The 57,500-nt window shown below is 38.5% G+C and overlaps 1 protein-coding gene across 1 annotated transcript; it reads left to right on the plus strand.

Moving 5' to 3' along the window:
• The first annotated feature begins 18,524 nt into the window (after nt 1-18,524).
• Nucleotides 18,525-53,039, plus strand: LOC143301544 (serine/threonine-protein kinase tousled-like 2). The gene is made up of 22 exons (XM_076615921.1): nt 18,525-18,893; nt 22,696-22,769; nt 24,106-24,165; nt 26,614-26,727; nt 27,248-27,341; nt 28,340-28,398; nt 29,650-29,715; nt 30,480-30,602; nt 31,308-31,406; nt 32,591-32,701; nt 33,381-33,517; nt 33,955-34,086; nt 34,878-35,042; nt 35,862-35,943; nt 36,615-36,706; nt 37,364-37,453; nt 38,804-38,973; nt 41,152-41,290; nt 42,366-42,477; nt 43,686-43,793; nt 44,430-44,530; nt 45,226-53,039. Exons 1-22 carry the CDS (start codon nt 18,821-18,823, stop codon nt 45,329-45,331), a joined length of 2,307 nt encoding a protein of 768 aa, XP_076472036.1. The 5' UTR covers nt 18,525-18,820; the 3' UTR covers nt 45,332-53,039.
• Nucleotides 53,040-57,500: the final 4,461 nt, after the last annotated feature.

Below are 57,500 nucleotides of genomic sequence, written 5' to 3' on the forward strand. Positions count from 1 at the left end.
GCGCATAAGGCTGCCAAGAGAACGTGACGGGGGAGACGGGTGGGGGAACTGGAAGCGGGTGGCAAACAAAAAGAGAAGAGACTGGGTCGGAGAGATACAGAGACACGCAGAGGGAGAGACAAAGAGAGATTGGGACAAAGAGAGAGAGAAAGACATGGGGAGAGACAGAGAGACGGATAGACAGACAGACAAACAATCAGATATGACAGCAAGAAAGAGACAGACACTGAAAAAGGTATGACTTACAGAAAGTGAGTGAGTGAGAGATAAAGAGAGAGAGGGGGGGAGAGATAGAGAGACAGACAGAGACAGAGAGAGACAGGGACAGAAAAAGAAAGAGACAGAGAGAGTGACAGAGAGACAGTGACAGGCTCAGTCAGCGATACACAATGAGTTGATTTAGGGAGAGGGAGGGAGACAGAGACAGAGACAGAGTTACAGAGGCAAAGAGAAAGACTGAGACAATTATTGAGACAAAAAGACACAGAGACCGAGTAAAAAGCGCAGAGAGAGAGAGAGAGAGAGAGAGAGAGAGAGAGAGAGAGAGAGATGGTTTATTCAATTAAGGCCATAACCCCATATGAATAGGGGGTAATAACAGTTTTACATGTGTCACTGCAATTGGTAATATAAACAATGCAACGTCATTCACGACAAACTATCAGTGAATCTAAGAAATGAGTGTTTTATAAAGATACAGAGCAAAACTACGTATGATATTTTCATCGTTAGATGCCATTAATAAACATAACCGAAACAAGAATGGATTTATATAATATTTTGGGGGAATAAATTGGATTCGTAAGTCAGTCAACACAGGGCATTTTAAAACAAAATGAACTTCATCCTCTCTTGATTCCTTGCACAATGAGCACAATTGTTCAGAATGACATGTTGCTTTGTAACGATATCTGTGTGTGTTTACTTCAGAGATTCCAAATCTAAATCTGGTCAATGTAAATCTGAGGTGTCTGTTAAAATCAAACAAAAGGTATCGCTTTACTATATGATCAGAGGTAAAATTTCGATAAATTTCAAATCTTTCACTCGTTTGAATATGGTTTCCCCACTCCTGCCACCTGCAGTCTATCAATCGTTGACGAAGAATTTGCACAAATCTAATTTCATCCCCTACTCCTAGATATTCCCATACATACCCAAAACCAAGTTCACGTAAACACATTCGTACATTCGATACCCAATTTGTTTTGCCTCTTAAGTCTAAATCATATTGTAAGATTTATTTGGCAGTCGAGTATTATTCATTTTTTATAACTTTAACCAGTAACGAATGCATCTAATAGCAGAGTTGATATAGATTGGGTGCCTATTACATTAGTTTCTCCATATACTAAATCATTGGGTGTTCTCACTTCAACCCCTAAAATTTTTTTAAGCCCAAATAAATGAACAGACTCACAATGCATAACGGATTTTCTATCTAATCCCCACAATTCTGAACCATATAGCACAATAGGTTGTATAATATCAAATAATTTCAGAAATAGCTTCAAAGAATTATTATTCAACAAACGAAGTTTCTTCATAATATGTATCAACGCATTTTTCCCTCTGCTAGATAAATCCTTACATGCAGCTACAAAACTCAAATGCGTAGAGAAGAATATTCCAAGATATTTAGACATTAACGACAGGCATAACAACACCATCATAAAACCATCTTTCCCTCGCTGCCAGATAACCCCCTTTTCTAAAGATAATTATGTTACTCTTATCCAAATTAACCCGTAACTGTAACTGATTGGCTGAATTTTTCAGATTATTCAACTGTGTCTGAAGACCAACAACTGTCTCAGAGAGTAAAACTATATCATCAGCGAGTAGTAAAATAAATAATTCCATAATATCACTTGTGAATCTAGTACCATGCCTTCCCTTATCTATTATTTCTATCGCTAATTCATTTATAAATAATGAAAACAAAATAGGACTACAAACATCTCCCTGTTTAACTCCTCTAGTACAACATATATATAATTCGTAAGCTTATCACCACATCTAACTCTTGTTTTAACAACACTATACATACTCCAAATGCAATTGAAGAGTTTTCCACTTACTCCATTTTTAATCAGAATGGGCCATAATAAATTTCGGTTAATGGAATCAAATGCCTTTTCAAAATCAATAAACGCCACATACAGTTTATGGTTAAAAGAAAACTGTTTCTGGATGAGTGCAAAAAGAGTAAACATATTATCAGTTGTTGAGTAACCTCGTCTAAACCCAGCTGGATGTTCTCCAGTTATATCATTATATTCTACATATTCTTGAATCCTTTGGTTAATGATAGTGCTATAGACTTTGCTACTGATGTCACAAAGTGAAATGCCTCTAAAATTATTAGTATTATTTACATTACCTTTTTTTTTTTTTTTTTTTTTGAGAGAGAGAGAGAGAGAAAGAGAGCGAGCATCATCACGAGCTCTGCGCATCATCAATTACAATGTGTCGCCAACTCTCTCCACTGCTGCGGGAGACGATACGAACACGGTGAGGTGTATTACTAATCAGGCGGCAATGACTCACTTTTTTTTCTTCTGGTGGGCGGGGGAAGAGAGAGAGAGAGAGCAGTGGTGGAGTGCGGGCAGAGGGGTGGGGAGGAGGCTAGGAGGTGGTCAGTGATGTGGGTTGTAGAGTCACATTGATGACTCAAATTTTGTTGATATTTTTCTCCTCAATCTACCGACGCCTCAGACATCTGTCAAAACTCCCAACACCATCTGACAGCCCTTTAATGCCTCCCGACCTCTGTATAAAATAAAATAAAATAAAAATGCTGACCATTCACACATGTTGAAAGATTACCCACGATATGGCCTTGCCCTTTGGCCAAAGTCAAAATCGAACTGAACTGATCACTTCCCAAGAACACCCCTTTTGACAGTCTACATCTGTTTGTTTGGGACACATAAAAATACCAAGACAGACTTATCATCCATACAATGACATGACCTTGACAGTGTGAACTGTATTCAAAGACACAGGAACTTGAGGAAGCAATAAGAATTTGGAAGTTATCCAAAAGTCACATTTGCTCAATTATAAACTTGTTCAAAATTCTGTGTTCTGTATTTTTGAATTAGCTAGTAATGATGCAGTGAAATGATAATTGAACACTCAAGGCAAAGATGGAAATTTAATCTTTTTTTTTTTCAAACTTCCTTTTATTCATTTTTTTTAGTTTACATTTTTCACATGAAAACAGAAGACATATGGTATAGTCAATAGTGATATACATAAAAAGTAAATATGCATCATGAAAAAATCATTTGTGTATCCAACATTTTATGTATTAATGTATTAGAACGCTAGCTATATCATATGTCCTTAGTAGATATATATTATATATATCAGAGGTTCATGTGTATATAGATCTGAAGGAGGAAAATATGGAAAAAAGAATAAATAAATAAAAGATAAATAAATAAGGGAAGAAGAAAGGGAAAGAAATACCAGAGAGAGAGAGAAAAAAAAGGATTCTAGTTTCTACAGTGCTCCATATGAAATGGACCATTAATCATATTAATATATATGTGTCCTAGAATTATATGCACATGTCTGTACATTCATGCATTTTTAAAAACATGTTGGTGTTATCATGAAAACAAAAGGAAATAAGCAATTTAGTACGCAAGCAGGTGTATTAATGATAATTACTACTGTCACAAAATTCAATGTCCATTACAAATTACGACCTGACATAGGCATCAGAATTCAAGTCTTCTATTTTTTAAGATGTAAAGAAAGAAAAACTAGTTTTAGATGTCTTGCCTGTATGATCGATTTGGCTAGGTTTTTCAAATTTGTTAGGGCTCTGTTTTGAATGGTAATGTATTAGTATTATTACATTCTATTGAATTTTTTTGTAAATGTTATGTGCAGGACAACAACAGCAACAACAGCAAAAGTCCAGGTCCAGTGCCAATGCATCATGCATTCATGTTCATACAGTTTATCAGTTTGATTTTTTAAATGTACAGTGGATCATATTTAAACATGCTTGACCAATCTATGAATGTCTGTCAGCCAATTTTTCCATTTCTTTAACCTCACATGCCAGGTTTAGTCTTTTGCAATGCAACAAGTATTTAAATCTATTCAAGTGGTTTCAGCAACAACAACAAAATCACAAAGCTTTCATTTGTTTTGGCATACAATCATATATATATCATTGTGTGTGTGTGTGTGTGTGTGTGTGTTATCAGTTGTGGAGTATGTAACACTAGTTGAAAACACATAATACACCCCTGAGCTGAAGCAACATGGGTCAAATGAATATGTGTAAGCGTTTCATTTTCGCCGTTGTGGGGGTCAGTTCCGGGGTTCTATTGCTCAAAACTCACAGGGTTTTTTGTTTGTTTTTGTTTGTTTGTCTGTTTTGTTTTTTGTTTTTGTTGTTGTTGTTTTGCTTTTATTTATTCAGATATCTTTTTTAAGGTAAACAGTTTCTCCCACCCCATTCCATCATTCCTGTCATTCCAACCCCCACACACCATTTTTTCCTCATCCTCTTTCCCCTCCCTCCTCCCCCTTCCCATTCAGACCCTCTTTTTTTTCCTTCTCACAATCACACTCACCAAGCTCCACTCACTTGCTTTCCCTTTCCACTCACCCATACTCTGTTTCTTGTGTCCTCCAGTGTGACTTCTTCTCACCCCCTTCTTATCCTGAACTGTACTCTGTCACATCTGTCTGTATCTTTCTGTCTGTCATTCACTCATTTCATTTGCCTGAAGAAGAGCCTGTGACTTGATACGTCACTTCTCTTATCCCATGTAAGTCAACTTTTCCCCAGATACTTTTAGTCTACCTCTTTCTTACTGTTTAATAATAATAATAATAATAATAATAATAATAATAATGGATACTTATATAGCACACTATCCAGAAATCTGCTCTAGGTGCTTTACAAAAACGCTTTTGATAACATAAAACATTATATCTATGTTACATACACACACCAAAATGTGACCACACACACACACACACACACACACACACACGCACGCACGCACGCACTGCATACATACATTTTAACATACATGCGTATCTAACAGCTACCCTAACACATACACACACATAGGCAGGCACATACATAAACACACGCACACACAATACACATTCATATACATGCATGTAGTTGTGGGCCTGCCACAACTGAACTTATTGCTGAGGGAAAAGGTGAGTTTTGAGACGAGATTTAAAAGATGCGAGGGAATCAGAATGACGGAGATTAACAGGGAGCTTGTTCCACGTCTTTGGCGATTGAAAAGAAAACGATCTGTGTCCATAGGTCTTACTTCTGACGTGAGGTATCCTGAGAAGTCGAGTATCAGTCGAGTATGGCGAGACGGGGTATAGATATGGATGAGTTCAGAAAGATACTTTGGGCCAGATCCGTTGACTGCAGAAAAGGTCAGAGTGGATAGCTTATAGTCTATTCGATCAGAAACAGGCAACCAGTGGAGAGACTGAAGGAGAGGAGAAACATGGTCAAATTTAGAAGCTCTGCAAATGAGTCTGGCAGCGTTATTCTGAATTCGTTGGAGTCTGTCTAACAGGTATTTGGGAAGGCCGGCCAAAAGGCTATTTTATTTCAAAGGCTCAACAGTTAACTTCAGCTGAACTTCAGATTCACAGAGCACCCACCAATGAGTGAATGACACATACTGTCTTTGATGGCATTCAATACATGTACCTTGGTTTCTCTATTGGCACACCAGGCATTCTCAGTGTATGAAGTTTGGCCCTCAACCTTTGCTTTCTAGTCCCTCACTTTGAGCTGCCAAGGGAAATGCAACATGCATTATTTGTGCATGTGTCATTGTGTGTGTGTGTGTGTGTGTGTGTGTGTGTGTGTGTGTGTGTGTGTGTGTGTGTGCAAGTGTGTGCATGAAGGCACACAAATACAAGCAAAACCCCAGAAGTGATGGACATTTCTGAGTAAAAATCATCGTATGGCACAAAAAGTGGGGTCAAACTTTGTATATATTCTAAATATACGTGTGTGTGTGTGTGTGTGTGTGTGTGTGTGTGTGTTGCTTGTTGGGTTTCCCTTTTCTCAGGATGACATTATGAATTCTATGACCTTTCCTTCTTCCAGTTCAAAATGATTCCTGCTTACAATTGTCTTTTTATTTGTATATAACGTACTTACAATGATTATAGCTTTATTCCTTTTTTCTTTTCTTATCTCCCCCCCCCCCTCCCCCCCACCCCCCCTTTTTTTTCCTTTTTTTTTTCTTAACCATCAAATGAAACATTCATGGCAATCATTTTTATCATGCTCTTTCAGTTTCATCCACTATCAAATCTGGTGATCCTGTTGTTTGGAATACCTTTTTCACTAAACAATTTTCCTTCCACTGTGACTGAAATTACAGAAAAGCTACTGATCAGTATTTCTTGTATCAATCGCTCAGCCAGAAAAAATGTTTCCATAGCAATTATAGTGTAGCAAATATATTTTTCTTCCTGGTACTATACAATTCAGTCATTCAATAAACTCGTTGGTATTTCCATGACTAGTGGTATTTGTTTAAGGTTGTTTGTCCATGTGATACATTTATTCTAACACTAATATCACCAAGAGTGAATATACTTTGAGTTTGAATTTAACTAGACAAACAAGCACACTTTGTAAGTTTCATAAGAAGACAACAGTCAGCTGGAAGATTCAGGTCAAAAGCAATACATTTTTTCAGTACAAGTCATATGTGGAATCAATAGCAATCTCTTAACTGGATTAGATTTGATGAAGACTGTCTCCCCCTCACCCTCACCATCTTTGTCCTTATGCATCTCCTTCTTCTTTTAAGTTCATTATATTCCTTTTCTTGCTTGGAGTAATTTTATTTCATAAAATTTACCCAGTTCTTGATCAACTGAAGGCTGATTTACACAACAACAAAAATCAAATTTTTCCTTAACATTAATAACAGTTCACCCCAAAGAATGATTAGCAGTGATTGCAAAGTTCTATTAAATCCACTGAAATTAAACAAAAGGGTTCACAAAAATCAGGTTTTTACCAGTCAGTCTGTGTTTTTATTGTTTGTTTGTTGTTTGTTGTATTTTTTTTGGGGGGGGTTGTTGTTTTTTTCTTATGCTTTGTTGCTCTTTTTGCTGTTTTTTGTTTGTTGTTTTTGCAATGCATGTAAATGTTACTCCTTGTCTGTGTCACAGTTTCAGTTTCACTTTCTCAAGGAGGCGTCACTGCGTTCGGACAAATCCATACACGCTACACCACATCTGTTGAGCAGATGCCTGACCAGCAGCATAACCCAACGCGCTTAGTCAGGCCTTGAGTGCATGCTTACATATTTGTGTACCTATGAAAGTGGATTTCATTTTACGTAATTTCGCCAGAGGACAACACTCTTGTTGCCATGGGTTCTTTTTCAGTGCGCCAAGTGCGTGCTGCACACGGGACCTCGGTTTATCGTCTCGTCCGAAAGACTAGACACTCAGTTTGATTTTCCAGTCAAACTTAGGAGAAAGGGCGAGAGCGGGATTCGAACCCACACCCTCACGGACTCTCTGTATTGGCAGCTGAGCGTCTTAACCATTCTGCCACCTTGTCTGTGTCACAGCTTGTTGTTTGGAAATCAAGTTGTTTCTTGTGCCAGCATCTTTTTTGATTTTACATGCTCATTCAGTTTTGCACTATGTGTTCAAAGTGAACTGACAGAAGATTATGGAGAGTGGAGCCACAGGAGCTGGATAAAAGAAAGAAAAGAAAAACCAATATGCTAAGGGACGTCACTCTTGCATTACATGATGATGCTTTTTAGTCACATTTGCTTCCCTTTATGACTTTTAGTGTTTTTGTCCAGCTAATAAATCAATATGCTAATGAAATGCAACACTGCTGGAGGTGGTACAGTGATGGATGCAGAGACCAAAAGAGAACACTTTCTTTGAAATTTTAAAACAAGCAAAGAATGAAACGAAACACACACACACACACAGTGTACACACACAGTGTGCAGAGAGTGTGTGTGTGTGTGTGTGTGTGTGTGTGTGTGTGTGTTTCATTTCATTCTTTGCTTGTTTTAAAATCTAAAAAACCAGAAATGTTCTTTGTTGATCTGTGCATCCACCACTGTATTTCATGAGTGTGTGTGTGTGTTGTGTGTGTGTCTTTAGTATAATAATTATGTATACATCTCTACATGTATAAAAGAAGGAATTTAAATATATATATATATATATATATATATATATGATAAATAATATAGAGAGAGACAGAGATAGAAAGACAGATATTGACAGATATATTGCTGAGAAATTCTCATGTTTCGTTAAGTTATTAGGTTAAAATCCCATCTAAAGTCTAGTATTAGACCACCAATGACCAAATATTTATGGCCTAGCAGAAGGTTGAAGAAAAAATTATTGTCTTAGAACTCTTTTCTTCCTGTGCACGTGTTCTGTCCATCAGACTACCTTTGCACATATCCATACATTTATGTACAGGGTATACACACACACACACACACACACACACACACAGGTACAGTGATAAACATACGCACACACATACACAGAGTGAAAGCTAGAAACAAAGTATTACCTCGTCTGAGACTGCATCCCCATTTATCTGCAACCTTTCGTTAACTGAGAGAGATATACTTTTAGGTGGTTCGTTCAAGTCTTCTTCATGCTTTCCCAGCACAATCCACGATGCTGCATCAACTGACGCCATTTGGTTGATTGACATATTCTTCAGTGACAAGTTTATTTCTTCTTCCTTCAGCCCAGCTGTCTCATCAGCTTCATTTTCTTTAGTATCAGCTTTATATTGTGTAATGTCAGTATCATGAACACTCCTGTTGATCAGATCTTCAGGCAAGATCAAGGAATAATCCTGGAGCTTGTTCAGCTTGTGGTGTAAAACTCTTTTGGACACCTTGCGCCGGAGCTGCATCTTCATGGTGCCGTGCAATGCTGCCACTGATGAAGGAGCATCCCTTTTGAAAATGCTTCGTCTGAGACTCTCCAGACCTGACACTGTCTCAGAGCCTTCACTGTCAGTGTCAGTTCGGTGTGATGTGAAACTGGAAGGCTTTCTCTTTCGAACGAGTACGGGCAGGGAATTATGAAGGGCTTTCATTGGTCCAGATGGCAGCTTGCTCTGTGAAAGTCTTTTTATTTTGAAACTCTCATGCTTGCAAGAGGGTTTTGGAGATGGAGACTTTTGAAAAACCAGATCGAGCTTGGGTGCCTGAAAAGGACTGTACTCATAAGGTGTTTGACACAGATTAGCTAAACCATAATCAAATAAAAGTGTAAATAGATTTTTTTTAACACCCCCCCCCCCCCCCCCCCAAAAAAAAAAAAAAAATGAATGAGTTCTTTTCACACACAGAAACTTGACTTTCACTGACTGTGACACAAAAGTAAAACGATATAAAAAGCTATCAAATAGGAATAAAATGGTTTTGATTATGGATTTTTTTTTTTAAACCAGCTTATAAATCAAAAATTAAATCAAAATAAAATGGTTATTATCATAACTAGGTAAATTTTTAATTTAAGGTGGGTTTGGTTTTTTTTTAGTTTTTAGTTTGTTGTTTGTTTGTTTTTATTGTTTTGTTTTTTTGTTGTTGTTTGTTGTTGTTGTTGTTGTTTACTTTGTAAGTCATCTACTGATTTAGATTTAACATCAGGATGACACAAACTTGCACTTGTGAGTTGACACTATAAAACAATTCAATAATTCAACAAAAAATCTTGATTGGTGCTTCCCTTATTAGATGATATTTCATACATCAACAGAATGTAAGAAGAATTTGTACAAAGTTACTAGATGTAGATGCAAATTTTTTGCTGACAATACGAAGATTTACAGGGACTCATACAATTACTCTGACATCCTAAGGGACCTTGATAATGTGCAAGACTGGTTGCATAAATGGAACTTGTATTTCAATGTCCAAAAATGTAAAGTACTGCATATACTATATAGGCAAGAAAAAAACCCAAACTGACTACACAATGAAAATGGGTGATTCAAATGAAATGATTCAAAAATGCTCTGAAGAAAAAGACCTTGGTGTTACCTTCGACTGCGATCTTAGTTTTGACCACACATACAGAAAGCGATTAGTAAAGCTAACCAAATTACGGGGTTGATAAGACGATATTTCTCCTTTATTGATAAAGACATGTTCCTGAAGCTATACAAAGCACTTATCAGACCACACGTGGAGTACAGTAATGTTATCTGGTACCCATTGCTTAAAAGACAATTTTCGTAGGTAGAAAAGGTACAGAGAAGAGCGACTAAGATATTGCCAGAATGCAGAAACATGACTTATGATGAAAGACTAAGATACCTTGGGTTACCATCTCTAAAAGCCAGAAGGGTGAGAGGAGACCTGATCCAAGCATACAAAATATTTCACAGTGGACGACAGTGATTTCGACTCTCTATTTCAGTTGAGTAAATCTGACATCACAAGAGGCAATGCAGGCAAATTGTTTGTTCCGTTTTCTAACACTAACCTGAGGAAACATTCATTTGCTATCAGAGTGGTTGGCAAATGGAATTCTCTTCCGACTAACATTAAACTTACTAACACTCTTAACAGTTTTAAGAGCCTCCTTAATGCAGATGCAAATTTTAAAGATATAGAATATGACTTTGATAACTGAGACTCTTCTCATACCAATCTATATGAAATTCTATATGTAACTGTAACACGCTGTGCCAAACACCTTGAAAAATACTGGCAAATCAATTGACAGAGCACAAGAAAGCCACGAGGCTATATAAGCTCCTACCTACCCACCTACCTACCTACCTACCTACCTACTACTGACATGTTGAATCAAATTACAATTTTCTCTTTAACATCAAGGGCACATCATTCTGACATGAATTTCATTGAGCTAATATTCATTTCAATAGCTGAGACCAACGGCATTCACTTGTAAATCAGTGCATTAAAACAGAACAAACGTTTCAGAAAAAGAAATTTTCAAACGGTTTTAAAAGTCACTGCACACATAAAATTAATGGTTGCTGCCTCTTGAGTCTGATAATAAACAATTAGCATTCTATTCGAAATCAATCATTTGAATAAATAACTTTTTTTTTAATCTCAGGGAATGTATTAGATTAAAGTAAAACAGAACTCGTCATAAATGGCGTTGTACACAGACCACAACGTGTGAAACCATGACCTACGTGAGTTTCTTCCATGAAAGCCATGGTGAAACACATGCAGACGACCGAGGTGGCCTTTGTGTGGCAGCTGTCTGACAAAGGCATAGAAAGTGCGTTAAAACAGGTGGAGAAAGACAAAAAATGGAAGAATTCTTTGTTCATTCTCTACCTCTTTAATGGTTTCATCCCCACACGCTGTATGACTTCGTTCCATGCCTGAAGTATCCATATCAATTGCCACTGTCACGAGTATCACATGGGCAGAAGACTTCTCAGATTGAAAGTCCCGCTGACATCCGGTTGCCATGCTTTCTGGGTGCGCTTGATTGAAGATAACTTCCAGGAGCTCGGGCGCAGCCGGCAATGACCGGGGGGCTGCGAATCTGCTGTTTCTTTGTTGTGTTATTTTACAGTGTTAATTTCTGCATTAACTTCATCATGATGATTATTTGTTTAACATGTTGTGCATGTGTTTGCGCAAAACATGTGCGTGAAAGCACATATATGTCTTTTTTCTTTTCTTTATTCTCTTTTGATATGATGCTTTCAATAGTGGTAAGGGAAACGTGCACTGGTTATACATGTCTTAAAAATATTATAATTATCTCACTGAATACTTTCCTTTTATGTAATATCTTTTAAATGTACAAAGCAGTCATTGAATGGTGTACCGTTTTTGTTTTTGTGTGTGTTGTTGTTTTTTGTGGTTGTTTTTTGTTTGTTTGTTGTTGTTGTTTGTGGTTTTTGTTTGTGTGTGTGTGTTTGCTTTTTGTTTTTGTTTTTTGTTTGTTTGTTTGTTTCTCTCTCTCTCTCTCTCTCTCTCTCTCTCTCTCTCTCTCTCTCTCTCTCTCTCTCTCTCTCTTTCGTTTCTTTTTTTTTCTTTCTTAATTGTTGTTTCACTTTATCTTGAAATATAAGATTTTCTTTCCTGAATCCAGTGTTTACCTGTTACATGATAATTGATGTGTGTGTAATGATCAGGAAAGGGTGTTCCAGATACTAATTTTTTCCGCTTTGATATTTGTTGACGAGCGTGTGTATGAGCCAAAAAAAACATTTTCTGTTTTAGTTGCTTAAAGCAGACAATAAAATGTTTTGAACTGGATTGAATTGAAATACGTGCTTTATGTTTTCATTGTGAGCATGAGCAACACGACCATGTGTGAGTTCAAGTTCTCTTTGGATATCATTAAGTTGAATTAACTTCTTCTTCTTCTTCTTCTTCTTCTTCTTCTTCTTCTTCGTCCTGTCACACAGTACGCCTATCACATTAAATGCTGATGACACTTGTGATTGGAACATGTTGAGTGTTTCTATATTTCATTAACCCGCCAAATTCTGGCATGATCTGTAACTCGCGTGCTTGATTTTCCGCGTGTGTACATACATTCCCCAGTCCGCAAAATGATGCTGCAAATTGTGTGGAGGGTGATGACCGTTGATTGCTTCTCCTCCTGTTTGTACTGGTCAGTTCTGCCGGAAATATGTTGTCAACTCCTGGTGACTTTCATAACTCAGTGGTTTCACTGCTGCCTCTGCTTCTTCTGGAAGGATGGAGTACTCGTCGCCGTTATTTGTTGGAGGGACATCAGTACTTCTGAATCCCCTGTGGGTCTGTGGCTGTACAACTCTGAGCAGTATTCAGTCCATCTATTCTGGATATCCTGCTCCTCCGTCAGTTCCATGCTTTGTCTTGGATAATTGTGGAAAGCCTTGTTTGGTGCTTGTCAGATTTCACTCTTTTCTTCTGTTCTTGGCTTTCAGTCTGTCTCCACTGTCTTGGCATTGGCAGACTGACAGGGAATTAAGGAGAGCTCGAACGTGAACTAGATGGAATGCCTTGACAAAACATCTGCAGCTTATCATTGGCATGGAGATTAGCGCCGGCAAAGAAGACCAAACTAATGTCAGACAACTCCGATAGCATCAGCACTGATACTATCAGAATCAACGGCGCCAAAGCTTCAATTCTAGTATTTCGGAACAATCGTTTCGGACGAAGGATCCATGCCAGAAATATTCTTCGGGATAGCTCAGACAATAACAGCACAGACAAAACTGAAGCCCGTCTGGAACGTACTGTACGAGACTACACGGGATAGGTAGATAGATAGATAGATAGATAGATAGATAGATATTACACACGTGATAACTATATTTAGGAAGGTTTGGACACTATAGCAGGTCTGTGCATCTGTTGACGTGAGAGATCAGAAACAGTTAAGAACCATGCACCCATCATATAATCATTATCTTATAACCAGAGGCCTATATCAGGATCGAACCCAGCATTGACCGTCAGTCAGAAAGTTCAAAATCCAAGTGTCTGTTCTTCTTCTTCGGAGTAAAGAGTCTGGGCAACTCCTCGCCCCCCATACCACCCCAGTCCCATTACATGGATCCGACTGGAGTGCTGGTACTGAAAAATATCGATGTGCAACAACAGTTCAATTGTATGGACATCATACACACAACTATACTGATTTGGGTTGTCTGCATCCTTCACTGGCCGCTTTCCAACAAAAATATTTATAGTAACACGAAGGAAAACTTAGCTGCTGGCGAGTGTTAATTGTAGACAAAGCGAGATGACGCAGACCGTGGCCGAGAAAAACATTGCCTTTGCATTACTGAGTGCTGTTACAATGATTCGTGCATCGGCCTGCACACCCATATAATTTTCGATATTTTGTTACTGTAAAAATTGTACTGTCAAAAAGATTTAGTTTCCGATCATTGGTCATGGTCGTTACTGAGAGAGACTCATAGAGAGACTAAGAGAGGGGTGGAGTGGGGGTGGGGGGAGGAAACGGACACACACACACACACACACACACACACACACACACATACACACACACACACACACTGCACACACACACGCGCGCGCGCGCGCACACGCACATATTTGCACTGATGGAGTCCAGAAAGTGACGCAGAGATAAATATTTAAAAAAAAGTATATCCACCAATATCCATTTTTAACCCCCCCCCTCTCTCTCTCTCTCTCTCTCTCTCTCTCTCTCTGTTACGTACCTATGCAATAAAAGGCTTTCTGAATGTACTGATTCACTCATCCAATACAGTATCAAGTTATGGGGTAACGGGAAGATACTCCTTTGTTCCGAAGAACTTTTGTGGAATGTATCAAATATTCGTCGAAATTATTGAAGCTTCCACAATCACACTAGTTTTTGTGCAAATAGGCTTATGATATGATGTTATATTAAGAATGGAATTAGATAAAGAAAGCCGGGCTTATAATGCTGAAAGATTATGTCTGAATATGGTTTTGGATTTGTGTGGATGTCTCAGGAAGTGGCGGGAAATGAACAATTTATTTAAGAATTTTCAGATAGAGTTAATTGTTCTTTTGAACAGAATTGACATACTGATATGGAAACTAAAGAAAGAAAAACATACTTGGTTATATTCATTCGGGGTATTTCACGCGGAAAAAAATCAGTCTTGACAGTTATAAGAGATAAGTGGCAAATAATAAATTTTGCAAGATTTCCGCGGGCGGATAAGGACACTTGGATTCAGTGCAAATAAAAGATTGTTTCAGCCTGGGACAGTCCACAGAATGGGCCATGTTCTTTGTGCACTTCCACTGAGCATGGATGATGAAAAACATTTCTTGTTTCAATGTGAATTGTATGATAAAGTGAAGGGGTGGGGGGCAGAAAATGTGTATCTTTTAAATCCAATGTAGCTAAATAATATAATAATAATAATAAAAACTGGTAAAAAAAAAACCCAAAAAACAAAAACAAAACCCAAAACAATAGCAACAATAAACGACATTGTTTCTGTCTGGTGATGATCCGTTACAAACTGTCAAGCGCTGGCTAAATTCATCGCAGAAACACATGGAATAAAACGTAGTCTAACTAATCGGAACAATACCAGAGTAAGTGAGGAGGGATAACAATGTGTAATGCCGTATACAGTGTTATCTTGTGTCCAGACGAGAAGTCAGATAATAAGGGAGATATTGAACACTGACTATATCACTACCAGAATGGATGGTCGAGCTCTTCTGTGTAATTCTTTCTTTTGATATATATTTTTTTTGCTTCCATTTCTTGAATGTATTGTGAGGGTGTGATATTTCGATTAAAATTGTTATGTTTTTCTTTGTGTGTTTGTTTTGTTGCGGTCTTTTGCTGGATTAAGCAGACGGAGTGTGTTGTTTTGTACTTGTGGTGACATAGGAAATTATACTGACCCTTATCATCCTCTTGTCAATAGACCTTTGAAGGTAATGACAAAAAATATCAAAGCTGAAAAAATTAATGTCAAAGCGTCTCTCCCTCCCTCCCTCCCTCCTTCCCTTTCTCTCTCTGTCTCTCTCTCCGGCTCGACACAAACACTATGTGATCGACGTTGCGAACGATGTAGACGTTGTAAACTGTTTGTTATCAAAATTACAAAATGTCTAAACGAAATTCACGTGCACCGCACCCGCAGATGATCTGCTTACAGATCCCTGGGGTGATTTGTAACTATCAATTGGCGAAAAACAAGATCTTGAAAACAAGCCTGGTGCCTGGTGTCTGGTGCCCGGTGCCCGGTGCTAGAGCGGTCAGTCAAGCGCGGCCACCAGTTTGTAATTGGAGTAATCTCCCCAAGCGCGCCACCCACTGTTGGCCGTTCATCTTCTTTTTGTTTTCCATTAAAAGGGTAAAATAAACTCAAATTTATCGGTTGTGACATAAATAAAGTTGATTATGTATTCCAAAATGCAGTAATTATTGGAGAGTGCCTCATTGGATTTATATACTTTTATTGTTTTAGCATTAAAGCTCGTCTTCGTCTTCAGTCTACTTTCGATTCTTGAATTCAGTGGTCACGCCAAGTTGATAAGACGTTATAGGTTTTACTTTCTACGGTCATTAAAGAAATTTTTTCTGAACAGAAAATTTAGACCAAAGAATTGTTTTGTTTTTAGCGGAACAAAATTGTTAATTAATGCATATATTCATATGTTCATCTTTGACTTCAGCGTTGATATACACTGACGCCGGGGTATGGCCAGTCCGGCCGGCGGTAAAGAAGACACACATATAATAGGAATACCAATTTCAAATGTTGCTATGTCCCACCAACGCGTATGCGTAATTGCTATGAAGCTGAGACAGATCGAGCATACGTCGTAGAAAACAATTATTCTTGCAAGTATCATGGACTGGCGGCCCATATTATGTGTACTAGTATTCTCAGTTTACGCGGCCCGCGTACTCATTAGCTTCAATCTGATCATCTCAGCCTGGAAAACATCACTGACACGATATATTTCCTAATTTCCTATATGTAGTTCTTACTGGCGCATTCGTATCATTATTTATATATGCACAGACAATAAGAAATAATTTTCATCATAATGTGCTTTATTTCATTTTTGTTGTTGTTTTCGGGGGGGATGGGGTGGGGGTGGGTGGGTGGGGTTCATGTTCTTATTTTATCATCAGTTTATTATTTCATGTTTTAATTATTGAAAAAGAAACAGCCGAAAAGGAAGTGGAGTTTGAATTGTCTTTGCGAATGCGTGCACGCAAACCGTCGAGAGGGACAGACAGACTGCGACACTAGTACTGATAGGCTATGTTGTTTTTTCAAGTTCTTTCAGAGCTCAGCTGAACTTAATTATACAGTACCTGAATGCACCACGAACTCACCACGAGTGGGTTTCTGAAGAACGAGCAATTCAGAACAGAACCGCGGAAACTGAGCTTTAAGCCATATCAGCTGTAATATTATCATTATATATTTAGGACGCGGTGCCTAATGACTTATAAACAGAGTGAGTCCTGCACTGTGTTTGCATATTGCAGCTAGTTCAACAGTAAAGACGGCAAAATGTTTACCCAAGTGATATTTTTTTTTTTTAATGGTTCAGTTAGGGTGTCACAACTCACTGAAATTCGCCCCTTCTTTTCTATCATTAAGACAAGAACCATCTGTTTGAAGAAAAAAAAATTAAAGAAAAGAAGAAAGTTTTAGAAAATTTCTGAATTTACATAAGATGTTCGAGAATACACAGCTCTTCAACTGTGACCGTGAAATTAGGCGAACTGTTTGGCTGCATGTGTGTGTGTGTGTGTGTGTGTGTGTGTGTGTGTGTGTGTGTGTGTGTTGACGGATTCAGCAATTTACTTCACTGTTTTCCGGCGCGATTCGTGTCGTGTCGCGGCCGCGTTTCGGTGCCTTAATTGTTTCCACCCCTCAGTCTGAGCACACACCATGGTTGACATCACTGACACACACACACACACACACACACACACACGCGCGCGCGCGTGACACACGGCACATCCGTTGACACACGTCACACACACACACACACGCACACACACAGAGGCACACACACATACACACACGCACGCACGCACACACACCCACACACACACACTAACACACACACACTGACACATACACACACCGGCACACACCGTGGCACTGACACACACAACTCCGGCAATCCCCACACCTACACCAAAAAAGAAAGAGAAAAACAGAAAAGAAAAGAAACTGACAACAAACAAACAAACAAAAATACCCAGAAAAAAAATTATCAGTACAAAAGATAATTCCGAGCAATGCGAGTCTAAAAGGTATGCGCAGTTACTTCAACGAGAGAGAGAGAGAGAGAGAGAGAGAGAGAGTCATTTGTTGAGCTCGCTATTTTTGTTGTTGTTTTTCTGTTTAATCCTGCTACTACACTACTGTCTTCTACTACTATACTACCACTGCATTCTAAGGTACCATTTATTTTATTGATCTATTTTAATCACAGTTTATCTTCCCTCTGTTTTGACAAGTTTTTGCACGGTTTTCAAGAGAAACAAGTGAAACGGGAAAGAAAAAAAATGTGATGGGACTTGTTCAGAATCCAAACCAAGTGGGATTTTGTAAAGGGAGCTCCCTCTTCTCTCCCTACTCGCCCTTCTCTCCCCCCACAATGCCTTTTTCCCATTATGCACCATGAGCCCCGGCCCAAATCTGAACATTGTGTTAGACAGGTGTTTCGGAGGGTCGCTGATAATTGGCTGAAATGAACCAGCGCGAAGCTTGTCACACAATGTCAGTCTTTGCTTTTATGAGACATTTATTATTTCCCTTTGTGATGATTTTGTGTCCCTTTAAAACGATCTTGTACTATTGATGACGATAGAAAAAAAAATTATCATAGCAACTTCCGGTTCTACCAGGCGGGAATCCCTTCCGTAGAAAGGGCATCCCCAACCGGAAACATCCGATTTGCTCCACTGGCATATTTTCTGGTGTCGGTTGGTCAGTTTCATCAAAAGCTAAATTGATTTCCACTGTGTTTGTATAACATATTTTGGCATTGTATAAGAAAACTAGGCCACATTTAAAGGGACCCAGGTTTCCTTCATCACGATAAAACTCGTGGTGACATTTCTTATGACGTCACTCACGCGAGTGAGCATCAACAAAAGTTGAGCAAGGACACCCACATCAGTTTTCGATCTTCCAGTTGATCTTGTCGATTTTTCTTCGGCTGATGAAAATGTGAAACCACCCGACAAAGCATTCGGCCATCGTCTGAGTGTGCCAACACCAGGCAAAACCGATCTGTGGACATCTATTTGGGTGATGTCTAGCACCAGCGGTGGACGGCCATCTTGGACATTAGGCAGCAGTTCACAAGTGCGGCACTCAAACGAAGGTAAAATATCTGGACGATATTACACCGATCTGTTTATCTTATTTATTCTCTGATAGGTAATCGTGTTCTCGAAAAATATTTTTGCTGATATAAAATCACATGATAATCTGTGCATGTTCGAACACCCCGCATAGGTGCACCAAAATTGGTCATTTTTTCTCGAAGTCGACCTGACGATCTCGGTTTCCGACCAGTGCACGCATGGGATTTTGGTGTCAGGGCTCAGGGGGTGGTGAAAAGCCAATTATGCTGTGCCATAGTTGCTCTTATTCTGTGGTGCAACAGTCGTATTGGACGGAAGAGCGACGAGTGTGAATGCATGTGTCGATGTTGTGTGCTGCAGTTCCTTTGCATCGTTTTTGGTTGCCGTGTATCAATAGTGATCTAGACAATCTGAAGTCCGTGACGTCAGCGAAGAATGTTCGATGTTTATTTGAAGTGAGCCATGTTAACAAGAGCGAAGCTGGACTAGAAAAAGGCTCCATCTTGAGTGAACGGTATACTGACAGCCGACAGGCGTTGCTTTGGTTCACATTCTTTGGACAGCTGATGTCGTGGGGAACACCAAACAATCTTGTTGCCTGGGGTGACTTCATTCAGCTTTGTACTCTAGTAGGCATGTCTGTCACACATACCAATGAAATATTAATCATTAATGCAAATGATAAAACCATTGCAAGGTTTATGCAGATAATAGCTCTTGTGTGGTGGTAGACCTTTTGAAGTTACAAGTTAACATTTGAGTGTACAGAACTGTTCACTTACAAAACTTACTGACATGTGCCATTCACATTGAATTTTAATTCAGTGTTTTCTCTGCTTTGATTTTTTTCAGAAAACAAATACTGATTCTATAGATAGGATTTTTTCTCTTCTGTAACCTTCTGCACATGCATACAAACATGCATACACACATATACACACACACTCTCAAGGTGATGAATGTACACACAAATTCTAGTAAACATATGCAAGTTCTGGACTTCACTGATTAATGTATTCCAGTGGACACAATGTGCACAGTCCCTAAAATGTTGATACATCTGACTTGCATGAAAAATTAACATTATTCATGAAGGGCATGGTCTCTGGTAAATGTGAACCATATTCTTTGGATTAATGATAGGAAACATTTATAATAGAAGTTATTTGTGGGACACTCTGGTGCACACATAAAACATTGTGTGTGAAGAAATAGATCTTGCAAAAAGTATCAGCATAGATTTGTGTATAGACATAAAAATCCAAATAAATATGCTTACTCAAGCATTGTATTCTGAGACTTCATGTTAGTATACAAAGACCAAATAATTTACTAGTGATGGTATTTAGTTCATGTCTGTACATGAACAAATACCAACACACATAGAAGTGTTATTGCAATAAAAGCAGTCTGCCTAAATATCTGTAATTTGAACTAATAAAGGTAAGGAATTAAAGGGATTGAGCTTATTTTGCAAAGTCTTGGCCTGGGGTTATTCTTTGGATTCAATGTGTTTTGTCTTTTTCTTGTGTGTATGTTTTTTGGGTTTGTTTCTTTTAGGTTAATGCGATAAATTTCACTGTTTTGGGTGACAGCTAGATTTATGGGAACAGAATTGCTTCAAAAGTTATGTGATTGATACCTTTTGTAAACTAACCATTTCATCATAGACAGTTGTTAGTCACTTAGTGTGTTGCCTTTGTGAGCTGGTGCCCTTAGCATCATTCCTTTTGCAGTTTGCTGAAGTTAGTGACTACATGTTTCCATTGTTTCATAAAAAAAATGAATATATATTTTTTCCAAAATGCTAAGTTTGCTTTGCATGCATACACTGATACAGGCGTGGGTCTCTTTCAGAGAGTGTATGTGCACAGTTTGTGTTGTGAGAACTAGGTCACATCCACACACAAGTTTGCAGTGCAGTGTGGCCAGTCACAAGGAGGTGAAGGGGGAAAGGAAGAGATGGAGAGTGGGGTTGGGGGTGGAGGGGGTTGTGGTGGTGGTGGTTGGGGGGAAGGGGGGGGGTCACAGGGAGGGAAGAGGTCCATGGCATGTTCATAAGCCTGTTGTCAGTCTCTTGCCAAGGTCACACAAAGGCTTTTTTCTTTGCCCCCTCACCCTCCCAAGCCCCCTCTCCTCACCAACATTCTCCTTGTTGTAGCCATACATGTGTGTGACTAATTATGTAGTAAGTGTAGAGCTAGAATTGGCTTGGTTTGTACTAGTCATCAGAGGGGGATTGAGAAATAACTCAAAAGAATTTAGACCTTATAAAAAAAAAAAAAAAAAATCTGTCACAGTATGTGTGTGGGTGAGGATTTGTGAAGTTGTATGTTTTATTAGTGTCCTTGGAGTTGTCAGTGATAAATGTTTTGTTTCAATTTCAGTTTGTTTCCCTAACATTAGCCAGCAAAGTTACAAAATACAGTAGATAAGTTATTTAGATGGTTACACAGAAAATATTCAAATTTTGATAGTGTGTATACATATATGTGTGTGCACGAACGTGCATTCATGTTTATACTTGCAGAGCAGTAGTGTATAGCAATAAAGATGTCAGTTTAGGGAAACAAGGAGCATGTTTTGCAGAAGACATAGATTGACTGGCAGGGGATGAAGAAGAGCTCAGGAACCTGGTGGAATGCCTTGACAAAACATCTGCAGCTTTTGGCATGGAGATCAGTGCAAAGAAGACAGAACTGATGACCCAACAACTCTGACAACATCAGCACCGATGTTAGAATCAACAGTGAAAAACTGGAAATGGTCCAAAGCTTTAGCTTAAGTGTCTTGGAGCATTTGTTTTGGATGAAGAATCCAAACCAAAAATTTTCTTCAGGATAACTCTGACACAACAGAGGGACAAAACTGAGGCCAATCTGGAATGATAGCAACACCATGCTCATCTCAAAGATCAGACTGGTAGGCTTTCTTGTCATTTCCATATTTATATATATGCCTGCGAGACATGGACTTTGACAGCTGATCTAGAGAAGAAGACACAGGCCACAGAGATGAGATGCTTCCAGAAGATCCTTGGCATTACATACATGAACCACATCGCAATTGATGAAATGCGTAGGAGTCAAGTAAGCTATTGGGTCACATGATGATCTACTGACCACTGTAAAGAAAAGGAAATTGAAGTAGGATGGCCACATCTTTAGTTCATCAGAACTGGCCAAGACCTTTATGCAAGGAACAGTGCAGGGAGCAAGGAGAAGGGGCGGGCAGAAGAGGAGATCGGAGGACAAAGTCTCAGAGACTGGGAGTTAATATGTCTAACTCTGAGTGAGACAATCAGAAGGACAAACAACCATGAGGAATGAGGAGGCTTTTTGCTAATTGTGTGGTGCCCCCAAGGTCTAAGAGACTATGGGTTAGATAGATAGTAGTTATTTAAAACATCAGAGTTTATGTAGAACACTGGCATGAGTGGGAGTATTTCTGTATTATGTAGATTTCCTTTTATTCAATTATTAGCAGTTTCTGGCATTTTCTTTCAAAAGTGTTTTTTTATGTTTTGTTTTTTGTTGTCGCTATTTATTTACTATACTTATTTTGGTATTAAGTTTTGCCCTTCTATTAAGTAGCCCTTGGACCCAGGTCACAGACATTTCTGTTTTCTACAAAAATGCGTCACTCCCACCCATTCACTGGCATGGATTTTATACATTCCTTTTTGTGGTTATGCAACTTAGTTCCATGCATTTCAGATATTGTGTTTCATAGACAGCAAACTGAATAATCAAAATTTTGTCATTCATTATCACATCACTGGAGAAAATGCTTTATTATAATAAGCTTTATTTGTTACAGGTATTGGCATGGATAACCTTCATGTTGATCCAAGGAAACAGGAATTGTTGGAAGCGCGATTTCTTGGTGGGAGGGTAAGAAATATTTGAAATAATTATTATTCAGTAATACTAATAGTCATTGTTATGGAATTCTTATTGTCTAGAATTTAAAACAACAAATGTATTTGATTATTAAAATGTAGTGTACATCATAGATTAGATGAAGTGTATTCAGCTAATTGCTCAGGGTACTGTCTCATTTATTTCAAAGGAAGTTTTTAATAAAGATCTTTTACTTTGTTCATAGTAAATATGTCAGTACTGTTTTTATGTCATCTGATAAGGTTGATGATCAGCGTCGATAGCCTTTTCATAAGCAGAGATATTACACCACTACAGTACTACTGACACTGGTTCAAGTTGTTGGGTGTCTTGTTGTATACATATTCGGATATTGTCTGTCAGTTTATAAATGGTCAGCAGTGTAACCACTGTCATTTTGAATGTTATTTACATATATTTGGGTTTGAAAATCTGTTGATGGTGATTTTTACTTTTAGAAAGTTTGTCAAAGTTTACTCTTTTGATATTGATTTTTACTTTAAGTTTACTTTAACTCTACAGTTAAGTACATTTTTTAAAGTTTAGTCTGTCTCTCTTGTCTGTTTGAATTAGTTCATTTGCTGTTGAAAAATGACTGTTAGGTTTATTAGCTATTGCTTTCAGTATTTTTACTATTTCTATTTTGTGTTGTGATAAATGCTATGCTTCAGTGGTCACTTTAAACCTGGGAGTGTGGCACTTTATCTATGACTGATCAATGACTGCATGTTTTTTTAGCTGTTGCATTATTTTCCCCTAGTATTGTTTTTGTTCTTTTATACTTTCTTGTTGGGTTATTTTCAATTGTTGTATGGTAATCTGTTCAGGCAGATGATGTGTTTGTGTCTTAGAACAGAGCATTTTCTTATAACTAGAAGTAGAAGTGTACATGATTCTAAGGATATAAAAATCTATAAGATAGCAGCAATGCAGATTTTCAAGGTCAGTGAAAGAATGATCAGGGGTCACGCTACCATGTTGTTATTATTTGACACAATTTGCACATGTAGATGTACTATTCATGGGGAAAATGGAAATCAGTTCAAGTACTTCAGCTCATTTTATCTTTTGCTTTTCTTTCTTCCAATTAATTTGGATACCCTAGTACTTAATTTTTGACAACAAAACTTTTAAAAGAACATTCTATTTCTGACACCCTGAAATTTTATTGCTGAGGTACAATCTGTTCATGTATGATATGACCATTATGCTCTTTGGTGCTTTTTTGGTGATATCATTAAAGTGATGTGCTACTTGCTAGTATCGGTGTATGTTGGTACTGGTAAACTTGGTGATCCACTAAACTTCTAGTTTTGTGTTTTTTCAGAATCAGCCTTCCCTTGGTGAGGTTAAGGTATCTGAAAAATTCTTTGAAATGCAGAAGCAGGTAAAGTGAAGCCTCTGTACAGTATCTTTATATAATGGCTTTTGCCATTCTCTTCTGACCACATTTGATTAGAACGTGGTCTTCCTACTCTCCAGCCACTTAGAGGCTCATCCGTAGCTTTTGCCTTTCTCCTGAGGAGAGATATCAATGTGCATCTTAATCAAACTCTCTCAGTTCTTTCTCTGGTATATCTGCCTTATTCTGCAATCTTCAAGGTCTACTGATTTGCTTATTCCTGCCTTTACTTTATGTGTGAATGATACTTGCACTTACTTGATTTAGAATGAAAAGTGAACTGCATTTTAGCTATTTGGATTGCAGTGTTAGTGTTTGTATGACTTTGAATCAACATACATAGTCTTGTTATTTTAGAATTTACTAATTAAAATTAAAATGAAATTATTTTATAGTTCACTGATCAAAATTAAAATGAAATGCATGCCAGGATTGAATTATCTGTGTGTCATTTATTGTTATCATTATCTCAGCCATCTTGGCTATGAAATCTGTCGTGAGTTGCTTCAGTGTTACTATTAAGTAATGGTAAAAAAAAAAAAAAGGAGGGGGAGGGGTGGGGGTTTGGGGGGTGGGGAACCCTCTCCATTATCATGAAAGCTTGATCAGAAGAAAACAAGATGATGATGATCAACTGAATTTGGAAGTCCTTTCCAAGAGTGGGCCAGGTTCTGCAAATGTCACTCTCCTCTTCTTTTCTGTTGGTTTATCACATGATTCAGCATAAACAGTTCATGACTGATATCCATTGTGAGGTGTTGGTGTGCACAAGAGTATGTGCCCGGGCATGAGAATAGTTACTGTTACTAGTGTTAGGTTGGTTTGTGTGCTATTCTTGTCCCACTCCTTGCATGTCCTATTTTCCCTGGCATGTGATACACTTGAATCTTAGATGGTAATGCTGTAATTTCAGGACCATATCAAGCAGTTCTTTCCAGTCCCTTGTGCTCCAGTGTTTAAGAAAGATAGGTGCCTTATCTCTGGCTCAGAACTATCAACATTGGTACTGCTATTACAGTACTACTATTAGTATTACAGTATTAGTGTTATGCTACTCTGTACTCAGTTCGCTTTTCATTCTCAGCTTACCTTAATTTCCAGCAGTGGTAAGCAGCTTTTTTTTTTTTTTTTTAATACTCCAGTCTGCATCATATTGGATATATGGGCCACCTCTCACAACAAACTCAATATTTGGCTTCATACCTGATCACAAAAAAAACCCCCTAAAACGTACATGATCTCACTGAATAGCAACACTTACCTTCTTCAGTCTTTCCACTTTTCGATTTAACATAATTGATGTTCTTCATCTTATCAGAATGAAACCAAATCACAAATGATGCTGAATTTAGAGTTTATGAAACATCATGGTCCTGAAATTACAGCAGATTGTTTTGACATTGTAAAAGTATAACAATGGTGACAGGAGTGTATGCTGATTGCCATTGTAGTTCAGAGAAATGTATTACTTCTATTAAAAATTGATTTCATAACAGCTTTGCTGCAAAAGGACTTGTTTTTTTTCTCTGAAAACATACTTTTCATACAATGACAGAATTTTGTAAAGAAAGGGCTGCAATTTGCATTCAGTACTATGATTAACACTAGCAGTTTTAAACTTTTGCTTTGAAGAAGTCTGCAGACTCTGAATCATAAGAAATAAAGTTAAACAAAATAATTAACCGAACAGTGATTAATGTTATATTCTGCTTTTCATGTAATGTGAAAAATTCTGTTTAATTTCTGACGCAAAACAAAATAAAACAAACAAACAAAAAAAACTTTTAAAATGTTAGTGTACCTAGAATTAGTTTGAACCTTGTTTTCAGATACCAGCTTATTTGTACTTCTTATTTTTAACAGTTTTGTAATCATTAATTTTTTGATACATTTTTAATTTTCATTTGCAGTCTTAATCAGTATTGCCAACAAAATGGCTTTGATTTTTTTTTATTACAGTACAAAGAATTGATGCCAGCTTTGACATTCCGCATATAAAGTTATGTATTGAAGTGCTCAGTGCAGTTTCTGGTGAATCTGAGAATAAAGATATGCTCTCTATAACCATATGAAATTATTTGTTGAATGCGATGAAGCCATTTCCATTTTAGTAGTTTTTTTTATTCCTTCAATTCATTTTATGGATTGTTTTCATTGTCTGATCGACTGGTGCATTGGTATCGTATTGGCATCTTTTCAACTTGAAATCAAATTATTTTATATTTTGTATGAGAATGCACTTTTCAGTTTAACATTTGTTGTTTTATTGCAGTGTCATGGCATTCAGAAGGTTTGGAATTGATTATTGTAAAACTGAACAATGACCAGCTGAGCTGTATATATAAATGAATGCGTTTTTGTCCATTCATATTGCATGAAAAGAGTAGATATTTAATTCATATGATATAGTGATGATGTGTGTTCTACTTACAGTCCTTCCCACCACTGACTCTGACTCCCCAGCTCCAACCACCAAGTGCTCAGCCAACGTCCCAAGACAACAGTGGTAGTGGTGGGGCGTCTGTTGATCGGGAGGAAGCTGTCGATGTAAGAATTGAAATTTAAGTTGTTTCCATGGACCTGACATAGAACGATATTCTTTGTGTGTGTGTGTGTGTGTGTGTGTGTGGTTTAGACTTTGAAAATTCATCACGTTCTGTAACTTACAAATGTGTTGTTTCTCGTTTGGAGGCTGTAAATTCATCACGTTCTGTAACTTACAAATGTATTGTTTCTCGTTTGGAGGCTGTTGGTTTTCAGTCTCAGTGCTCTTTGTGTGACAGATATAGATATTCGGGTTATTACACGAGATGTTATTCACATATTTGATTGCAGTTGTCCCTCAGTTTGATTTATTTCGAATTCTTCCTTATTTGCTCCTTGTTTGCACTCTCTGCATACCAAAGTTCGGTTGAAAGGAAAATGAAAAATGTTCAGTGTTTATTGTTCTTCTCAGCATTGTTCCCTGGTTCGTTGAATCAATGTTGTGAGCATGACTTACTGGTTTATTCCAATCCAGTGCTGCACAGTAAAGGATGGCTGGCAGTATCATTGGTAACTGTTTCAGCACCATCAGGTGATTGGGGTCACTCCAGAGAAAGCTAAACCTGCAGAGAGAAAACGGAAAAGAAAAAATGCTGTGGAACCAGGAGGAGATTCTTGTGAGTAACTGGTCATGCGTTTCTTGACATTTTACATGCATGTGTTCCATCTACAGCTTCGTCTATTAATATCACATAGTACATGCTCACACATGCGCTCATGCATGGACTCTTTTACACACACACACACACACACACACACACTCTCTCTCTCTCTCTCTCTCTCTCTCTCTCTCTCTCTTTCTCATGTGTGCCTTCTCCAGCTTCGTCTGTTTAATGTCACATTGTACATGCTCACACATGCACTTCTGCACACACTCTCTAACACACAAACACTCTCTCTCTCTCTCTCTCTCTCTTTTTCTCATGCTCTTTAGGGAGCTGTGTCACACATAAACACACACACATACACACACACACACACACACACACAGTGATATATGCACATACATAGATGCCCTACCCCACACAGACACATACAGACAGATGCACGCGCGCGCACACGTGCGCGTGCACACACAATCTCTGTACCTATGTGTTTATGTGCCATTTAAAGAAAGAAAAAAAAATTACCCCTGCTGAACAATGAAACATTGGTGATTCCAGCTCTGTTATTGGGGTTTGTAAACATTTTTCGGTGTGTCTTTCAGCTTCAGGTTGGCTTTGCCCTCCAAATCCCCCAATAAGGTATTCCCCCCCCCCCCCCCCCCCCCGGCTACAATCCGCATTTTTTATTGTCCTTCTCACTTCCCTGATTATGCAAGTCTAAAAGATATTAAAAGAAACAGAAATGTTGGTGCACACAAACATGCACATGGAAATTAATTTAAGTAAGGAGAAATGTTTGTGTGTGTGTCTATATGTGCATAAAGATAATGCTGTTAACAATTTTCAGAATGAACACTATAAGCTTGTGTTTACTTGTGAAGCTTATTTTTTAAGCACGATTCTGGAAGAGCTTATTTAGATGATGTAGCTAATACATATATTATTTTCATGTGGAAAGGATATAGTCTTTGTCATATGCAATAAAGCTTTTCAATCAGTGTCTATTCCAGTGGCAGTGAAAAACAGCAGGGCTGAGACGAACGGGAAGAAAATAAACGAATACTTCAAGGTAAAATATACAAGGAGACTAGAATCATTGTTTTAGTTTTGAAATGGTCATTTAAAATTATTCCACTGTTATTGTGTTAGCAGTTTTAGAATGTGTCTGTTGCAGCAGGGAATGATGTTGCAGCAGTGAATGAGACTGAAGAGAATATACAGTGTATTGATGTATCTGTCATAAGTTCTTAAATATACAGAATGTATTGTTTTGTGATTGATATGGATACTTATATAGCGCCTATCCTCGGTCGGATACCAAGCTCTAAGTGTTTCACAAACACAGGGTCATTTGCAAAACAGGCTGCTTACCTGGGTAGAGCCGACTGACGGCTGCCATCAGGTTGCTCTTCATTTGTTTCCTATATCATTCAGTCTGATTTCAGGCACACACTCAGACAGACAGGTAACATTTCATGTGTATGACCGTTTTGTTTATTTACCCCACCATGTAGGCAGCCATTCTCCGTTTTCGGGGGTGTGCATGCTGGGTGTGTTCTTGTTTCCGTAATCCACTGAACACAAACATGGATTACAGGATCTTTAACATGCGTATCAGATCATCTGTGTGCATATACACACGAAGGGGGTTCAGGCACTAGCAGGTCTGCACATATGTTGACCTGGGAGATCAGGAAAATCTCTGTTGTGTATTGATATATCGTGCGTTATTTAATACACAAATGTATTGTTATTTATTAATATATCTAAATTACTAAAGTAACTTAATGCACAGAATATATTTTTGTGATTGTCTTTAGATTTGTGAAGCTTTGTAGACATTTAATGATTGACAGTTTGTCTTAGATAAGATTGAAAAGTTGTATTTCAGGAAAAATATCTTGTGTCTATTTGATCAACAAACCTGTTGCATTTTCAGAGGCAATGTTATGAACTCCAGTTTTCTTCTGTGTGAAATTGGACAATCAGTTTTGATTTTCTGGAGGCAGTATAGCACGTTTGCTGTGACATTTTGATGTTTTCATTGAACAAGACAGTTTTGAATTAGTCATTTTCAGTTAACACCAGTTACATTGTTTTCCCTGTCAGCGGTTTTTCATTTCTTGAGTCATTTTCAGTTAACACCAGTAACATTGTTTTCCCTGTCAGCGGTTTTCATTTCTTGACAAGGTTTCTGGCAATGAAATGGCTGGTCCTTTGTAGGTCAGCTGTGCATTTGGCAACCATTGATTGATGCTTGTGAATTTCAAAGGTAACTCATGTTGCTGATTAGTGATCACTTGCTGTTCCTACCTTGCAGAACCAGTCACCCAGTCGAGCCAACCAGTCAGGGCCCAAGTCACCATCACCACAAGGCTATCTCCCTGTGAGTGAACACAACTCTGCTGGCTGTGCTGGTTGGTCTGGCTCAGATTGATATCAGAATTCAGGAGGTGGTTTTGAACTTCTTTTGTTTTCTTCTCTCCAGAACTCCTTGCAGGGTGTTACATATGATTTTTGTTGTGGTCTCTGCATGCTTGACATGTAAATTTCATAACACTAAAAATTGTTAATTTTGATGAAATCACTTTTTAAAGATATTTGCGTGTGTGTGTGTGAGCATCATGTGAGTAATTAGTATGTCAGACTGTGGTCATGTATGTTGCTGTCTGGGAGATTTTTTTTCCTGTTACTTATTTCTATGTTTCATACAACAGATTCTTTCTGTTAAACATGAAGGTTGACAGGTAGCAATCTCTGTGAAGAAGTTTTGTGGAGTGTGGAAAGACGTCCTTGTAACCCTTGCCTCCAATCCACAATGACATATGCATAGTAAATTAAAAAAAAAACCAATAACAAAAAACATCATCCTGGTTCTTGTTGGGATGAGTCAATGTAGGGACTGTAGAGAACAGGTAAATGTTTAAAACAAACAAAAAAACACACCCGTGAAAATGAATGATTCTGCATGAAATGATGTTGCAAACCAGTAACACTGACACTGCAGGGAAATGTAACACCCTCCCCCCCCCCCCCCCCAAAAAAAAAAGGAAGAGAAAATCACCTGTGAAAACAAATGGCTCTGTATTTAAAGATCTTAAGAAACTAGTATGACTGACACTGCATGGTATGAAGATGTCTTGTTTGCAGTTCAATGCCACGTCCCCAGGATCGTCGTCAAACTCCATACACGAGTTGGGTCTGAGCTTTCCTTCCCGGCCAGTGGCCTCTCCCGCTGTCAGCTGCCCAGTCCCCATTCACAAGCCAGTGCAGGTGGGACAGTGTTGTCTTGGTTGTGCCGGATGTCAGCTCCTTCTCTTTTAGTGCTGTTTAATTTCGCTGGCGTACTAAAGAGAAGTAAAAGTGGGATATCTCTGAATTGTTGCCAGCATTGTGGAAATTATTGTTGATTATCTCTCCACTGTAAGCTTTTGAGATAAGTCATATGTTTCAGTCACAGTAGCTCTTACCCAGTCTGTCCTGACCAAACCGGTGGTGGTTATTTTAATAATTTTTGTTGTTGATAATATGCTTTAATTGTGCTCTTCTTGGTTACAGTTTTGAAACCGTCAGTGTATCACTTTTTCAAAAGGAAAATAAATGAAGATTTTTATTTTGCCACAGGCAGTTGTTTACTCATTTTATGTATGTTAAGTGTTTGAACAGGGATGTGAATGCCTAATCGATTTGTATGTGTACACATAAATGTTCCTCAGACGTTTTGTTTTTGGTTCAGAATTGTAAGAGGCACATCTACCCCGAACTGTTTGTAGGAAGTGTTCTCTCCACTTTCGTTTAGTAAGATGTTAGAACGTAATCGGTTTTATGACACTGAAATAATTAGAAAAGAGCATTTTTGTTTTGATACTTACATCTGTTAAGTGAATAACTCTTTCTTGCTTCTTAAAAAAGCAAAATATATATTGAATTTGAAGGTATTAATATTGTTGATCATTATGCAAGTTGGTGACGTTTCAGACGGAGTTAACCATGACAAATCTGGAAGCGATGGTGAAGCAGTCCAAAAACTCCTCGGATCTGGAGCAAAAAGACTCAAGGATAGATGAACTTATTAGAGTATGTGGATCTTGATGATTTGAGGTGGATTTTTTGTTTGTTTTGTTTCTATTTGGTGCCTCAGAATTTGGGACAGTTTGTTTTCTACATTTTGATGATGATGAATGGTGATGGGGTTGAAGAGGATAAGGCTGTGGGTGTGATGAATGGTGATGGGGTTGAAGAGGATAAGGCTGTGGGTGTGATGAATGGTGATGGGGTTGAAGAGGATAAGGCTGTGGGTGTGATGAATGGTGATGGGGTTGAAGAGGATAAGGCTGTGGGTGTGATGAATGGTGATGGGGTTGAAGAGGATAAGGCTGTGGGTGTCCATTTGGCTTTAGGATTGCATGACAAGGTTGCACGCTCATAATATATCCTGGTGTCAACCAGCTGTGAGAGAGCAGTGTTCCTTAGGAATTTTGAGTAACTCCCAGAGATGCATCTGTGAAGTGGATGAACCTTGACTGTGTGGTCCAGCCTTCTCATTTGAGCCCATAGTACACTCATCTGGGTAGGAGCCGGCCATGGGCCGAAAACCCCACCTCATGGGTATCAACCCTGCATCCTTCCAGTCGTCATCAATCTGCGACATTAACGATGTCACCGTAGTGGCTGGTGACAGTTTGAATTCTTGTATGTGGTGAATAGACTTGTGCTGTCTTCATGACTGTGTCATCTTTGGATTACAAAGGACTGCTGAGAAGAAGATGTAAAGCGAATTGAAGTGAAGTAACTTGAACTCGGTACAGGATTTTTTTTGGTGGACTACCACATGGCGACATGGACTGTTAGAGGAGCCTTGGTGTGGCTGTGGAAAAAAAAATGAGTGGAGATGCATGAGGGTGATACCATCACTTGAAGGGCATGCGAGATTGGACATAAATTAAAAAAAAAAATCATTTATGCAGTGGTTATATATAATTCTTGGAACTATGCTATTGTGCTTAATTAAGTATGAATGAGTTATAAAATCAACACAATGAATCATAATTAAAAAAAAAAATTAACAATGAATGGTTTAAAACATAAAACCTTTGTCATCAAGCAGGTTTGTTTGAAATGTGGTGAGAGAAGGGGGAGGGAGGGTGGGCGTCTATTGTACTAGTGTTAAAAGCAGTGGATCTGATGGTTAGAATGTCAAGGGATTAATGATGGACATACCTGTTTGTCTGCATCTGAAGTATGGTTGAACTTGTTTTCAGCAAAACGATGAACTTCGGAGGCAGTGTACAGCACAACAGAAGTTGTTAGAAAAGCACAAAGAAAACTTGCAAAAATGCCTTGAAGTCAACAAGTCCCTCCTTATAGAAAAGGTAGGATTCCATTTGTTTCATTTTAGAAAATTTTGCACTTCAGTTTTGTTTATTTCTGTGACTGTTTAGATCGTTCAAAAATACACAGTCATTTGCTAAAATATTGACAGCATTCAATATTCAATTACTTTGTTTTATATTGAATTTATATTTTTGATCAGTTTTCTGTCAAAAAAGAAGAAAAGAAAGACAAAAAAAAAAAAAGTCTGTATGTGTGTGTTCTGAATATGTCAAAATATCAGTATTTGAATGTAGTAATTGATCTAGATTTTTAAATGTAGAATGATTAAACCCTTATGACTTCCCTGCTTTTACATGCTGAAAGTGAGGGATTTCTTGTTTGTTTTTGTTGTTGAATATTTTTTTTGAAAAGTATCAGTTTCATTTGTTGCAGTTACAAAGAATACACCTCTTTGAAATATATAGATTTGAAATGAGTTGAAGTCAGTTTGATGTTAAAACCTCCAGTGATTGACAACAGTTAGAAGGTGCAGAATTATACAAACTTAAAATCTAAAAAATTGAACCAAAGACACTTTATTATTCTTAACCAGCACAGTACACATTTATGTTCCTTATATCTTCTTCCGTTGTATGGTGGCATGACTAACAATGTCAAAGCAGATATCCTCTTTTTTTTCTTTTATTGCTTGATTACGGTGTGTTCTTGATTCCACAGAGTACAATGGAGAAGAAGACGACAAGGCAAAAGTGCATGGAGAACCGGTTACGCCTGGGTCAGTTTGTGACCCAGCGGCAAGGGGCACAGTTTGTGGAGAACTGGGTGGATGGATGGGCTTTCACCGATCTCATGAAGTGAGTGCTGTCTTTCTTTCTCCAGTTCCTCTGGTTGTCCATCTAAAAATGGTATGCCTTGTGTCTGAATTCTAGTGTCCTTGGTTGGTTGGGGACATGGCACTGATGACAGCAATTGACTGGATGATGAATTGCACTGATTGATTGATTGGATGATATTTTTTTTTTATTGATGAGTGTAGTTGATTGGTTGGGACATCACAATGATAAATGTAATTTTCATTCATGAATTTAATTGGTTGGATGCAATGTTACACTTTTGATTGACTGATTTCTTGCAATATTATTGTGTGTTTTAAAAAAAAAAAGTTTTATGACAAATTTTTGGTTTGTTTTCTTACGTGTCTTGATCTTCTGAAAACTTCCTCTAGTGTGCAAGACACTTTTTTTTTTTTTTTGTATGATGAAATTTATTTGTTGTTAATCTGTTTTTTCAGGCAACAAGAAAGGATTGCTTCAGAAAGAGACGAAATAGACAAAAATAGACGGCTGCTTATGAAGCGGAAACCACCTAATTTACCCAAAAATTCCAAACAGGAGCACCAGTTCGTGAAACCAGGGGAAAAATAGTAAGTGAATGTGGTTTAGGTTTTGATGTTCCATGGATTTTTGTGCAGTAGGATATAGTTTGTAATGATTTTGGATTCACTGTTTATATACACGTAGTATGTCTGTGTACATTTATGTTTGTATATTGTATTTTATTGTATTTCTCTTTCTGTCACAACAGATTTCTCTTTGTATGGATACATCATTTTATTTCTAAGTATGGTACTTATAAACAGATATTTATGTATAGATATATAGGCACTGATAAAGAAAAATGAACACAGCCTCTGCATAACCCCTTAGTTCAAGTGTGTACATGAATGTAGGGGGTGTGTGTTGTGTGCATGGTTTGTGTGTGTGTCTATAAGGATGGAAAAGTTAGGCATGTACTAGTTCTAGTGTTATCCCTTTTGAATAGCAAATACTATTGATGAATTGGGTATATACAAAAAGAGCAAGGTCTCGGCTGTGTCACTGTAAAAAAACCCACAAAAAACCAGTACATTCAGCTGGTCAGTAGGACTGGCGATTTAGAGAGGCGGCAGAACCAACAGCTCATACAGCACTTACCATGTCAGCCTTGCAGCTCCAATAGAGCATACACCCACTGTATTCATTGATATCATATTCATTTCTCATCAAACACAGAGGAAATTCGTTAAAAGACAGCTGATAGAGGAGAGATTCAACTTTGTTTTCATGTGTAAGTTTATCGTCAAGTGGTAATTTAATGAGAATAATTGGTCAAAATAGACTGAGCCATGCATGCTTGGTTGCAGTAACCAAACGAAAGCCTTGATGTATGTTTCAGCTTGTCAATAGCAGAGTTCTACGAGCAGGACGAGATCCTCAAGTTGCGGCAGGCAGCCCTGAAGAAGGAGGACGCTGACCTCCAGCTGGAGCTGGAGAAGCTGGAGCGGGAGAGGAACCTCCATATACGAGAACTCAAACGCATACACAATGAAGACAATTCCCGGTTAGTCTGGGTTGTGTTGAAGGGTTGTAGAGTTCTTGTTAGCTGATTGTGAAGATTCAGGGCAGTCATATTGTCAAGAAAGTACCATACATGAGAACACAAATGCATATACGCAGTGAAGAGAATTACCTGTTAGTCTTGGTTGTGTTGAAGGGTTGTAGTGCTCTTTTGGACAGTAAGAAGATTTTGGGTAATCATGTTGCCAAGAAAGTACCATGCATGAGAATCCAAATGAACAGGCAGTGAAGACAATTACCTGTTAGTCTTGGTTGTGTTGAAGGGTTTTAGCATTCTGTTGGACAGTATTGAAGATTCAGGGTGATCCAATTGAAAGAAAGAAAAGAAAACTTTGGGTTGTATTCAGTGGATATTATTATTTTGTTGTTGTTGTGATTGTTTCTAATATAAATTTTAGGATGGTAGCAAATGGTTTCTGTTTGTAAGCCCACTGACAAGAAAGAAAAATTTTGTGGTTTACTTGATAGTTTTTTTCATTTTTGTTGTTGTGATTGTTGCTTATATAAATAAGTCTGTGAATCATAGCAAGTGATTTTTATTTCTTGAGAAATCTATTTGATTGATTTTTATGCAGAGGACGCACACACACACACACACATACATGCACGCACGCACGCACGCGCATGCATACACACACACAAAGTTAAATTTCTTTATCTTTCAGATTTTGAAGCTTTATTGCAGCATCCATTTTTGGTGTAGACATAGCACCAAACAAAATATTATAGTGAATTGAAAAAAACTCTGTGAAGAATGTTCAGATGAACTGCAAAGTAACCATGGATTGATATTTGGCTGCAGGTTCAAAGATCACCCTATCCTGAATGAGCGGTACTTATTGCTCTGTCTGCTGGGGAAAGGGGGATTCAGCGAGGTGCACAAGGTGAGTCCATAATAACAGACAGCTTTTGTCATTCACTTGTATGACAAACCGTTTTTGTCATTTTTGTCTGAGTGTGTATGTGTGCGTGCCTGAAATATGATTGAACAACACAGGAAACGAATGATGAGCGCCCAATGGCAGCCGTCAGTCGGCTCTACCAGGTATGCAGCCTGTTCAGTACATGACCCTGTGTTAAAGCGCTTAGTGCTTGGTCTCCGACTGAGGATAGGCGCTATATAAGTATCCATATCAATCAGTCAATAAGTCATTCACTTGTATACTGGTTTGAATGTTCTGGATGTGCAAGACAAACTCATCTAGTCGGAAAGGCTAAAGATCGATGTTGATGTAAATAAAACAAAAGGTGAAAAGAAAGAAATTTGTGTATGCACAAGCTTACAGGGAGAAAAGCAGAGCCTGAAAAAAATGTGTCACTGTTATTCCATCTTGTTTTTTCAGGGGGTATGCTGTTCTTGTGTTGGTGTAAGTGTGTGTGGTGGTTTGTGAAGGGGGAAGATACAGCTGATGTTTTGTACGTTCATGGCGGACATTTTTTCTCAGCTACTCATTGTGCTTTTTTTTCTTTCTTTTTTTTTCTTTTTTTCTTGCTTTTTTAGATTTTGTGGCTGTGTTTGTTCTTTGTGTAATTGGTAAATTGATTTCTGTTTCAGGGTTTTGATTTAAAAGAGCAGCGGTATGTGGCTTGCAAAATCCATCAGTTGAACAGAGAGTGGAAAGAGGACAAGAAAGCCAACTACATCAAGTCAGTACTTTGCTGGTTTAAAGTGTTTTTTTTGTATTGTTGTGTTGTGTGCAGTCATGTACTGTTGTTCTTTTTGTCTCATGGCAGGAAATAGTGTGATAAAAAAACAACAACTAGACACAACAGTGTTGCATTCAGCTTTATGTTATAATCAAACTTCCACCTGGGCCTGTGAATAACAGGCACATATTCTTTATCAGTTGTCAGGTTTACATTAATTTCTTGGTTAATTTTGTTGAAATTTCCTTTTTATTGCACATACTATACCGTGACCCACTGGTGCAGACTCAGGCAGGGGTCTGGATTCCTGTCCTGTCCTGACTACTGATCCGTCCTTGCAGAGAAATTGAAAGTAGAATCTGAACTAGAAGACTTTCAAATATGTAATATGGCCTGACTTGAATACTCAGTTGAGTGTGAGTGAGACTTAAAACATAATCATTTTGTGAGTGAATGGAAATGTGTTTGATCTTAGTGTTTGGCTTGATTTATTTTTTCCAAATCTCCATTGTCACACTTCTATTAAACAGTTGTGTTCCTTTTTGGTGTTGTTACTGTTATTTGTTGGCTGGTCTATTAATTAGCAATATGATTTTATTTTATTTCATTATCGTTATGTTTTCATGCCATTGTGTGTGTGTGTGTGTGTGTGTCCAGGCATGCCTTGAGGGAATACAACATCCACAAAACTCTGGATCACCCTCGCATTGTCAAGCTTCACGATGTCTTTGAAATAGACAATAACTCGTAAGTGCACTATACATGAAGGAAAGAATTCACAATGTCATGTCACATATATACTAGAATATCATGTCTTATGTGCACAAAATATACTGTATTCCATGCGTATGTGTAAGAGAGAGAGAATTAGCATATATGTCATTTCAGTCTGATCGTCTTTATGACATAATTTGGACTATAGTAATTTGATATTTTTTACACATGTTGATATTTGATGGGTGATTAAGTGTAGGGGAAAATCTTTACTGGGTAAATGAAATATTTCTTTCTCAGTGCCTTTCTTTGAGATTAGGTCCGTTAAAAAGCGACGCTTTTTCTAATGCATTTAAAGGAATACTTTCTTTATTGCTTCCTCAACATAATAAACCTGATGTGTGGTATCTTGTAAGGGAAGTAATTGACGTAATTTTCTACAGGTTTTGTATGCACCAAAGTGAAGATTGTGCGCTTGGTTTTGTCTGCCCATCTTTCTGCCTTTTATGAAGAAAGTTATGTGTAATTGGAGATAAACTGAGAAAAAACCCAAAAAAAACCCTTACAAAGAAAAAAAAATCACTTTGTTCACATTACAACCTTTCCTCATGGTAATTGAAACTGATTGTGGCAAAGTGAGTCACTTGATAAATGGTGTGTTCGCATGTTTGCGTACAGTACATTTGGGATGTCCCCCAAACGCTCCTTTTCAGTTTCTTGAGGAAATCAGTGCTTTTTTACTTGATCTACATTTTAAGTGGACTGAAACATTTATCAGTGAAATGGTCTTTTTGTTTCTTAAATATTTTAAACTTGATTTGAATTTTACATGGATTGAGTGAGGCGTAATTGAACTGGTCTTTCTAAATTTATTTTAATCAGATTATTTTGTGTTCTTTTTGACTGTTTTTTTTAGTACTAAATGGTTTTCAACCCTGAAGTTGCTGCTTTGCAGGTAGGCTGGGCTGCAATGATTTGATTTGCATACATGATGAGGGGAAAGGGGGTGTTGGGGTAGGGGGCTCAACATTTGGCTGAAATCTGAGATTGACATAAACTCAGAGCTAGCCCAACAGCAGAGTGAGAGTCGTATGATGAGTGGTTTTTCCACTGCGAGAGAATTCCTTTACAGCTAACTCTTTTTGTGAAGGACTATGACTCTCAAACTAGGAGGCAAAACTGCACTGGCTCATAGTTCTTCAGCTTAGGGGGCAAGTTGGCCTTTGGGAACCACCCTGAAGCTGACCGTCCTGAAAACCTCTTCGTGGGTGGGGCAAAGGACACTATTTGGGGGGGAAAAAAAACCTACAACACACTACGCTACAATCAAATTCTAGCCCAGATAGCCTCCACCAGTTCTTTGATGTTGTGATGTGTTGTCAGGTTCTGCACGGTGCTGGAGTACCAGAAGGGCAATGACCTGGACTTCTACCTGAAGCAGAACAAAGTCATTCCAGAGAAGGAGGCGCGCTCCATCATTGTGCAGACCACCAGTGCCCTCCGCTATCTCAATGAAATCAAGCCTCCTGTGATACACTATGACCTCAAACCTGGTAAGCTCTCAATTCTTGTCAGCCTCCTGTGATACACTATGACCTCAAACCTGGTAAGCTCTCAATTCTTGTCAGCCTCCTGTGATACACTATGACCTCAGACCTGGTAAACTCTCAGTTCTTGTCAGCCTCCTGTGATACACTATGACCTCAAACCTGGTACTCTCATTTCTTGTCAGCCTCCTGTGATACACTATGACCTCAAATGTGGTACTCTCATTTCTTGTCAGCCTCCTGTGATACACTATGACCTCAAACCTGGTACTCTCATTTCTTGTCAGCCTTCTGTGATACACTATGACCTCAAACCTGGTACTCTCATTTTTCGTCAGCTTCCTGTGATACACTATGACCTCAAACCTGGTACTCTCATTTCTTGTCAGCCTTCTGTGATGCACTATGACCTCAAACCTGGTACTCTCATTTCTTGTCAGCCTCCTGTGATACACTGTGACCTCAAACCTGGTACTCTCATTTTTTGTCAGCCTCCTGTGATACACTATGACCTCAAACCTGGTAAGCTCTCAGTTCTTTCTTGTCAGCCTTCTGTGATGCACTATGACCTCAAACCTGGTAAACTCTCATTTCTTGTCAGCCTCCTGTGATACACTATGACCTCAAACCTGGTAAACTCTCATTTCTTGTCAGCCTCCTGTGATACACTATGACCTCAAACCTGGTACTCTCATTTCTTGTCAGCCTTCTGTGATACACTATGACCTCAAACCTGGTACTCTCATTTCTTGTCAGCCTTCTGTGATGCACTATGACCTCAAACCTGGTAAGCTCTTATTTCCTGTCAGCCTCCTTTGATGCACTATGACCTCAAATCTGGTAAACTCATTTCTTGTTATAAAAAAAACGTGTTTGTGCTTGGTGAACATTTATGTTGTGCAGTGCCCCTTTGACTCTTCAGAGATGAGGGAAAAGAAGAAGATATAGTTGGGTGTTTTTTTGTTGTTTTTTTTTTTGCCTTTATTCTGTTGAATAATTCTGTTGTTTTTTTTTGCCTTTATTCTGTTGAATAATTCTGTTTCAATTTGAGAGAACAAAAAAATATTCAATTTAGAAAAACATGACATTGAACGCTGATTTGCACGGTACTGATAGTGGAGTGATGGCCTAGAGGTAACGCGTCCAACTAGGAAGCGAGAAAATCTGAGCGTACTGGTTCAAATCCCCTGCCCTCTTCCAGCTCCCCTGCCCTGTATGAAATGTGATTTCTGTGTGTCAGTGACTGTGAGATTACATTTTGTGAAAAAGCTTTTGATTCCTTTCATTATGAAAAGTTAAACATTGTTGTAAATCGAGACTGTTGCTGAATACATTATCTTTCGTTTGTGCTCCTTTTTATGGACTTGAACCCATGCTTTTTTCTTGCATTTTGTTTTATTTTCTTTTTTTAAACCTATCTTTTTATTAATATCGGGAGAAATCATGAGCTCCGGGCCTGGGAGAGTCTCTTGGCGAGTATCTCTGCCAGCATCATGATCCCTGCCTTCGTAGGATGGCAAACGAGGCATGGTACCGCGCGTAAGCACCCAGAACCCCAACAGAGAAAGGAAAGACAGGATCGACTCAGAGGTAGAAAATACGAAGAAATCGAGGGGGCCGAGTCGAAACGAGTACACAGAATGTAAGCACAATACACATGCAAGCCGCATACAACAAAATAAGGCCAAATGAAAACGCTTAATAGCCAAAAAAAGCGTTAGACGAGACAGAGCGAAAACCTGACAAGATGGCGTGGAGAGCCTTGGCCAAAGGAATGATTCAGCGCTTATAGCTGTTAGAGGCGTTTGATTGGCTAAGAGCGGGCCAGACTAAGAGGGGCGTCTTTTCACCGTTAGCCGCGCGAAATTTGGCCAAACAGAGCAAACCATAGGCCTAGTTTGCATCAGTTTGACATGGTAAGTATATGTAAACACCAAACATGGAGTATAATACAAACTCCTCCTTTTAATGAGATAAAAGTTTTGGGAAAAAATCTTGGATACATGGGTGAGGTATTTCTTTCTCAGTGCCTCTCTTTGAATCAGACTAGTTCTGTTAGGATTGTGTTTTTCCTCCATTTATTTTCCCTTTAAACTGCCATGAGGTAGGTAACCTTTGTGGTTGCCACATCAGTTTAAAGTCAGCAGACAACTTGCTCACTTTTCCCTTTCCCTTTCCCTGCAGGCAACATCTTGTTAGGAGATGGGTCGGTCAGCGGTGAGATCAAGATCACCGACTTTGGGTTGAGCAAGATCATGGACGACGCCAACTTCTCGCCTGAGGTCGGCATGGACCTCACCTCTCAGGGTGCAGGCACTTACTGGTGAGGAGGTTTTTAAAAAATTTTTTAATTTTATTTTTTATGTTTTTAAAGATTTTGTGTGTGTGTGTGTTTGTGTTTGTGCTGTTCTGTTGTCCTTGCATTTTTTGTGACGTTGCCATCTCTGCTTACCCTGAGTGCACTGTGCCACTGCCTCACCCTTTCTTGTCTGCCACAGTGGCATTAGTCTGTGGGGTTTTTGTTTTTGTTTGGTGTTCTGGACTGTGCTGGTTTCATGTGCGTTTCACACGTGCCAGTTTTGTGTGTGTTTGTATGCCACTCTGTGCCACTCGCGCTTCATTTTTCTTTGGCTGGGTGGCTGTTTTCAGCAGTGGTGTCCTGCAGTCTCCCTTTACTTATCACTTAACAGTTTCACATACTTTTGTGCATGCATGCGTGCGCACACGCACACACACGCACACACACACACACACACACGTGCAGAGATTTTTAATGTGAATTCTGGTGTTAGATTTTTTTGTTTAGTTTGATTACAGAAGGCCTCTAATTAGACGTACCATAACACACTGGTGCAGACTGGTAGGGGTCTGATTGCTGTTCTGGACAAAATACTACTCTGTCAAAATGGAGAAATCAAAAGTAGCTTCTGTTTGTATTTTACCTCCCTTCTGTTTACATATGCATGGTCCTCTTTTTCGACTGCCTTTTTAAAAAAAAATTTATTAGTATGATGCAAAAAAAAAAGTATGTGATTTTCCATATTGTTATTGATTTCAGTATTTCGTAGTCCAGGAAACACATCTAGGAAACTAAGGGTGTCCAGGAAACACATCTAGGAAACTAAGGGAGATCATTTCTTTTCATTGTATTCACACACTCTCTCTTCCATCCTCTTCTCTTTGTCTTAGTTTCTTTTCACTGAATTCACTCTCTCCTATCTCTTATCACTCTGTCTTTCTCTCTCTCTCTCTTTTCCTTCCTCTCTCTTTTCCTTCCTCTCTCTCATGTCTGCACTGTCCCCCTTTTAAACCAGTCTTTATAGGCAATCAGTGTTCTCTCTCTCTCTCTCTTACCTGTAATCAAGCTTGTTACAGCAGTGGCTGTCCTGTCCTTGCAGGTACCTACCGCCCGAGTGTTTTGTGGTGGGTAAGAACCCACCCAAGATTTCTTCCAAAGTGGACGTCTGGTCAGTAGGGGTCATTTTTTACCAGTGTCTTTACGGGAAAAAGGTAATGTGTCTTGCACTCCTGACAGTCTGCCTGCCTGTCTGTCTCTTTCCACTTCCCACTATTTTCTGCTTACTGTGTTCTCTGTTGACATCTTAGTTTTTCATTTTTTTTTCTTTTTGCTCTATTTCTCTCTCTCTCTCTCTCTCTCTCTCTCTCTCTCTTTCTTTATAATTTTTTTTTTAACACAGACATATTCTAAAGAGTAAATTAAAATCCCAGATTAGAAAAAAGTGATATGGTGGTTGCTGGATTGTGAGGTTGCTGATTATTGATTTATGCAGTATCTAATTTGTCCTGGACGAGTTGTTTAAAATAAATGAACTGCAGAAGTGTTTAAAAGAGTTGACATATATATTTTCTGTACATCTGTATTATTTTGATACATATTTATGTTTGAAACTGGAAAGATTTCATGCCATAGTGCTGTGTGCATTGTGCATGTCAGCTTGTGAGTGACACGTGTTGAGAAAGTGAGAAATGTTGGTCATTGATTTTGTTGAAGAGTATGTGTTTATTTCTGATGAAAATGGATAGATTGGAAAGTTCGAAGCTGAATGTGAAAAAGAATATTTGTTAATAGGCAATTTGGTATACAGAAGGTAAAACTGTATAAATGCTTAGAGCCAGTGTTGGTAAGTGATTTTTTTATATCCAGTAAATTTATGCTTCATTATTGTTGACAAGACTTTTTCAGTGCTTTTTAATTGAATTTTCAGAAAAGTTGGAAACCTTCATTGAGGTGGGCTCAACTTTTGGAGGTTAAATAACAAAAGAAGTATGAGAATGCTGAAAAAGTATCACTTTTCAGTTAAGATGGTTAAGATGATTCAGACATTTAGAATAACGAAGATGGTGACTCGTTTTCTTTATCAATTTTTGGTCTCTGAAATTGACACAATGATATTATCATGAACAGAAATAAAAGATGCAATGTGAAGTTAGATTGCTACTTTTGGGTAAGCAATGTAGCAGTCGTATAACAAATAACATACATACCCTGAAACAGAAGAAAACAGAAAAGAGTGGCATTACACAATGGCAGCACATTTTCCCTTGGGAGAGTAGCCCAAATTTCACACAGAGCAATCTGTTGTGATGAAAAGTATTGGAATTCAATACAAATTATGAATGGATGCGAGGACAGCAGCAGTAGAAGCAGCACTGATCACAGTATCGTGGTCCTCATAATTTCTTTATTTGTGTTGCAGCCCTTTGGACACAACTTGTCTCAAGCAGCCATTTTAGAAGAGAACACGATTCTGAAGGCGACCGAGGTGGAGTTCCCTGCCAAACCTATTGTGTCTCAGGAGGCCAAGGTGAGTGTTTTGCAGGCTGACACTAGCAGGCATTCATGAAGGGGAAAAAAAAGATGGTTGGAAACTGGAATTACATTTCTTTTTTCTCTTCTTTTTTTTTTTTTTTAAGTTGCTAGTGAAGAGGACTCTGCACACCTAAGAGAAGGGAGGTAATTTAGTGTAGGAGGCTGCTAGCCACAGCTATCTCCAATTTCTGTGCTTGGGTGGACTGGTATTTTGCGCATGACAGAAATCAAACCCCTGTCAGAGTCTGCACCAGTGGGACATGGTGAATATGTTAAACATAACTTTAGGAAAAAAATTTCCTTTTGAGAAAAAGGTACTGTTTTCATGGTTGCCGATTTTAAAAGTAACTTGACATTTTTCAGTTTTCTGTATTTTCTTATTTCTTTCCTTTCCTTTATTTCTTTCTGTATTGGTTACTTTTTTGTGCTTCTTGTTTATCAACTGTGGGAGGAGATGGGATTAGTACCAGGGTTTAGATGTAATGAATGCAGATTTTTAAAATGAAAACTTAGCATATTTCTTTGAGCTGTATTACTCTTTTCTTTTTCTTTCTTTCTTTAGTTTTGGTTCACTTTGAATAAGGCTTGTAAATCTGATGGTTGTGATGACGTAATATGGCTTTGTGGGCAGAATTTCATCCGGCGGTGTTTGCAGTACAAAAAGGAATCCCGTCCAGATGTTGTGCAAATGGCCAATGAAGACTATTTGAAACCGGCTGCCCTCAAGTCAAAGTGAGTGGTACCTTGGATCTCTCGTTACTTAAATGTTGCTTCTGCTGGCTCTGAGTGTGCGGTTGTGTTTGGTTGTGAACGCACGTTTGGCATACTTTATGCATGGAAGTTTATGTGTGTTTAACATTGTTGTAGATGTCATAAGCTCCCTGCCTTGGGAGTTGTGAGCATCATTCTGCATTACCAAGGAGAGCAGGGATTACAATAAAATGAGTAGTGAAGTTGCTGTCTGATCACATGAATGATATAGGTGAGTAGGTAACACATAAGAGCTTAAAAAACCTGACTCTTGGTGTTGGTACAATGAAAGCTCCACTCTGCTCTGGTTCGTATACCACAAGGAGTAGGTGAAACTGTGAATGATGAGTGTGATATTGAGAAGAGAAAAAAAGTTATTAGGAGCAGAGAGGAGGAGGAGAATTTGAGAAGGGGTATTCTCATACATATACAAAGATGAGGTTTCAATGAAGGCTGCGATCTTTCTTTATAGGGTGGGGAGGGAGGTATGCAAAATTGGGAATGAGGAAGATGTTTTGAGGATCTGTGAAATCATCGTGATACCTGAGTAACAGACGTCCATGTGGTTTTTCAGAAGTTCCTGCTGTTTTCCTAAAATATTAGATTATAGTAATGATATGCCTATATAATTACATATTGATTATTTCAAGTTGCTGTTGGTGTGTTGGTGTGGACAGGCACAACAGTGACACTGGTTCCAACAGCCTTGGAGCGTCAAGTTCAGCTGCTGCCACCACCATCTCCCCCAGCCCCTCCTTCACATTTGGAGACAAACTGTCCTAGTCTTCCGTTGTCTCCGCTTCCCCCTGTGACCTCTGACAAACCCCCCCTTCACCGTCACCTTCTGCCCCTTGTGACACACACACACACACACACACACACATACAAACCACCGCCACCTACTACCACCACACGACACATTACACATCCACCGGCATGGATTGTAAGTGCTGGAGGTTCCTGTCACCTTGGGTGAGGTGGACTTACTGCTACTGCTCCTCCTCCAGTCAGGATCCTCCTCTGTGGACCCAACCGCCACGTCTTTCTTGGGCAGACAGTGTCCTTGTTACATGCCCTGCGTTGTCTTCTTCCGCATTGGTTTTTGTGTGTGCATGTGAGTGTGCTCATTTTCTGTGGCATCGTGTCAATTTTCGTCATGTGGGCAGGGGTGGTGTGGGTTAACTTTGCTGCGGAAATGGTGGATGTTGGGTTGGTTTGTGTGTGTGTGTGTCTTTTTATTTTATTTTAGTACAATGTTTTTATGGGCGAGTGTGTGCATGTATGTGTGTTGTGTGCGTGTTCATACAGTTGAGTGCATGTGAGAGTGTGTGTGTGTGCATGCATGCATTGCGGTGACTTCGTGGGGTGAAAAAGAAAACAGAATGAGAAACTTAAAAGTGGAACAGGAGGATTTGGTGTGTGAAAAAAAGACAGCAAAATGCCTTAATTAATAATAGAAACCACAGATCATAACACAGTTAACAGGATCATGAGCATTCATCTGCTCACACACATACACCAAAAAAACAACAACCCAACAACAAAAAATGCAGAGTGATAACCCAGAGGAAGGCCATGCTATGAGGAGCACTTTGGATGAAAACAAACGCTGCTTGAGACATATAAAAGGGGGGGCACCACCACACGGTCACCTGATGAGACGTCCCAGATGACGTGGTGATGATCCCTGACCCCTGAAAGCCTGGAGGTGACCTTGGGCAAGGACTGTGCCAAGTGCCATCGTGACTCGCCTGTACAAACAGAGCGGGGAGAAACTTTTGTACATTTGTGTGAAGATATTTGTGAAGGTGGTTGTTACAGGTTGGAATGGGGACACCTGAAAAGACTTGAATCTGAACAGTGTGAATAGAAACTTCCCTCCATCATCCAGGGCTGTTTACAGTGATTAACTTTTTTTTATAATTTTTTTTTATAATTTTTTTTTTATGCTGGTTGTTTGGCTCTGGGGATGAGATTCTGTGAAGAAGTAAGGATATGGTGTCAGTGTGTTAAAAAAAAAAAAAATGAATGAAAGAAATACTGTTTCTAGCATGTGTGATTGAATACATACAGTTTCTGGTGTGTGTGATTGAATACATCCTTAGCAATACTACTTGTGGTTTTTAAAAGAAATTTTCTTATTTTTTTGATAACTTGGACAAGGGCTTGTTTCTTGCACCAAGGCAGTCAACATTTTATTTGTACTCTCCCCCTCCCGGCCCCCTTTTTTTTGTTGATATTTGAGTGTGTGTTTCTGTTAATTCAGGTAATCTACATAGTGACCAAAAAGCAAAGAATCTTGCAGCAGTCACTTTAAAGAAGATTTTGTATTTATTTATTCCTGATAGTAAGTGAAAAACTAAGGCATCTGTAAGCTGAAAAATTGATGTTAGTCTTGTTCATTTTCGTTATCTCTTATTTTCATGAAATTAGTGTTCTTAGATCTAAGTCAAGAGGACAAAGTGGAAGTGGTGGGGGTTATGCAAAAATAACTTTTTAACAGGCTTACTCTGCATGCTTGGCTCTCTTACTTGGCATGTTTTTCACTTTAAAAAAAAAGTTTCTGGGCATGTGGGGCTAAAATTATAATTAAAATGTTCTGAAGAAAATTCTGATAACTTGATTTAAACTTTCAAAAGTGGTTGGCAGTGTATCTTGATTTTACACAGCTGTCGACTGTAACAACTACTATAAGAATTAAATGCTAGTGGCATTTCATGCTTTGGAATTCTTATAAAACAAGATTTTAAAAAGATCATTTTCGTGGAAAAAAGGAAGCAAGCTGCACAGATAAACAAATCAGTGTAGGGTTTAAAGGGAGGGGGGTGGGGAGGTAAGGTGAAAGAGAGATCGACTGTTACTGGAATTCTTAGAAAGTAAATGAAGTGTGCAGAAAGATGAAGTAATAGAAGACTGGGAACATTTTGTGAGGCATATTGTCTGGTTTGGGAACAATTTTTTTTTTTTAAACAGAATTCTGGATTACTCTCCCTCTCCTGTTATTAAGTAACTATTTAAATTTTGTATTTTTTATATGTTAATTACTTGGGTATGTTTTGTTTATCACATACTGAAATTTATCAGTGGCTCGTTCCTTTTCTCCTTCCCCAGTCCCCTGTTTGTGCGCTGGTTTGTTTGTGCTTCCTCGTGGTTGTGGGACGTGCAGCAGAGATGTTCTGATCGTCCAGAAAGGTGCTGTGGACGGATGACCCTGAAGAAGTGTGGCAGTCCTTCCTTCCTTCAGTTCCTTCCATCCACCATGTTGGAACATTTTTTGTTTTTCGTTTTTTGTTTTTTTGCCAAAAGTTTGGGGCATGTTTTTTTAGGGAACAACATCACAGTTCAACTTTCGGATGGGCACAGACTAAGAGAAAAATTGACACTTTTCCTCTCTGCATCGCCAGCATCCTCACGATAACTTCCAAGGGGACACGACGTGCTGTTGTGATAATTTTTTTTTTTTTTTTTTTTTTTGTCCAATTTGTCGTGGTACCGAAAAGAAAACAAAGCTTTAACGCATAAACACTGTGGCTTGCTCGTTTGAAGAGAAGAGAGGGGATGGGGAATGATGTGCTGAGACTGTCATGCTGTTCATCTTATTAATCAATAAATAAGCATCAGACTGAGAGAGGGTCTTGTGAAAGTGATTTTGCATGGAGAAGAGATGACGATTATGTACATTGACCATTGCCATGACCAGTGGTTGACTGCCTCAGGCCAATGTGTATGTACCCTCAGGCCAAGGGGTCGGTCACAACCATGCGAGAAAAAAAAAGAAGTATTCTCTGCTTTTCTTTCTCATCATATCCATGCATGCAAGACTGAAGAGAGCAGACATATAATTTATTGACACAACCTTTTGTGTCCAGGGAGAAACACATCAACATATGATGCCTGTGTGTGTCATTTTATGATGAAGCTGTATTGGTGCACGTAAATTTGTTGACTGTGTGAGAGGAAAGGGTGTTTTTTGTTGTTGTTTTTTTTGTAGGTTTCTCTCTGGCCACAGATGAAATTGTCACCTTTTAGGAGAAAGTGAAAAGGAAAATCACCTTTTTTTTTTCTTTTTAAACAATCAGATGTCACATCTATTGTTTGTGTTATCTGTATTTGTTTTTTGTTTTGGGGTGGGTTTTTTTCCCACATTATATCCTCAGTGGATTATCTCAGTCCTTATAGGTCATCAGCACAGTGCACTTTGTTTTCCATCTCTTTGACACTCGCCCCTTTTAGCTTTAAACCTTTGACTTCAGCTGACAAGGAGGATGGATGTCAAGGAAGTGTCATCTCACTATGATCAGATTGAGCTTGTAGGTCAGGATGTCATCCCCTGTGGGGATCCTGGGGTCTTTCAGTATAAATAGCATCCCCACCTTCAGGAAATGCTGTGCTAGAAATTTCCTCTTATCTGTCACTCTTTGTTTCTGCCTTTTTTCTTTATTTACTGTTGTCTCCTTTTTCAGCCTTTCCAGTCCATTCCCTTTTCTTTTTTCAAGCAAGTCTTGAGACTTTTTTCTCTTTTCTGCAGTCTATGATGTACTGTCTGTGCTGTTTTGCTCTGGCAATTAGGTAGTGAGTTGTAAACACTGGGATGGGCACTAGCTGCCCATTCTGCAGTGTTATTTTCCTATCATGCCTTTTTTTATGTTTTTTTTTTTTTTTTTTTTTTTTAAATTTGGGAATGATAATTTAAGCGGAATGGCTGGCGTCCTCAGCATTGCCTAGTCTTATTTGCCATGAAGAGTTAAATGGTTGGGATACTGTGTCATGAACTGTGTTTTGTGGGTTTGTCTTAGTGTGTTTTTTGTTGTTGTTGTAGATATGACAGTTTTGTGTTGATGCGGTTGAGCATTTGTATGGTTTGACAGTCCTGATATGGCCCTGTGCAGTCGGCTGGACTAGAAGCAACGAGAACAAGGTCAGGATGTCAGTTAACCATTCTTTATTTGGACTGGTTCTATCAAGATCGCTTTACTTACGTTCAGCAAAATCAGTTACACCACTTGAAAATATACAGAATGTAGTGATTGCACATAACTGCCTCCCTGTGTAGTGTTGACCAGTCAAGAGGGAGTTAAGGATCAAGTGAAGCCAGCGATACAGAAAACAATAGTTTGGAACAGTGAAAACATGGGCTTGAACTATGGCCGTTCAGCCTGTTCCCATTATGGAATATTTATCTGAATCTGATGTTATTGCTGCCCTTTGGCATGCTCCCAACATTCTTTGTGAGTTGAAATTTGAATACAACCTATGTTGCTGGTTTTGGCAACATGACTGTCACTGAATCCTTCCCAAAACAGAAACAAACAAAGAAAATTTTTAGATTGTATTGTTTCCTGTTTTCAACATGTGTTGCTGGTCTTCACAACCTGACTCATTGAATCGTTACCCCAAACAAAAAAACGAACTAGAATATTTCTAGATCGTATTGTTTCCTGTTGAGATTTGACAGTTGAAGATCTGTGTTGTAGAGGACTTTGGTTACAAAACTGTTCTCCATCCTTAGTTTGTTTTTGGGTTTGTTGTTTTTTGTGTTTTTTAATAGCAAACACATGAGATTTGCAAAGCTGAATTGTTCTTTCTCTGTTTCATTTTTTTGTCTTTTGGTTTTTAGGAAATGTGGCACACATGAGCAACTTGCGCTGATCGTGAACATTACTCTGAATCATCGTGTAAGTGCAGTCCAGCTGAATGCTTTTCATTTGACACACTGTGTGTGTGTGTGTGTGTGTGTGAGATAGTGTGTGTGTGTGGAGCTGGCTGAAACTTGGTCCCCTATGTTTCATAAGTCTCAGCATTTTGTGTTCATAACTTCATTCAAATCACTGTGAATGAGATGATGATATTGACCAAGCTAGTGAATGATGCCACGTGTTCATTCTGTACATTTCCCCACTCCCCCCCCCCCCCTTTTTTTTTTTTAGCTGTTGTTCATCATTCTTTTGGAATGAATAACTTCTGGGGTGGCCAGTGTGGTTGACCCGGGGTTTTATATAAACATACAGCATGCCTGACCATCTGTCTTAATAAATCCAGCCAATCTGGAAAGTGGAAGGTTTTTATTTTAGCACAGGGTGTAATCATTCTGCCATGCTCTTCATGTACACCAAATAGATTGTGTGTGTGGTTTTTCTTGTGATCATTCTCTCTGAGTCTCTCTCTCTGTCAGTCTGTCTGTCTTTCTTTTTAACGAGTGGAGCTGCGGAAACTTGTGCGAGCTTGTGTGTGGAAGGGTGAGTGTGTACATAATTGAGGTGTGAACTGTAGTGTGAGAGGAAGGAACATACAGTTACAGTGTGATGCGAGTGAATCTTAAGCATGTTCTCACAACAGATAAATTGTCAAAATATTTTGGACAGGTCTTGGTCAGAGTGTGAATCTGGATGAGCGTTACAATTTTGCTTTCCAGACAGCATGGACTGAAGTCAAGATAGCACAAGTCAAAACAAAATGAAATACACACCCCGATCTCCCCCTCGCAAAGTGTATAAATATATATTATTTGCTGAGCTTGCCATAATTTTTCTCACCAGTGCTTGTCCCCATCTAACCTTGATTAGCTGGTCAACATAGTTTACAACCATCTTTGATTAGTTTTGCACCTGTTGAGAGTTCCCACTTCTCCCCTCAGTGTGCTATGCCCGAGCTGTTTTTGTTTTGCAGTGACAAATGCTAACCCCAAAAACGGATTATGGCTGCCTACATGGCAGGGTAAAAACGGTCATACACGTAAAGGCCCACTCGTGTACATATTAGTGAATGTGGGAGTTGCAGCCCACGACAAAGAAGCAGAAGACCCAGCCTTCTGAAAATTTTTGAATTTTTTTTTTTTATAACATATTTTTTTCACTTATTTTCTTTTCTGTTACTTCTCTCAGTGTGCTATGCCATAATTGTTTTTTGTTTGCAGTGACAAATGCCATGGTCTGACCCAGCCTTCTGGAAAATCTGTTTTTTTAACCTTCCATGTTTTTTTCCTTCTATTCTTTAATGTCATGTTAAGGGCTTTCTGCGTGGTATGTTTGTAGCTGTGAATACTGTCCCAGTTTTCTGGAAATCCTCAAAATTCTTTTTATGAAATGTAAGTTAAACATCCTCTGTTTTATCTTTTATCTTCCCCTCACAGCCCCCTCCCCCTCTCCATACTACATCAGTTTCTTCTTTTCTTTTTTTTTTTTTTATTATCTTTCTACCTTCTGATCTAATCTTCTGTATGTTTTTTCCTTAAACGTAATGATTATAATGTGCTTTTATATATTGACCTTTCTGGGAGCTAAGAGCGCGTTTTCTCTTGTATATTTGTGCACACATCATGAGCATGTGCCTGTGTGTGCTGCAGCAGGATTTTTCTGTGTGTGTAGTGGGGTGTGGGGGTTAATCCTCTGATCATTGTACAGGAAATTAGTTTTACTTTTCTGTCCCTTTTGGAAGGAAGGGCGTTCTGCGGTAGAAGATGTGAGGGGTGGAGGGGGATGTGAGAACTGGATTTCAACCTGCCCTTTTTTTTTTTTTTCTTTTTTTTTAAATTTTCATTTATAAACAGTTGTGAAAACTACTCTGTCCCAGAGCACTGGTGAGAAACATTATGCAGGCTGCAAAAAGATTTATTTCTTCTTTTGATTTAGAACATGTTTGGTACAATGTGGAAAAAAAAATTGCTGTTCCTGATATAGTCTTCAGGGTTGGCCATCCATATGCCATACAATTTTTTTTTTGTGTGTGTTATATTTATGTTTATGTCAAGAGCCAGCATTTTCAGGACCAAAGTCACAGGTGATTGACCTTCTACTGAAATACAGAAGTACATATAACTTTCTTTTTTATATACAAAAGATAATAGCAAATGTTTTCAAAACTGAGTTATGAAAAGAAACTAGTAAGAGTGCTTTTGGAAACAAACAGTTGAAAGAAACCTTGAACAATGACAGTGTGAATTTGTGATGGATAACTCAGAAGTGAGTAAGGGATTGTAGCTCAGTTCATTTGTGTAACTGTAAGATGTGTGAAAACGAAACTGTGAGCACTTGAATGGATTTGTTGTATACCTTGAATTGAAATTAAATGCATCTGTTGAAAAACAAAAACAGTTTCTCTGTTCATGATAAGTTTATTTCTTTTAAGTGTGTGAGTGTGTTGCTGTTGAATGGGAAGACCGTGTGTGTGTGTGTGTGTGTGTATGGGTGAGAGAAATCGAGAAACAAGTATATAAATGTGTGCATGCGGAACGCCATGTTCTGTATTTGGGGTGAGGGTGTGTACCTATTTTATTGTTGTTGTTAGAAATACGTGATGATGTTTATTGTGCAGGTGGAAATGCACCTTTTTTTTTTTTTTATGGCAGAATTGTTTATTTAAGCTGAAATAGTGAAAACAGCAGATCCAGTTTGAAATTCAAATGGAAATAAGATTGTCCAGCTTTCCGTCAGGTTGTAAACTATTTTTAGGAAACCAGATGCCAATGAAGGTAGGAGTGATTAAACACTGAGTGAGTAAGAAGAATTTTAAATATTTAACACAGAGCAAGTAAGAAGAAACACTGCACAATGAAGTGTACAAAGTTTTGCTTCTACATGGGCAAGGGTTCTGAAATGGTTTCACTCCAAGCAAGTACAGTGACTTTCTTTACAACTAAAGTCACACAAGTTCAGGCAAATGCTTGTTACCACTTTGTCAGCTTGCTGGCATACAGTTCATTAAAATGGAAGATAAGTAACCGAGAAACAAATCCAGAAACTCCCTGTTTTCCATCTGTACTTTTCAGTTTCATGCAGGCGAAGTGTTGTGCCCAACATCTTGTAAGTTTTTGTTGTCAATTGATGCAGTTGTAGAATTAAGGAAGGCAAGTTTTGTTTCCAGTAACTTTTGTTGAAAGGCAGAAGAATTGTCAGTGTGATTTCCAGCAATTCTGATCATTAATATTTAAAATTTATTTATTTATTTCTATGCTCCTGGAATGGTTAGTTTCTGTGGCCAAGATCTTGTTTTTTCCATTAGCTCTTGTGTCTAGTGTTTCTGCCATTTTCCTGCATGTCAAATAGGACCAGCAGTTGGTGCTGTACTGATCTTTCACACACACACACACACACACACATATATATATACATACATACATACATACATATATATATATATATATATATATATGTATATATATATTTTTTTAACACTGACATAGTGAGATTTACTTACTACATCAGTGTTACTATCACATTCACCTGGACATTGCTTGGCACATGGATTTTTGTCGTTTTTAAAGTTTGAGATTTACCATTTGAAATTTTAGTTTGTTGAATAGTTTTGCAATAGACCCATCCTTTACATTTTCCTAAATCAGTAAACAGATGAAATATGTATTCTTGGGTTGGTCTTGCTTCCATACCTTGACTTTTAAAGACTGCTTATTGCTGTCAAATAACCCACTTTTTGTTTTATGCACTTACGGGCCATTCCCTGTAAAGGGGGGTGGGGGGAAGAAATCAGCAGTGGATGGAATTGCCTGTTTTGTCTCAATGTAATATTGCGAAAAATGAGTAGAATATTTTATTAATGTCCAAAAAGGAAGCAAAGAATGTTTTAATCTTGTGAAAGCTGATTTCTGTCCACAAACCACAATGCTGCCAGAGAGTTATCCTGGATCTGGTAGTTCAGGGACCCTGCCATCTTGGGAAGCAAACTGCTTATGAAAACCTGAGTGAAGGTTGAAAGCTTGTGATAGAGCAGCTAAACCTTTGGGTTTGGTTTGGCCTGATTTGATTTTCACAATGTTGAGGTATTTATACAAGCCTCTGGAAGGTCAAACAGTATTTTTTGGTGAATGGTTGAGGTTGCTTCACCTCAAGACGCATTACAGCAGGGGAGACAATAAGTTTTTCTGTGTGTACTGACTGCTGATCCCCCCTGTCCCTCTCCATTTTTTTTGGTGCCCACACATATAAGGACAGTAACCATTTCATTTATGTGAAAATGACATGACAGAGCAAACACGTGTTTTGAGCTTACTAAAGACTAATAAAAGTAAGACATTGCTCATTTATATGAATATGTTGAAAGATAAGTCAAGAAATAATAAGTTAAATAAAATATCTGAATTTCAGTGTGCAAGTTGGCTTCAGTTCATTTTCTTTAGGTTCTAATTTAGAAGTCCATTGATGCTTGGTCAGTGTTCTGTATATTTTAGACTAGAAGCTGCACTTGACATTAGGAGTCTTGTCACTAAAGTGGTAGAGATGAAATTCTGACACAGGATTACTCTCTCTCTCTCTCCTTTTTTTATTTTTTTTTTTATTATTTCATTCATTTATCTAAAGAGCCTTAATATTAAAAAGAAAGAACGGGACAACATGAAAAGTTTTAAATAATACAAAAAGAAGAAACATTAAATGGGGTTTGGAGGAGAAAATGATGCACATTCACACTGCAATGATGATTGAGGGAACTTGATTTAAAGAATCTTTGCATTGATGAGAAAAAAAAAACAACAACCCAAAAACCCAACCCAAAACAACAGCAACAACAACCCCCCCCCCCATCAAAAAAAAAAAAAAGCAAAAAAAAAAAAGCAAAAAAAAAAAAAAAGCTCTTCAATGGAAATATTTGCTTCAGTTCATTCTAAATCTTAGCTGGCAGATAATCTAAATTAATCCGAACTCCAAAACTGCTGATGGATAAGTATTTGTGTGTCTAGGTAAATCAAAAGCTCGCATCACACATTCCAGCCAGTAGACTCTTGTTATCATGGAATCTCTCTGTTCTTATTAGTGATTAAAAAAAGATAATTAAAAAAAAAAAAAAAAAAAACAACTCCAGGGAGAGCTGGACAGTACAAGGTCTCAGTCAAGTGTTTCGGCCCTTAACTCCTTACACTCTGCATCCAGGTCATGACTCCTGGATACTCTTGTATTGTCGCCTTTTTTCCTTCTTTTTTTCGTGGTCCTCAGCAGGTTCGAACCCGCGCCTCCAAGGTAGTCGCCACTTAGGACTGAGTCACCTTTTCTGGCAGACGTTTTAACCACTGAGCTATCGTACGTCTAGTTTGAGTAGGGAAATAAGTTCACTTTAATTCCTCCAAGACCAGATCCAGCTGGAACTCTTTTCTGCTGCTTCTGCCATTGCCTTGAGAACCCGTGTCCTCTCTCTGCCAGAAGCCGACAGCTGTTTCATGAGGCTGTAGGTAGATGCGCGCACAAACCCTCTTGCACCAATCTCTATGGCGAGGACTTTGGCTTGGAAGCCAGATTCTCTCAGGCTGCTGGCTAGACTGGCATACTTCTCGGTCTTATAGATGTGGGCTTCCTTCATTCTGCTTTCGTATGGCACAGTGAGCTCACTCAGAATCGCTTGTTTCGTTGCCTTGGAGTGGAATCTCTCGATCTGTTCCTATTAGTATTATTAGGTGCTTTTTGCGCAGTTTGTGGAGTTATTGAAATTATCGATAGTCTCCACTCCGGTTTGCATTATTAGGTGCGTTATCTGCCGTTCTGTCCAGCGGCAAGAAAAGAAAGAGTTGGCTCAGTGAGCATTTTAAAGATGAAACTGGAGATTAATAACCAAAACAGAAATGAGAGTTTTAAGAAAATAGTGTATTTTGATAAGTTATCTGCACTCTGTGCACTTTACTGTCTTCACAACAAAAGCTCCATAATGCTTCAAACTTCGGACTTTTTTTTTTCTTTTTGAATACTTTCCCAGCCTAGGGTACTCTTGTGATAACACTGGAAGTAACACTGAGATTTGAATTGTTCATTTTTTCTTTATATTGAAAGCATGCATGTTCAAAGAGAAAAAAAACAAAACAAACAAAAACTTTCTCTCTTTTCAGCTGGCTGATTTTGAGTTCTCTTTGTAAACGAGTCTTTTCAGCTGTGTGTGTGCGCTACGTTTTTGATTGTGTGAAAGCAAGGGCAGGAGTTGAGATAGAGGGGGTGCAGCTGGGGTTGGGTAGAGGGGTAGTAAGGGGTTAAAAGGAGGAGGAACTCAGGGGTGGTACATACAGACTGGGCCATGTAATCATAGAAATGTCACATGGATCACAGAAACACCTTTCACTTTATTGCTTGAAATAGCATTATTCAAGGCACATGAAGTTATTTCCAGAATCTACCATTCAAATCGATTAGAAAAAGAATCTCCCTCGCCACCTCTTCCCGCCACCCCTGCCTCTCCCCCCAGCCCCCCGCCCCCAACGCTCCCCCCCACCTCCCCACCCCACCCTCAACCTGATATTCATCTCAATTTTTGAAAAAAAAAAAAATTGCTTTGAATAAAATTCTTGTCAGTCGAACTGCTGGAATAAGTTTTGATGGTGAACAAACTAAGTGCATACATTCTGCCATTCTCTCTCTCTCTCTCTCTCTCTCTCTCTAGATTGAAAGGCGACAAAAAACAAGAAGTGGTTGTGTTTTTTTGTGGTTTGTCTTTGTTACAGGTTTTTCACTGCCTTACTTTGTAATAAATAGGTGGTTTTAAGGAAAATAGTTTACATGTACATAGAATGATTACAACAACAACGGAATTAATGTTTTAAAACAAAGCAAAATGAAAACCAATGGAGCATCCCTCATCATCCCGTACATGTTTCCAGTGATGTCTCCAGATGACCTGTTTTCTGTTGGTGTTAACGTTGAATGCAAAATTTGCCATTGAAAGATATATCCTGTTCGATTTTGACTGCATTGTTTTATCAACTTTGAATAAATAGATGTGTTTGCTAGTGTGACAGGGGCGACTTTGAATGAATAAATGTGTGTGCTAGTATGGCCGGAGCGACTTTGAATGAATAAATGTGTTTGATAGTGTGACCGGAGTGACTTTGAATAGATAAATGTGTTTGATAGTGTGACCGGAGTGACTTTGAATAGATAAATGTGTTTGATAGTGTGACCGGAGTGACTTTGAATAAATAAATGTGTCTGCTAGTATGACAGGAGCGACTTTGAATGAATAAATGTGT

The sequence above is a fragment of the Babylonia areolata genome, chromosome 2, assembly GCF_041734735.1.
Source record: "Babylonia areolata isolate BAREFJ2019XMU chromosome 2, ASM4173473v1, whole genome shotgun sequence".
NCBI lineage: Eukaryota > Metazoa > Mollusca > Gastropoda > Neogastropoda > Buccinidae > Babylonia > Babylonia areolata.

Excerpts from the sequence above, each read along its gene's own strand:
- LOC143301544 (XM_076615921.1), top strand. The coding sequence starts at position 18,821 with ATGTCTAGCACCAGCGGTGGACGGCCATCTTGGACATTAGGCAGCAGT. Across the intron at positions 31,407-32,590 it reads GGATAGATGAACTTATTAGA|CAAAACGATGAACTTCGGAG; the intron begins GTATGTGGATCT and ends ACTTGTTTTCAG. Across the intron at positions 32,702-33,380 it reads AGTCCCTCCTTATAGAAAAG|AGTACAATGGAGAAGAAGAC; the intron begins GTAGGATTCCAT and ends TTGATTCCACAG.